The sequence below is a fragment of the Phaseolus vulgaris genome, chromosome 1 (assembly GCF_000499845.2).
Source record: "Phaseolus vulgaris cultivar G19833 chromosome 1, P. vulgaris v2.0, whole genome shotgun sequence".
NCBI lineage: Eukaryota > Viridiplantae > Streptophyta > Magnoliopsida > Fabales > Fabaceae > Phaseolus > Phaseolus vulgaris.
Window position 1 is genome coordinate 7,976,590 of NC_023759.2, and position 72,089 is coordinate 8,048,678.

General features: G+C 31.6%; 3 protein-coding genes and 1 pseudogene across 4 annotated transcripts in view; 3 read left to right on the forward strand and 1 right to left on the reverse strand.

Moving 5' to 3' along the window:
• The first annotated feature begins 9,399 nt into the window (after positions 1-9,399).
• LOC137813459 (uncharacterized) lies at positions 9,400-11,958 on the forward strand. Its single transcript, XM_068615721.1, has 2 exons — positions 9,400-10,387; positions 11,571-11,958. Exons 1-2 carry the CDS (start codon positions 9,564-9,566, stop codon positions 11,635-11,637), a joined length of 891 nt encoding a protein of 296 aa, XP_068471822.1. The 5' UTR covers positions 9,400-9,563; the 3' UTR covers positions 11,638-11,958.
• Positions 11,959-24,498: 12,540 nt separating this feature from the next.
• On the reverse strand, positions 24,499-24,604 carry LOC137816789 (small nucleolar RNA R71; annotated as a pseudogene).
• Positions 24,605-46,120: 21,516 nt separating this feature from the next.
• LOC137815432 (2-oxoglutarate-dependent dioxygenase 19-like) lies at positions 46,121-47,696 on the forward strand. The gene is made up of 4 exons (XM_068618564.1): positions 46,121-46,429; positions 46,564-46,787; positions 46,882-47,212; positions 47,304-47,696. Exons 1-4 carry the CDS (start codon positions 46,202-46,204, stop codon positions 47,553-47,555), a joined length of 1,035 nt encoding a protein of 344 aa, XP_068474665.1. The 5' UTR covers positions 46,121-46,201; the 3' UTR covers positions 47,556-47,696.
• Positions 47,697-71,759: 24,063 nt separating this feature from the next.
• Positions 71,760-72,089, forward strand: part of LOC137813461 (F-box protein SKP2B-like) — a 4,073-nt gene continuing 3,743 nt past the window's right edge. The window contains exon 1 of one of the 2 annotated variants that reach the window (XM_068615722.1): positions 71,760-72,089. This exon is cut by the window's right edge and continues 126 nt beyond it. The gene's annotated coding sequence lies outside the window, so the exon portion shown is untranslated. The other variant, XM_068615724.1, reaches the window with a different exon arrangement.

Here is a 72,089-nt window from a genome sequence, read left to right on the forward strand (position 1 = left end):
TTGGAAAGTTTTTTAATGAAGAATTTAAACAAGGTTTAAATATGAAATATTTGAGAAAAAAAGTTTAAATAATTCATAGATATTCAAAGATATTATTTCAGTGATACTCATGATTAAAATTATAAATTATATTGTTCACTGATACTTATTTTATTCTCAGAAACTATCAAATGGAATTAAAGACTATATTGTTCACTGATACTTATTTTATTCTCATAAACTATCAAATGGAATTAGAGACGCGCACAAAGTTGGAAGTAGAAGTTTCATTTCTCAGCGTCTGATAAGAAAGTGATGAAATTGATAAGCAAGATTCACATGGATGAATATCAAAGCAATATCAAGGATGTACAACGAAGATATTCAAGAGAAATTTTATTCAAAGTGAAAATGTGTGGAAACACGCATTGAATGCCTATTGATGCAAACCCGATCTTGAATCCTTTCTTATTTTGGAGTTTGTAATTTTGAATGGAATTTGTGGAGGCAATGCGGAAGCTGGATGAAGGTAGAATTCAAATTAGAAAGACGAATTTGATTTTTGGAAGTAGAGGTTTAGAAGAGGTGAGGCCAACTTATAAAGAGTCATAGGCTAGACACACAGATTGGTGCTAACATAGAGTAAGCTTCAGTCAAGTGAGACAATATTTGGGCATAAATTTCTTAATCAAATCAAGTTGCATTTACAAGAGGCCTAGTACATTTATTTATAGTGCTAAAGGCAACCAATGTGCAAATTTTAACCCTAAAAACTCTCCACTCCCATGGTGACAATTGACTTTCCCTCATTGGAACAAATCCTTTCAAATTAGAGGTTGACAAGTAGCCTTTCTTCATTGGTGGAAATCCTCTCCATTGAGGAGATGACATGTGGACCTTCATGCCTTCCTTAACATTCTATGCTTTCTTTTTGCACTCTAGACATTTATTTGTGCACCCTAGATGGTTTAGAGTTGCATTGAGTCCAACCCATTTGTAACTCTAACTTGTCTTTCTTTTCCTATTTACTCCCTATTCTAATTGGCCTAATACATGATCCATGAAAATTAGCCCAAATAAAACCTACACTACGCTGCACAAATTTTCTATGCTAGAGAAATTTGTGGTGGTTAGATGGCCATCCATCACCTATATCAGAACATACCAAATTGAGTGTTTACCACAAAAAGGAGATGACCAATGCATAATAGAAATATCCAAGTCCAGATATATTCAAAGCTCAATGGAAAGAGTTCATAAAACCCCACAACATTGATGATTTCTTTCAAATGACTCCTTTTGATGATGTCAAAACGGGGGAGAAAAAAAATTACTTTGGGGGATAAATAAGAGTGTTGATGATTTGCTTTGTGGTGGAAAGGTTTTAGGATAATAGTTCGATAATTTAATTTAGGGAGTTCAGGATTTACTTTGGGGAAAATAGGTATTAAAATAGATTTTAAGGTAAATATTCCAGTTATTACATTGGAGATGGGAGGTTTGGGATAATATGTCTATTTTTTAGTTTGTTTGTTATATCAGGATTTGTTCTCCTTTAGACTTTAAGAACATAAGTAATATAAAACCAAGTGTTTGATTGTTTCTGCTTTCGTTGTGCAAAGATATATACTCTGATATACACTATGATACTGATATACATTGATTCTAAAATATTCTGATGAAACACTTAAACATTAATATAAAATTGCTTTTAATATTTTATTGATGCTATATTTACTTATATTTTTTGTCATCATAAAAAAGGGAGAGATTGTTAAGACGCTAGACGATCTATTCATTATTAGACAATCTAATACGCGTTAAACGGTGTCTTGATGAGGGAGTCTATGGGTTTTGATGATAAGAAACACTATAAGATATGTTAAAAGTATAACAAAGGTAATTGATGTGCAGGTATAAAAGCTTAAAGGATAGATAATCTACAGTTTTAACATGCTAGACAATCTCATAATGATTAATTTGTTAGATGGTATAACTGTGCAAAATGTATTAGACGGTCTCATTGTGTTAAACATGTTAGATGGTCTCTTTGTTATATGGTGCTAGTGGAGCACAACCCATTAGACGCTCCAATCTTTGTCTTCGTGTTAGACGATCTTGTCATCATTTTCGCGATAGACAATCTAATGCATAAGGAATCTTCTAAACTTAATATTTTTTTAATCTAAATATGATTTCTAATTATTCCTTAATCATTTGCGAAACCCATCCAAGGAGGAAAATGTTTGTTAATTCATTCAAAAGACGGGTTTTCCTAGCTCATATAGTGGAAATGATTCTAGTCAATTGTTTTGATTAAGAAAATGATTCAATGTCTTAATTAACTTATCTGGACATTTTTCATAATTTGTATGGAAACAATCTTTCGAAACCTAGTATTTTAGCATTCCTGATAATATTTGAATGAAATATATCTTCTGAATGAAATATAATCTATTTTAAATACATATATGCTTCAACGTTATAGAGATATGCCAGTATTAGAAGGTTTTTGAAAATGGAGTATTAAACAATAAAGTTTTTGAAAAATAGAAAGAAGAAATTGTTTTAATTTCGAAACTATGATTTGAAAAATTAAATCTTATATAAAGTTTGATGCACTTCGACATTTATAAATTGTACAAACATAGAAAGTTTTTGAAATTATGATACTAGTAGGTTTCTAGTATTGAAGATCTTAGAATTAAGATTCTGAATTTAAATATATATGATTTTGTTGTTACCCAATTATTTTAATGTTGATTATTATTCCATCTTGATTAACATTGATGCACATATAAAAATCATTCATATTGATTCCTCACATACAAAATTATTTAGAATGTCTCCTAAATATCAATTTCTCTCATATTTATAAAGCCTCTTATCATTATGAACAAATGTTATAAAGCAATTAACATTTCAAATCTATTCCTAGCATTCAAATATGTTAAGCATTATCATTTAGGTCAGATGCTTAAAAGTATATTCCAGTCAAATCTAAGGCTCAAAATCATGAATAAAGATTCAAACTTTAATAATAAAATGACAATACCAATCATAAATCAAGAAAAAAATATTATAAATAAATATCACCTCAACACATAAGAGTTTGAACAGATTACTCTCAAACCCAAAGAGAAGAATTAGGCATTCATATTTGTCATTACAAGCAAGAAAAGAAGATTGGGAGTGTTTCTCCTTAACGTTTATCTCTCAATATCCTTCCAATGATGTCTAGGATTATGCTTCACGCCTTCTATTTAACCTAGTTAGGCTTGGGTTAAGTGAAATTTTGCACAAGCGGGATATTGCTTGCTTAAGTGAGTTTCACGAGAAAACGCCCAACTTCACTGGAGTGAACTCGCTTAAGCGAGCTTTGAGCAAGTTCCTCTGGAGTGATCTTGCTTGGGTGAGTTTGGGCGAATTTGGGCAAGTTTTCAATGTTCCAACTTTGTCTTTTCATCTTGTCTTTAACTTGTCCATTATCCTTTATCCCTTTTATCTCCATTTTCCCCTAAATTCCTAATATTAACACAAATTTGAGACTAAATCATTCATTTCCATCTTATAATCCAGAAATATGTAAAAAAGTTCAAATTATTAAATTAGAAGTTGAATTATAACTATTTTATCAATTAAGGTCCATAAGTACCTATTTTTTTTTGCATGAAATATTACTGAATTATGACACTTATCATCATTTGAGTTGTGAGTTGTCCATTTTAAATTATTCACTTTGTGAAGTATACTAAATGAGCTTTCCTTGTTCTATCTTTGAAGTATTTTTGTCATATCTTAAGGGATCTTAGTCTCAAGGGGAGACTAAGACTAGTCATATCTAGAAATGTTATGATACTTATTGTTCCTAGATATGTTTTAATGTTAAGTCAATAGATGATCCAATACCCATCACACAATCTCATGTTATGAGTTTCTATATGTTTTTATGATAACAAACATTATAAGATGTGTTGTTATATGACAAAGCACACTCATGTGCAATATAAGATCAGACAAAAATGAAAAAGAAAATGAACACAAACTCACTAAACATTACAACAAGAAATGTTGTTATACGAAAAAATGATATACATTGATTAGACAATCCAGTCCCTATGTTCATTCTTTAAATTAATAATATATTCAAGAAACACATTGAAAAAGAAAGATCGTTGTGGAGAAAAATCAATTAGATGAAATGGCATCACATAAGACAAAGTCCTGGTCAGACAAAGCTTGTATCATATGAAGCTCATAGAGAGAATGCATCAAGTAAAGGATCAGACGATGGAATTGAGAATGATTCCATTAGACGATCCAAGTGTTGGTGAACACTTTAGAAGCTCACATCAGACGAAACCCCTTTGGGCAACCCATAACAAATATACAAATTCATAATTAGCATCATACGCACATTGGAGAATATATATATATATATATATATATATATATAAGATGATACAAACATCGTCCAAGCGTTAGACAGAACACCATAAAAGGGAAGTGTCCATGCTTGATCTTTTACATTCTTAGAATTTTTATTGACATTGTGTTTATTTTTTTCTGAATCTTATTGGGCATTTATAATGTCTAGAAAATATTATTTTCAAATAAGATTATTGGATTAAATGTTTTAGAAAATATTTGAACAAACACTATTGTAATGTAAAAGCTTTCAAAAAAACAAAGTTTGAATTGTTTTATATAAAAGGTTTTTCAGAACATAATATCCATGTTAAATAATTATGCCTCAATGCTCTAATCAATATTAACTTGGAAAGGTTTTTAGCAAAGAATTTAAACAAGGTTTGAATGTGATATACTGTGACAGAAAGTTTAAATAATTCACAGATATTCAAAAGATATTTTTTCATTGATACCTATGATTTAAATTGTAAATTATATTGTTCACTGATACTTGTTTTGTTTTCAGAAACTGTCAAAGGAAATTAAAGACAAAAGTTGATAATCAAGATTCACGCGGATGAATATCAAAGCTATATCAAGGATGTACAACGAATATATCCAGAGAGAAAGTTTATTCAAAGTGCAAACATGAGGCAAAACGAATTGAAGGCCTATATCAGAACATTCTAAATTAAGTGTCTACCATGAAGAAGAAGAAAAACACTGCAGAATAGAAATATCTAAGTCTAGAGATAGGCTCAACGGACAAAGTTCATACAAATAGATAAAATATTTGAAATTCAAATGCATCTTAAAGTTGTGAAGATTACAAAGAATAAATCATTTCTAAATTGAGCTCTAGATGTAAAAAAAAGGTGAGCATGACAAAAAAGAGAATATCCAAAGGTAGAAGCAATTCAAGCCTCAACATTCACATCAAATACGATTAAATTATTTTTTTAAAATCTTTCATAAGATTTAAGAGGCACAAATTGCACAAGAATAGAAGTTTCCATATCCAACATCTAGTGCATTAAAGAAGAAGAGTAGTGTGGCAAATTGAGTAGATACTGAAGTTATAAAGATACAAATGCCAACATTAATATTTTATGAAGATAAAGAAAGATTTTGAAAATCCTTAAACATAAAGATCAAATGAGAGAATTTGTTTCTATATCAAGCGTCTTATAAAAAGAATTGAAGAAATCCTGAAGTTGTAATGTACACATTTCAGAAGTCTATATAAATACATCAAGGGTGAAGAACACAACAACCAAGTGCATAGAAACAATATAAAAAAGTTTAAATAAAAAGTTGTCAAAATTTGTGTTTAGAATTTTTTTATACATTTTCATATCTAACAGTAGAGAACAACCTGTGAGATTGAGTTTTGAGCGCAACCATTATAAATCCTTCCCTATTGTAAAGTATACCCATGGAGCCTTATTTGTTCTCTCTAAACAAGAGTTTCTCATTGTATTGAGATGTTTTTTACCTTAGTGGGAGATTGGGACATTGTACCTGGAGAGGTTACAATACTTGGTGTACTTGAAAATGTTAAAATACTTGGTGAGCCTGCAAATATTGAGAATACTGTGTGAACTTAAAGAGGTTGAGAATACTTATAACCTACAGAGATATAGAATACAGGTAACCTGAAGATGTGTAAAATACTTATTAGTGAAAGAGTCTCACTAGAAGAAACAATTGATTTACCGATGAAAAATTACCGATTTTGTATTCTTTGGTAATTTTTTTTATTACTGACGAATTTGAAAATTCTAGAAAAAAATTGAACACAAAGAATTATGACATTAATTTAAATTACAGATTTGAATATGTTTTTTTTAAATATTATTATTAATAAAAATGTTTTTTTGTTTATTTTATGAGTATCGCATGATAAAGTTGTTTGCATTTATGACTAGGCGTTGATTTCATTACCTTCATGTCTTTTCACTTATATGTTGTGCTTTTATTTCATTTTAGTTGTTGTATAATTTGTTTGTGTACGTTTCTTATTGGAGAATTATTATCACAACTTTTACTATTCTATTTGAGGACTTATAGCATTGTCTTTACATTGGTAATGTAATATTTTGTTTATGAAGTTCAACTATTGTGTTTGATAACTTGTACTATCTTGTTTAAAATATCTTCATGACTTTCATTTACTTAAAATTATGTTTCATATTTGATGTTATAAACATTTCATTCTTTTTATACAAGGTTATAATTGCATTATCCATGACATCATCATCCTAGAAATGCCAGAGAACAAGGGTAAAGCTCCAGCAGATCACCATGTCGTTCCTCCTACCCAGGGAACGGGGATTGAAGAAGTTCTTGATTATTCAAGATACTTTAGTACAAAACGTCTAATGATGGTGCATGAAAATATGTTTCACGGCAGACCAGTGTTATCACCAAAAGCTATGCATTTTCCATTTTTTGTTGCATCGTGGTTTCAATTCTAGAATCATCTGAATTTCCAAGGATTACAACATTTCCTTGGAATGAAACTTCCGTATTATGAGAACCTGGTGAGAGATTTTTATACAAATCTAAAGATCACACATATTGATGACCTTTCTATTGAGATTTGCTCAAACCTAATACACATAAGACAAATGGATTGGATGAACATTGCAAATCTCAAGTATGATGGCGTTAAGTTAACCCCTGGAATGATTCCTGATGAAGTAAATTTTGATCGAGAACTAGCATTATCATCCATGATTCGTGAAGATGTTCAAGGTCAAAATATCAAAAATGCAGGTAGTCTGAATATTAATGACATACTATTACATTACACATGGGTGCACATGTTGTGCCCTCGTGGCAGCAACTTCGCACAACTATTGAATGAATATATTTTCATGTTGTGATGCATAAAAAATGATATAATGATTAATTGGCCTCATTACATCATGCAAGACATGATGAAATGTCGGGATAACAACATGCCTCTGTTGTATGCAATTTTGATAACACGGATCATGCAGGTGTATGGCTTGGACTTGTCAAATGATGTAGCAATAATGTTAAGATGGAATTATTACTTTGGGAAAAATAGTATGACAAAATTAAATATATTCTAGATCAATGGTGTATGGCAACTTGGTAGGCCTGACCAGGCAGACAAAGAAGATGATGAAGACCTTCAATTGGCACAAGAAGATGTTCAAGGCAGTCAACCTGAGCCCGAAATCCCCAATCAAACTGATTTGTTAACCCAAATTTGGGTCGGGATGCAAAACATGCAAGAAAGTATGAGGAACATCAATACCCATATTGATAGGGTTTATCAAAGGATGAAACGAATTGAGGATACTCTGAATGACATTCAACATCATCAAGGTCATTGATTGTCTTATCATTATGTTATTGTCATTATTATTGTTATTTCTATTTTTCGTGTTAAACATTAATGAATTGTTATTGTTATTGTTATTTTCCACATTGGACATTGAGAAATTGTTATTTAATATTAAGGTTTTATGGTAGTTTTCATGGTACTTATTTAGAGAATGATATTATTTTGAATGCAACTCTTTTAACATTTTATTTCTATTATACATAAATCAAATTTGGGTTTCATTACCTAAATTGGAGAATCAAGAGCATTGCTTAAGTGGCCTTCAATGTCTATCTATCACACAACATCGTCGTCTAGTTGTACCGGTTGTGCTGTGCAAAAATGTGGTACTTTTTTACCCATGTTGCTGGGAGCACAAGTGCCTTCGTGCTCCTATTTGTGATTGTGAAGAGTTTGTTGTTTTGAGAACAACAACAACTAGAAAAAAAAATGTCAAAAATCGATTTTGGGATTGTCCCAAGTACAAGGCAAAATTTATTCAATTAGGTTTGATGCAAACTTAAGAATGTTATTTTAAACTTATTCATTGTTCAATTTTGTTCTTTTCTTCAAAACATATTAGAAGTAGCATGGTTCTAGGCTGTAAGTTTTTCAAATGGTGCATTGAAGATGTTGTCGATGAAAGAGATGTAATTATTGTCGGACAACGGAATAAGATATGTCTTCTAGAAAAACGTTTGAAGGTCTCCACAACAAGGATTAAAATGTTATTAATGGAGATGTGTTTCCTTTTTCTAATTAACATTATTATGTTCTTAATTTTTACATAATTTCAAAATTATGAAGAAATTAGCATGTTTTTATCTCTTTCCAGATTAAATGTAATGACTTTATATATTTTGACGACTACTTAATGTTCATGCTATGTTCTAAATACGTATTTACTTTTTAGAATATATTAATTTTGTTAATAATAATAATAAAAATCATGATTAATAATAATTTTATATATATACAACATAAAATAATCTAAAGAACCATAAATAATATTAAAATTATCTAAATACATTAATTTAAATAACAAAATTAATTTAAATTAACAAAATGGAAAATAATAAAATTTTATTTATTTATTTGAATTTTACATTATTTTTTATTTTATTTATAATTGAAACTTTCAATTATTTTAATTAACTAAAATATGCACAAAATTAATAATTATTTATTTCTTCTTGATTTTATACACAAGAGTAAATTTATAATTTTACAATTTACATCATTAAAAATAATTTAAAATACCCTTACAACTATCAGATGTGTCTATCTCAATAAACTTTTCTCAGATTTCTACTATAAGATACCCAATTCAAACATACTCAACTTTTTTCACATTTTCTTTTTAAATCCTCACACCTCGACGTACTCTCAATTTTCAACAACCCAATTCAAACAAATCATTAATGTTTTTTAACGTAGTTTTCATAACCCTAAACCCCAAAACAAAACTTCTTATTGCTGATTTTTGTTAGTTAGTTCTCAAAGGCAATGGTTTTAACTTCACATGAGAAAAAAGCAAAAGACAAAGAGTGGTGAAAGACAAAAAGAGGGTGAAAAGAAACAAGGAGAGGAATAGGCCCACGTGGCACTCCGTCTAGAATCCCTTGACTTTAAGGACGCTCTCTCGCACTCTATTCCCAATCAATTGTTTCCCTCTTTTAAAAATCTTAGTCTCCAAGAAATTAGAGAGCACCATCACCTTCAAGCTAAACGTGTTGTGATTGTGAAGAACAAAGCCTCTGCTACACCCTCCTTCCCTTTCAAAACCAACCACACAAACACTCATTATTTCTGTAAAATGTTTGATTCACCAAGAGACCAACAACCCACCATTTCTTTTCCTCTGTCGAATGAAAAAGGACACATAACATCTCATAGTTATCACACTTGGGGAGCCACAAACTCTGCCTTAGTAGCTTCTAAGAAACCATCAAAAAGCTACAAAAATTGTCACAGCTGCAACGACATGGAAGTGCAATTCGGAACAGGATCAAAGGTGGATGATGAGTCTGGCATGTGTTCCCCTCCTTTGTGGTCCACAAGTCCATCAAAGAGTCCCCATCACCGCAAAAACTACTACCGGTGCCTTTCCCCTGCATCCAAGACTCAAGCCATTGCAAGAGGCCAAAGGGAGCTCATGGAAATGGTTAAGAACATGCCTGAGTCAAGCTACGAGCTTTCTCTCAAAGATCTGGTGGAACACCCCAGAGTTGAACTTGGACAAGAGAAAGGGGTGAAAGGGGTTAAAGGGGTGAAAGGGGCAGAGGAGAGGAAATTGAACAACAAAAATGCGCATGCTAGAATGGTTGATAAGAAGGGTCAGGTGAAGAGAAGTGGGAAAATTGACAGTGGAGGGTTTTATTTGAAACTGGTGTTTCCAATTTCTCTGGGATCCAAAAAGAAGACCAAGAATGAGGCCTTGGTGAATAGTTGTGCAAACAAGGTGTCTCCAAGAACATCGCTTTCTGATGGATCTGCTAAGGGTGTTGATAAAGAGTGGTGGAAGAAGAGCCTTTCAGCATCTGGTGGAGAGAGTGATAGTGGTGTTTCCAGCATTAATAGTGGAAGCATGAAGAGTTCTGCTAGCAGCAACAGTAGCAGTAGTAGCAGAAGTAACAGCAGGTATGTTCAAACAAACATAGAAAATTTGATGTTAATGGATACTGAGTTTTACATGTTGAAACTTGAAACCATAGAAAATCTATTGCCAAACTACGTTGCTATTCCCAAAATGGTATGAATTTGTCATGAAAAAAAAGTATGAATTTTGCTGGAGGACTTTGATTTGTTGTGAAGCAAATTTCTAAGATCCAGTTAGCAGTTAATTGCATAAAGGAAACTAATACTAATAATGGTCTAGATTTGTATTAGTAAATTCTGTAGAAATTTCAATGTTCTTGTACTTTCCAAAGTCATTAGTAGATTTGAATAAGAATTTAAGTTTGATAAATTCATAATTAATGTAAAAACTTTTACGTTCTCAACCAAATGGTAATAATACTATATGTTTAACTTTCAGAAAAAGGTATCAGGCTGTACTTGGAAGACGTACATAAAACATAATCACAAGCCAAATTTATTGGTACATAGCATCCATGGTTTCTTATTATATTTTGAACTTTGTATGTTTCAAAATTCAGAACACCTAACTTTCTTAAAGTACAACCTTCAATAAAAGTTCTCCAGCCGCATAAACAGATACATAATTTATAAGCACACGTTGTTGGCATAGAGCATCCATGGTTTGTTATGATAGCCTAAAACCCTGTAGCTTTTAAAATGCTTTTCTGATAGTAATCACAAGAGCAAGTTGTTTCCTCTATGGAACTGTGTTTCTTGGGAAATATGTGCTTGAAATGTTCACTATGATGTCTGTGGTAAATGACAAAGTCAATGAAAGTAAACAAAAGTTGCACGCATTGTCGGTCTATTGGCCTTACTTCACGGAGGTTAAAGGGTCAAAGACACCACCTGTTGTAGTCTTTTAATTCATAAAGTTTCGTGGCGTAACTTTTAAGGTCTTTAAATCAAATCAAATGTTGCAGTGCTCAGTTGTTGGTGGATAAAAAAAAAGAGAAAAAACTACAGAGTGGTCGTGTTCGTGAGCTAGGTACATTTTTGTCGGACACCAATATTCTAATTAACAACGTAATTGTTGATTTGTTGCATCACAACAACCAAATTTTACTGTTCCAACGAACAATTAAGCACATATTGCTGAACAACAAATCATGAGTAACAACTATTTATTTGTGTGCACATATTGTTATCAGTGAAACTAACCATCACTATTTTTCGGATGCAGGCATGAAGTGAGTGGTAGTAGTTGCTGGCCTTTCCTAGGAAGACTCGAAACCCTATCACAAAAATAGAACTTGGCTGGGATGATTATGACTACAATTTTAAATTCTTATATGCAATTATAGTTTCTTGGTTTCTAGACATGACATAGCACATAAAAAAAAATAATAGGCAACGTGAGGGGTGTGTTTATGTATATTTTTTCTGAAGTTTTAACGATGTTGTATCTTTTTCTTTTTTTTGTGTTTTCTCTATATATAAAGAAGAACATGAAACCGACTCAGATGTTATTTATGTGGTGAGTTGGAGACTGTTTCTTCTTGTACCACCGTAGTTTCTCTTGACACTTCATAGATAAGATAAAAAAAATAATTCAAAATATTTTTTTTTTATTTACACCTTTATGATTGTAGAATCCAGAAGATACCAAATATCCCTTTCAGATTTTATTTTTTTTAAGAAAATACATTTTGTATAACAGAATTGGGAAAGATTCTTGAATTTGAAAACACTTTCCTCATTTTGTAGTCTATTTCTTCACTATAGACGAAAATACTTTATAAAATTATTACAATCTTAATATATATTTAAATTACTTTAGATAAATAGCTTTCATCTATTTTAACTTTAAAGAAATAATTTTTTTCATATATAATATGATAAAAATATTAATATATATAGTATTTTATAGAGTTGAATATTTGAGAAAAAGCTTATTATCACCCCTATAATCTGCAGTATTCGTGGTGTGAATTTTTTTTTTTTTTTTTGTGGACTTCGGGGGCTACTCGTAACCCATATTACCAAGTCCAATTGAACATAAAGTTCGATTTTTTTGTTACTTTTATTGGTTGGGTATTGTTTAATGAATTGATTAAGTTGTTGCTAAAAAAATCTCATTGTATGTATAGGTTGGTCCGTTTAATTAGCTGATTTTGCAGGTATGTGATGGAAGACACTTTAAGGCTTTTTATGGCACCAGAACAACTTAGTTGGAAAACTTTTCCTAAATTTCTAGTAAGAAACTTAGTACTATATAGACCCTTGTTTTCAAATAAGGATATACCATTTTTTAATTTTAGACGATATTAAATTAGATCATACGTATATAAATTATGTTGTCTAAATATAAGATATGCAACAATTTGTGAATGTGATAAAGACTATGTTTACTGTTGATTATTTATATTATATTTTTTAAGTATTGTATTTTTAATATGTGGACTAAATAATAAAATTATCATCTAAAAGTGGTCATAGACATATAAATATGGTCTAAAAAGTGAAAAATACAACATTTTTATAAATTAATAAAAAATAAATCACATTAAAAAAGTGTGGAATAAAATAATAAAAATATGGTCTTTAGGTATTTTAAATCAAATTTAATTAAAGTTATACCTCTAATATAGACAATGGTTATTAAAATGTGATTACTTTAGCTTACTTTTTTAAATTGTGGATATTTGAAACCACATTTAATTAATCGGTTGATAAAATAAATAAAAGTTATGCTTTCAGATCCCAAATATACTATACATTTTGTTTTGTTTTTCCATTCTTTAAAATGTTTTCAAATCTAGATCACAAATTTCCACTGGTTTACAAATTAAATCAAACCAAACCCTAATTCTAAAATCGAAATTCAAATTATTATTAATATTGTTAATAATAAAAAAATAACATTAATAATAATAATAACATTATTATTAGTATTATTAATATTAATATTAATGTTAATATTAAAAATATTAAAATTGTATTAAAATTTTTTTTAATGAATAGTGCTTTAACTATAATGTTTTTGAAAAAATAGATCACACGCATTTTCTATATAATATGCAGGTAAAAATGTGATTATATTTAACGTTCAAATTTTATATTAATTTGGAAAGTATTTGAAAATATTTTTATAGCAAAATATATGAGAAAAAAAAGTTTTGATAATTTATAAACATATAAAGATATTATTTCAGTGATATCCATGAATTATTATGTTGATTATAATGTTATTATTCCCAAAAATTACCAAAAGATCATAAAGATGCATATAAAGTTGATAGCAAAAGTTTTCTTATAAGCGTCTCACGGGAAAACGATGAAGTTAAAAAGCGAGATTTGCGCAGATGTAGATTAAAGAAATATCAAGTCGCTTTGAACAAAGATTTACAAAGCGAAAGAAGAATTGAAGCACAAACAAATGACACAACACATTAAAGGATCATATTTGAACATTCCATATTACATGTCTTATATGAAGAAGATAATAAACAGTATTGAAAAGGGAATATTAAAGTCCAGAATTTCCAAACGTTCAACTTTATTCAAATAAAGAAAGTATTCAAAAGCACAAATATATGTTAAAGACGTGCAAATTGCATCAAAGCAAATGTTTCCTATTCAAGCGTCTATCATGAAGAAGTTTATGAATAGACTGAAAAAAAAGTTTCAAGTACATAGACAAATCATGCTTCGACATTCAACTCTTTACAGATAAAGAAATTATTTGAAGAGCAAGAAAATGTTTAAAGATGCGAAGAAAGAATTAGAGCTAAAGTTTCCATTTCGAGCGCCTATTGCATTGAAAATGAAAATCAGCATGCCAGATTGATCAAGATATTGAAGTTAAAAAGATTAAAGCTACAATGTTCATATATGAGGAATACTAAGAAAGAATTTAAAATTGCTCACACATCAAAGACGCACAGAGATCAATTAGAGCAAAAATTTCTATATTGAGCGTCTAACGACTATAACGAAGAATGAAGAAGCACAAAACTTCAACGGTCACATTTTTAAAGACTATATAAAGACCTTGAAGATGAAGAACACAAAAAACGAATGTACACAAAACGTAAAAGAATGCTAATTGCTTAAGTGATATATTCAATTGTGTGATTAAAATAATGTTATACAATTACATATGCTATTGTATAGCGAATTGTGAGATTGAGTTGTGTGTTAAACCTTTCTAAATTCTTCACATTGTGAACCTATTGTTAATAGGTCTTGATCTTAGAGGGAGATTAGAACTTCTCTATCTTCTTCTCTCTATCTACTCTTTGCTTAAACATTGGTTTTTATTGTTTAATTCCATTCAACCCCCTTCTTCTAGAGCCAATTGAACTTTCACCAACATGTTATCTCTTTTCTTATGTATCCATGACTTATAGACCGTCTAGCTTCTTAAAAGACACGACCATGCAACAATTCATTAAAATAGAGCATTTATAAAGGCTTGAAGTTGGCAAGTTTTGCTAGATGTGGAACCCTTGGAGAGAGGCATTGAACTTTCCTATGTATGCAACTACATCAATCTTGTTTCATTTGTGGAGTATGATAAGTTTATTGGGATTTTTATTTGGAACTCAGTCTCAACTAAGGGGGAATGTGCAACTTATTCTTGCCCTCCAAACGACATGAGCGGAAGACTTGACAAAAACCATTAAATTTTCCTCAAGTTTCAAAATTGAAACTCAAGAGGATCTCTCTCAAGGAAGGTCCCGTAGTATGAGAACCTAGGAGAAGAATACTCCCATTTTAAAGACTTTTCACAAGAGAACAAGAAGACAAGCTCTAGACAAGTTCAATTCTCATACAAGCAAAAAGTGAGTTACAAGGAGGGGGTTATGCCTTTTATTTATAGATGGAGAGGCTCTACCCACTCAATATCCTAAGAGATGTAGGACTAATTGTGAAAAGTGTAACTACACTTGCATTTTCATCACTTAGGCTTCTCCAAGTCCCACATTGCTTGGTTTCTTGATTTTTGAAGAGTTTACACTAGTACAAAATATAAAAACAACGACCCTTTATTTAGTGCGGCTTTGCGCTTAAACGCATTTGTAAAAAACGCGGTGGCATTTTTGAAATTAAATTGATTTACAAATGCGGTTCTAGAGTAAAACCGCATTTGTAAATCAATGTGCACTGATTTACAAATGCGGTCATATTAAAGACCGCATTTGTAAATCATTGGCATTGATTTACAAATGCGGTTTTAAACCGCATTTGTAAATCATTTTTACCCTAAAAATTTGAAGCGTGCCACTAGTTTCAGACTTTCACTTTCTTCTCCGCTCTTCATTTCGACGTTCTTGCTCTCAGTTTCAGATTCTTCTCCGCTCTGCATTTTGTAAGCTTCGTTGGTTCATTATTCATTCATTCGTTTTCGTTCCTGACTTCGTTGGCATTGGCATTTTCGTTTCCTAACTTCGTTGGCGCATTTGCATTTAGGTTACTGTTCCATTGGTCTGGTGTTTTCCTGCTCCGCCACCGCTTTCGCCGCCGCCTTCGCCTTTGTCTTGTGCCTCTGCCACTCCGATCACCAACAAGCTTGTTCACGGAAAGGTTGGTTTTGCATTTAAATTTTTTTTAATTTTTATTTCATATTTTGAATTTATATTTTTCTGTATTATAATTTATATATAACTAATAACTAATACAACTTAATACAACTTGGAATTTATAACTAATAACTAATAATTTATATATTTTTGTGTATTTTGAATTTTTGTTTATTATAATTTATATATAATTTAATAAATTAGTTACGGAAACAACTAATTTATATATTATTATATATAAATTTGTATTATATGTCTTATTACTTTTAAATTGCATTATTATCTAAATTTATTGTTATTTTTATCTTATTACAATGTAGAGAATTAGTGAGCAAAATGTTGCAAATAGGGCACAACAAAAGTACATTCATTGCATGGGACCAACCAATGCTAGAATTCATGCTGAATTAGTAAGATACTTCAAATTATGTTTCAATATTTTAAATACAATACAAAAACTTCCTATTAACTTTTTGTTATTGTTTTTTTAATATGTAATTGTTGTAGCATGCCAAGAAAAAAGTAGGAGAAAAAGTTATCTAAGCTGAAATGTTTATTACAACTCGTCAACGTCGAGAAGGCCGAAGAGGAAAAGAAATGAATGAAGAAACATATAATATAATTGTAAGTTTACAAATATTTATGAAGTACATATAAATATATTATTTTTAATAATTAAAATTCATTCTCTTTTATTAGACTAAGCTTTAAGGTTCTATTGAAAACTCAAGTGAATCTACGGAACAAGCATTTCAATCAATATTTGGGAAAGAGAAACATGGGAGAGTATGGTGTTATGGAAAGACTATGACACCATCAACATTTAAAAAGAATGAAGAAATTATTGCTATAAGAAATGAACATGCAAATGAAGTGAGTGACATGGCAAAGAAAATTGAAGTTTTAGAGGAAATGGTAAAATTTGTGGTAAAGCAGACAAATCAGATTTAGAAGAGGATGACAAATAATATAATGACACATGTTTTAACTAAAGAAAGTAGTGGAGTGGGGCTACATTCATCTGCATCCACCCATGATCCTCATTATGAGCAAGTATATATAATTGAAAATTGTTTACTGGACTTTGAGAAATGTTTTCAAGTTACACATGAAATTGCTTTGATTTGTAATGTTGGAGGAGTACATTTAGAAGTTATTGTTTTATCCTTAAGTTTTGTTTTTTTTTTCCCGCTTGAATCATGGAGATATAAACACATACATAATCATATTAGAATTTCAATCATGTTAATAAGTTTAGTGATATGGATTGGAATATGTGGTACTCTTGATTTTGTGTTGTAAACACATACATGCAATTGTGTTACATCAAAGTTTAATGGATTTGATTAAGACATGTTAATGATTATTTATACAATTATATTTTGGTAGTTGCTATATTTATTTTATTTAAATTAGATTTAATTAGTATATATTTATGTATTTTTTGCAGCTTGAAGGAAATGAAGAGTACGAAGACAATCTTGAAGAAGAATGAACTTATTGATATGTACTAAAGAAACAATACATTATATGTTTTTTTAACTAAGTTTGTAGTTTTAACTTTGAAGACTTGATTGTTATCATTATACTTTAAGACAATTTTGTTGATTATGTCGTTTGAACACATCTATTGAAATATGTGAGATTTCTTGTTGAGTCACTTCTATTTCAATACACATTATCCTTCAATATTTTTTCTTTCTATCCTAGGCCTTTGTATGAGTAATTCTTCTAAAATTAAAGAAATGTATAGTTGTTTTTGTCAATACTTTAAGCAACACTTTTAAAATTGTGATTGTTATCAAGATTTTAGGCAACAGTTTTAAAATTGTTGTCTTTATAAAAACTGGGGTTTTACAAACGGCCACGCTCATCCAGACCACGGCTAAAAAATCATTGTCTAAACTTTAAGCCACGGTTTTAATGCTTTAGATCACGATTTTATGTTGTTGTCTAAAGTAATAATTATTGTATATAATATTCTAATGTGTGGTGATGCAACTAGCCTAAGAAAACATTTAATAATATTTTCTTACCGTATATCGCAAGTATTTTTCGTATATATCCTATATGTATTCAAAGTATTCAAAAGATGTTATAGAAAAGACAAACTGATGTTAAGTATGTAATATAAAAGAAACCTTCACGATGAGCTCATGCATTTATGCCAACCAACATCAAAACTTAAATAGCCAAGACCAGTGTAAGGAACATCAAAAGTTTGTTAAAGAAATATAAAATAATCAATTTTTAAGTTCAGAAGCTGATGAATTGTACACGTTATTTAATAATTAATAATGATTGGCATTTTTTTTTTGATGGTTTTATTCTCCACACTTTATTATTTATTTATCTTCATTAATAATTGCACCAAATATATATATATATATATTACACGTTAAAATATATTAAAGAAAAGAAAGTAGAAAATGCATGAGAAAATTACGTCACACTACAAGAAAAAATGTTGATTTGCTATCAGGATTAATTGTCTGTTAAAAACGGAATGCAAATAAGGTCGGTCAAACTCTTTCTACGTGGACTTACTCTAAGCGAATGCAAAATATTTTAAAAAATGCAATATATCAACTTATATGATTAAAAAATAATATTTTTTTTAAAGTTTTGGATAGTATAGCGTCGGTTTTGATCAATGTTTGGTCGAAAAATATTTTTTATTTATTTCAACAGATGCATCAGCTTGGCTGACACAATTATTATACGTAAATTTTTGTGTGTATGACAGGTTAACCATGACGTCAGTTTGACTAACGTTGAAAGATAAAAGTATTTTTTGTTTGTTTTTTTTGTTATTGTAATATTTTAATATAATGTAAAATTTATTGATAAATATTATTTAGGAAATATGATTTATTTATTTTTATTGATGATAAAGTTAAGTTAATTAAATATAATTAAATTTGTTTAATTGTTAAAGTGTGAAAAGTAAATTGATGTAGGATTATATTTTGATATAATTAAATAAGAAGTTTCAATATTAAAATTATTTAAAAAAATATTTGAAAAGGTTAAGAAAGAAATTAGAAAATTGAAAAATAATAATTCAGTAAAGAAAATAATAGGTAAAAGGAGCATTTAAAATAAATAAAAGTAAGCCAGGAAAGAAAATTTGATGAAATTTTGAATATCATTAAAATTAAATAAACATGTGATGATAAGTATAAAATTTAAATAAATAATTATAACTTTGCAAATGTTATACAAAATGAACCTGTATGGGCAAAGGGGACCTAGATAGTACAAATGATGGCACTTGGTCGGGATTCACCTCGAAAAGGTACTATGACGATCAAGTAAGTACTCTGTGTAAAAAATGTATGTTTGTAAACTAATAAGAGCGTACCTTACAACTCTATGAAGGGTTTATTTATAGTGTTGGTTATGGACCCTTGTTGTGATGGGCTGAATATTAGTTATCCACTAATATGTATCGTGATCCTTGATTTGTAGGGAGATATATTGGTATATAGGTATGTTGGAATATCTGAAGGATATTTGTCCCATCTTTGTGTTAATCAATATTTAGCTCATTTGTCAGAGATATTTCTCGCATAATTCGGGACATGAATACGACTCACTAAGTGCCCTTGTAACTGTCGTTACTATCATTTATTAAGTGCATTGAGATGTTCCTTGACACGATCATTCAATAGCAAAGGTTGAGACTGTCTCGTCTGGTATCGACCGGTACACTTGCCCCCTAGTCTCAAGGGAATTGTTAATTGCTGAAGAGTCGTGAAGTGATCGTTGGAATCCTCGAGGTGAGATGTGACTGTTGGGCGCATTTAATGTTGTTAGAGATGTGACACAGGCTTTTTTGAAAAGTTGTTTGGTGGGTATTGTTTGATCGAAAAGATCTGACGGTTGGTAATTTATGACGTTTCATATGCTAAGTGGCAAGAACCCTTGGATGAAGGGTGATCTAATGGTGTCGGGCAACATATATCTTATTCTCTCTCTCCTTGGTTTTCTATAAATAGTGATGCCCATCAACGTTATAAGGTTTACTTCTTACTTACTGTGTTATAGATTTCAAAGAGCTTGCTCCGAGTGTCGAGTCTTCAAACAAGTTTTCTTTCGCATTTCTCTTTCAAAAGGTTAGTAATGTCTTCCTCTGTCGAGCCTTATAATCTTATTTTAAATATAGAATCTTCTGAGCCCACTCACATCGCATCTAGTGGTGTGAGAGATGTGAGTGGTTCGGATCACGCGGTCGACCTTGCGTCTGACTGTCTGAACTACGAGTGGGTTGATCCACGCGTCTTGGATGTCCCTATTTGTTTTAGGGCTCCAACCGCTTTAGATTGTTTTTATCTAATGTGTCTATCTTGAAGCCCGACTCCCCCTCGAACACGGTGGCGACCGATAGCTGTAGTCACACTGATTGGGTATGCCACGGTAAGGGAAAATGCTCCACATGATTTCTTTTTTGTATACAATACATTTTTTAATGATTTGCGTGTTATCCTTCCTTTTGATGAATTTACGATAGGGGTCATTCAGATCCTTAACGTTGCGCCAATTACATCCTAACTCGTGAGCGGCTCTCCAAGCATTTAGGATACTCTGCGATATATTTAGGTTAAAACCAACTCCTCAATCCTTTTTCTTTTACTACAACTCTTGACCGAACACTCCAGTGAGTTGGCTATCATTGCCAAACCGATTGGGGAGTTAATAGAAATGCTAAGTCTATCCCTATTTGTCGGCAAGACTCCCGAGGAAGAGCTGGAAAGAAATTTGGCCACTGTGGTCTAAACGAATTTGCTAGCTCACTAAAAGCCATGTTGGAAGCGATGGGATCACTTGATCACAAATTGCGCCAAGTTAGTGCTGAAGCTGGTGAGGCTAAAAAAAAGGTAGTGGCGTTGAGGGTCGAGCTAGAGGCGAGAAAGGCCAACCTTGCCAAGGTGGAGAATGAAGCCGCAAACAAAAAGAAAGCACTAATGGGAGAGTTGGAGGAGTGTCAATCATTCATTCTTCGTATAAGTAAAAATTGGTTCTATTAGGGCTCCGGTAAACATAATTTTTTCATAGCGTTTCGCTTGAGGACGATCGATAAGATATGAACAAGGACATCGTAGATAGCAAATTCATATCGGTCGGAGGAGATGAAGGCGACAATATGGAAAATGCTGAAGGTCAAGGGGATAATATCGACGGTTCGCAAGACAAGCCCGAACCCTCCTTAGAAGAGGAACCCTTGTAACTTTCAAACTTCGAATTTATTTGAAAATATATCTTGGGCCCGGGATGAGGCCATAAAATAATTAAACTATTGCACTATTCAATATATGCTTTTTTATTTCAACTTTCGTGTCATTTATAATGGCTGGCCGAGCCTTTAGATTCTTGTCAATGTTGATTGCAGAATATCAATAACTCATAGACATTGTGGAAACAACATGTATTAACGCCAAGCGTTCCTAAAAGTAGAATAACTCGATAGCTTGTCTTGAGCTTCATTAAATGACAATAATTGCTGAGGTCGAACGAATTTTTTTTATATGTTGAATTTGACTAATGTAATAACTTCATATGACCGATGAGTCTTAATGAACTGAGCACAGTAAAAAGATTCCTCTTTTATGAGTAAATTCTGCTCGAAAGGGGATGATATTTTGAACCCCTCATGACTTACTTATAACCACTAAGTACCTCGCAAATTGAGTAGGCTTTGTGGGCCCATGTAATTATCTGCAAAAGTTGATTTAATTGGTAATAAGAATGAATACCTTAATTGAAAGCGCATGTGTGTGACGAGTTTGTTGGTTAGAGCTACGTTGTTATAGATTAATTTAATTGTGTATGCGTCAACTGCCATTATCTAAGGGAAGACGTTCAGTCGGTAAGGGTCGCTACTAATTAAGTGGCTACCCCGGGCGGTTGGTCGATAAGGATCACTAATAGTTTAGCGGTTGTCGTTATTGAGTGATAGTTTGTTCGGTCGGTGAGGGTCACTAGTAATTAAGCGGTTGCCTCGATTGAGCGGTTGCCGTTATCGAGTGATAGTTTGTTCGGTCGGTGAGGGTCGCTGGTAGTTAAGCGGCTACCTCGACCGAGTGGTTGATCGATAAGGGTTGCTAGTAGTTAAGCGACTGTCATTATCGAGTGATAGTTGGTGGTTAGCGGTGGTCTTGTGGTCGTTAAGGGTCGCTAGTAATTGAGCGGTTGTCGTTATCGAGTGGTACCTGTTCAACAGAGTATAGAATATGCATGATAAGAATATATAATTTTAAAGTACCTCGTTAAAATCTTCTCGGTCGAAACCCCTCATATGGATAAAATAATCGAGCGAGGAAAGAGTACATCATCTTTATTGAAAATTGTCAACCGTAGTAAAATTTGAGATGCGTGGCTTTCCAAGTTCTCGGTGCCGATTTTCCTGATAAAATTCTAGATAATAAGCTTTGTCGGCCACTGTGTCTGAAATACAGAAAGGTCCTTCCAATTACTTAAGAATTTTCCTTCATTTTTCTGTGCGTTGCTACACATTCACCAAATTAAATCTCCTTTTTATAAGCTTTGTGGTATTACTTTTGAATTGTATCTTCTTGCCACTTGATCCTTGCATGGTTCTTCCCTTATTCTGCTTTTATCTCTAAACTCGTGATAACTGCCAATGTGTAGTATTTATAATTGAGAAAATTGAACACTTTGGAACTTAATATTTTCTTAATGTCAGAAAATTACCCTAATATGAGAATTATTGAATCCGATTATATACTTTTAACCAGGAAACGAATGAAGAAATTTAATCCCAATTTGTGTGTAAATTTTAGATGAATGTGAAGCATTAAAAAGAAAGAAAGCAAAGACTTATAGATTGGATCACAAGAAGAAATAAATAAGGATATTTAAAGGAAGCATCTCGCTCAAGCTAGAACATTTAGCTCATGCTAAAATTATTAAGATTAAGTTAATGGTGCAGTATTAAACTAGCTCAAGCTAGAATTGCTCGCCCAATCTAAAAGAACACCAAAAGATTTAGCCTAAGCTAGGTTTAACTAGCTTGAGCTATATTTCATTAAATAAATTTTGGAACAAGGTTAAAACAGAAGAGAGGAGGATTTTAGAGAGAGGTTAGTGAGAGAAAAAGAAAGAAACTTTGTTCTAGGGGAGATAAGGTAGCTCAGATAAGTCTTCTTATGCATTTCGAATCAAGAATGAAGATTGAAGAAGCTATCATGAGTGGCTAAGTGCTTTCAAACTTGGGATTGAATGTAATCTACTCTAATCAAATGTATTCTTGGTGATATATATATATATATATATAATATTATTTTTTCTACTTATTCTTGGTATTTTCGTTTAATGCAAATTTCTTGATTCTATCTGATCAATAGAGTCTTGATTTTGATCCTTAAATTTATCTAGAAAGTATTTTTAAGGATATGAAATAGACGAAAATACTTGATAACTTGTGATGCTAGGAGTAGATTTCAGGATATTAACCGCATCATAATTTTGTTCATAAAGCTGGATGATTTGTTAGATATCTGAGGAATCAGTGTTTGAGAAATTGTCTTATGAATTTCATTTGTGAGGAATCAAGGTGAATGACTTTAAATTATAGCATCAAGAATGAGTAGTTTTGAGTATTATATATTGTATTATTCCAAAATATAGATGATAGAGATAGAAGCAATTCAATCCCAAGTATTTTTATTTGTATTTGATAAGTTAGTTTCGTTACTTGTTGAATCAAATCATAAATTGGGTTATTTCTAGTAAAAGTGTTAATTTGGTTATTAACAAGTTTCACAATTATTTTCTATAGTTAATGATTTTTATAACAAAACAACTTAATTAAAATTGTTCCCTGTGGGTTCGACATTCGTACTTTAAATAGTACTATATTACAGTTGATTTGGTATACTTGCCGAGGAAAATCAACAAGTTTTTGGCGTCGTTGCCAGGGAACAATTTCTTTTAAGAATTTCTTACGTATAACTTATTGAGTATTGTGAATAGATAATTGTTTAGATCTTATTCTGTTATCATGTGTTAATCCTTGCTTGAGTTGTCTTAGATATATACTATTGCGAGGACAAGTTCCTAAAGATAAATTGGAATTTGATCCAAAAATTGAGTAGAAAGCTAGACAAAATCGGAGCAATAAGAGAAAAGAAAAGAAGAAGCAAGGACAAGCAAAAGGAGAATCTTCCAAATAGAGAAAATGGCTGATAATAGAGAAAATCCACTTAGAAGGACACTGGGAGACTACGCCATGCAACAAGGACCGAGGCATTTCTCCAACATAGTCATACCTTCTGCCACCATATCATTAGAAATTAAGTACGCCTTTCTTAGCTTAATCAGTACTCATCAATTCACTGGAATGGATCACAAAGACCCTTATACTCATTTATCCACATTCTATGAGTTGGTTAGGACCACAGGCTTTGAGGAAAATGATATTGAATCTGTTTATCTGCATTTATTTCCTTTCTAACTGGTAGGAAAAACAAAAGAATGGTTAAAGTCGCATCCAAACCAGAAGTAACTAGAATGATGTAGAAGACAAATTCTTACATAGATTATTCCCACTCTCTCGATATATCAAGGTTCAGCCTGATATCTCCAAATTCAAGCAAGGGACAAATGAACCTTTTTGTAAAGCTTGGGAACGTTTTAAAGTGATGTTAAGAAGGTGTCCTAATCATGGCTTTGAAGATATTGCTCAGTTGAACATATTCCACAATGGTTTGAGGCTTGATACTAAAATGATCTTGGATGCTGTAGTAGAAAGTACAATAATGACTGTTGATGCAGACAAGCTACAAGAATCATTGATGCCTTAGCCTCAACAGATGACCAAGCTCAACATGATAGACATACAATGCAAAAGAAAGGTGTGTTGGATCTTAGTATTTCAGATGCACTTCTAGCACTGAATACAATTTTGAATCAACAAATTGAGGCATTAACCAAGCAAATGTCAAAATCGCCTCAACAGTTACATGCAGTAAATTCTTCTTCAAGTCAGAATCAAGCTCTGAAATGTTATTTTTGTGGAGGAGATCATCTTAATGGACAAGGCTCTTATCAAAATCCATCAGAGGAAGAGGTTTAGTATATGAATAATCAAGGAAGGCAAGGTGACTTTTCATCTAACTATCCAAATAACATGGCTCAAGGGTGGAGGAATAATCCAAATCAAGGTTTTGGGTGGAAGCAAGAGGCTGGATCATCTAATAGGCAAGCTCCTTATCAGCAACAACCACATTATCCTTCAATCCATGAGAGAACATCAAAATTGGAGGATTAGTATATCAGAGGAAGAGGTTTAGTATATGAATAATCAAGGAAGGCAAGGTGGCTTTTCATCTAACTACCCAAATAACATGGCTCAAGGGTGGAGGAATAATCCAAATCAAGGTTTTGGGTGGAAGCAAGAGGCTGGATCATCTAATAGGCAAGCTCCTTATCAGCAACAACCACATTATCCTTCAATCCATGAGAGAACATCAAAATTGGAGGATACTTTTGAGAAGTTCATGCAAGCCTCTGTATCCAATCACAAAAATACTGGAGCATCAATACAGAATTTGTAGACACAGGTGGGGTAGTTGGCTAAATAGTTAGCTGATAATCAAGGAAGTCAATTTTCAACCAATACACAAACCAATCTCAAGGAGCATTGCAAGTCTATCACTACCAGAAGTGGGAAAGTTATAGGAAAAGGAATTGGGCATAATTTAGTTGTTGAGGAGGAGGTTTTAAAAGAGAAAGAGATTGAAAAAGAATAGATTGAATGTGAGGGAGGAGAAAGAAGGAGTAAGGAAGATGTTGTAGATATTGGAGAGAAAATAGAAAAAATAAAAAAAGTGAAAAACAAGATAAGAATGTTCGTATAAAAGATGTACCTTATCCACATGCTCCTACAAAGAAATACAAAGAAAGACAATTTTCAAGATTTATGGATATCCTCAAAAGATTGCAAATTAACATTTTGTTTACTGAAGCTTTAGGGCAGATGGCTACATATGCTAAATTCATGAAGGAATTATTGACAAAGAAAAGAAAATCCAATGGCCAGGAGATAGTTGAATTGGAAGTTGAATGCAGTGCTATAATTCAAAAATCATTACCACAAAAATTTAGAGATCTTTGGGAGTTTCACTTTGCCAGTTACCAGAGGAAATCTCACTGTTGGGAAGGAAATTATTAGATCTTGGAGCTAGTATTAATTTGAAGCCTTTATCAATGTTGAAGAAAATTGGAGATGTAGAAGTGAGACCAACAAAAATGACTTTGTAGTTGGTTGATAGATCAAACAAATATCCACATAGAATAGTTGAAGATCTATTGGTAAAGGTAGATAAATTTGTATTCCCAGTAGATTTTGTTGTTATAGATATTAAAGAAGATGCTGAAGTACCTTTAATATTGGGAAGACCATTCATGAAAACTGTCAAAGTTATAATTGATGTAGACAAAGGAAAATTGACGGTTTGTGTTCAAGATGAAGAAGTAAGATTTACTATTTTTGAAGCAATGAAGTATTCAAATTATCAGAAAAAGTGTTTCAGAGTGGACGTGATTGATGATATTTGTTTTGAAACTCAGAAAAAATGTTTGACGGTTGAACCTTTAATGAAAGCTACCATGGGTAGTATTGAAGGCGTAGATGAAGGGGAAAGAAAAGAAATACAAGACTGTGTGAAAGAATTAGATAAGTCTAAAGAGATTCTTTATGATGCTAGTCAAAAACAAGATCTGATCAAAGAAGAAATTTCTCAACCTCAGAAGCTAGAATTGAAACAACTACCAGCCTATTTGAAATATGTATTTTTGGTAGAAAATGAGGAGAAACCAGTCATTCTCAACAAATCTCTAACAACAGAAGGAGGAAGTAGCTGCACTTGAATCAGGAGTAATAGATGAGTTTCCTGATGAAAAACACTTTACAATTCAAGAAAGGCCATGTGTTGAACATGGGAGGTTTGATGTTTCAAATCCACAGGAAACTTGAAGTTGTGCTGCTTTTTGGTTTGGGTTTAGATTAGATTGTTTAGAATCTTTGTAAAAGATCAGTTTTTAATCCTTGCACAAAGCTTGACCAATCAATTTTAAAGAAACAAAGTATTTTTCCAAGCAAAGGAAAAACAACCGATTGAATTATCGATATAATCGGTTGTTTGTCACTTAAATGGCTTAAAGGTTTTGAAATTGTCTTTTGAATTGGTTATGCAACTCTTTGACCCATTCAACCGGTTAAATCGTGATTTCAAACGGTTAAATGTGTGTTTTCATAACAGTTTTTTGAAAACATGTTTTAACTGTTTTGATGTGAGCAAAACGGCTTTAGCTGATTAAAACTGCCTTAAACGGCTAGATTTCAAGTGCTATAAATATAACCCTTCTTTCAAAGAAAAACATAATACAAAAAAATACAACAAGTTTTGATACAGATTTAAGATCAAAGAGAGAGATTAGTTTTTGAAAGAAGTTTTTCAAAGTTGCAAGATTGTTGTTCAAGCTTTGCTTTCGTAACAAGATCTGATCATAGGGTTTCCTGTTTTGTGCAAATTCAGGTGTTTTCTATCCTTGTCTAGATACTTGTAATTGTATTTCCTTTATCTGGAATTGTGTTTGAAATCCTGTAAAGACAGAGAGTGTTATGTCTTGAGGTGTTTGGTGTTGCAAAGAGGGTCAATGGATTTTGTGGTATTTCAAGGTCACCTCTTTGTGGTGTGTTGTTGTAATCTGGATTTGATTGCTAGTGAAACTCAAAGGTTGTTCTGAGAACTGGATGTAGCTCAAGAGTGAGTGAATCAGTATAACTCCTGTTGTGTAAATCTCTCTATCTCTATCACCTTACAACTGTTTGATTTTATTTTGTTTTAGCTGCTGATATAAACAACCGGTTAAATCGTGATTTTAACTCATTAAAATTCTAAAAATCAGTTTTTGTATCATTGTTTAATTGCTTTCCTTAATTGCTTATCTGTGATTGTTTGATAAAGATTCATTCTTAATCAAGTCTTTGCGAAAATCTTTCATAAACAATTCATCCCCCCTCTTGTTTAAGCCATCAATTCTTACACCATGGTTTGCAGATATGGCAAATTTTATAGCTGCATGAGTAGTTCGTGAAGATTTTGGATGGTATGATCCTTATCTATTCAAAGTTGGTGCAGATAATTTGATAATGAGATGTGTTACAAGAGATGAAGCTAAAAAGTTTTTATGGCATTGTCACAATTCACCATGTGGAGGTTATTTCAATGGAGAAAAGGACTGTAGAAAAAAATGTTACAATCTGGATTTTATTGGCCAACTCTGTTCAAAGATGCACATGAACATGTTCATAAGTGTGATAGTTTCAAAAGAACTGGAGTTATTACCAGAAGGCATGAAATAACATTACAGAACATTCAACAGGTTGAAGTATTTGATTGCTGGGGAATTGATTTTATAGGACCACTGTCATGATCATTCTCAAATGAGTATATCTTAGTGGCAATCGAGTATGTCGCCAGATGGGTGGAAACAGCTGCAACTCAGAAAGTTGATGCCAAAATTGTGATCAAATTTCTCAAGAGAAATATATTTACCAGGTTTGGTACTCCTAGAGTTCTGATAAGTGATGGAGGTTCACACTTTTGTAATGCTCATCTTCAAAAGGTTTTAGAACACTATGGAGTTAGACATAAAGTAGCAACAACCTACCATCCTCAAACTAATGGTCAAGCAGAGGTTTCTAACAGGGAAATTAAGAAGATTTTGGATACTATTTCTTCCAGAAAGGATTGGTCTAACAAGCTTGATGAAGCTTTCTAGGCTTATAGAACAACATTTAAAACACCTAAAGCTTTGTCTCCATTCTAATTGATATATGGTAAGGCATGTCCTCTTCCGGTGGATTTGGAACACAAAGCATACTGGGCAATCAAGTTCTTAAACTTTGATCCTAAGGCTGCTGGAGAGAAAAGAAAAGTAAAATTTCATGAACTTTAATAAATGAGATTCAATTCTTACCAATCTTTGAAACTTTATAAGGATCGAGTCACATTTTATCATGATAGAAACTTTTTGAAAAGAACTTTTGACCCAATGCAATTGGTGTTGTTATTTAGTTATAGGTTGAGGCTTTTCCCTAGAAAACTCAAATCAAAGTTGTTCGGACCATTCCAAGTTAAGCAAGTAAAACCATATAGAGCAGTGGAATTGGAAGATCCTGCCTAAAAAAGAAGTTGGGTGGTCAATGGACAAAGAGTGAAACATTATTTTGGTGGTGAAGTTGAAAGGTACACAACTATATTCCACCTGAATGAACCTTAATTGAATCAGGTGTCAAGCTATATGACGTTAACTGAGTGTTTGCTGGGAGGCAACCCAATGTTTTATTTTGAAGTGTCTTTAATTGTTCTTTTGATTTAGTATATGATGTCCTTAAAACCAGTTTGATATTTTAAATGGTCATGTAGGTTTTAAATGTTAGGTGAAATGAATGGATGAAAGAAAGCTTAAAAAGGTTTAAAACTATCGACAAAGACATATGAAAGTTTTAAAGAAAATTTCATTGCAGGGTAATTTTAGTTTAAGTTATGTTCTTATAGCCTAAGCTAGATATGTAGAAAAATAAAGAAATGTTGTTCAACAATTCTAGCCTGAGCTAAAATGACCTAGTCTGAGCTATAAAAATGTGTTGCTCTCGGCCAAATTCTAGCCTGAGCTAGAAAAATGTATTGCTCTCGACCAAATTCTAGCCTGAGCTAAAATGACCTAACCTGAGTTAGAAAGAATGTGATGCTCTCGACCAAATTTTAGCTAAAAAAAAACTCAAACTTTACCATTTCAAAATTCCATTCAAAATCAGTGCGCCTTATTTTCATTTGCATTGCTCTCTAGTTTTAAAACTTCTCGTCCAAAGCTTTCATTTTCATTCAAGTATTTCATCTAAACTTCCATTACCAAGGTAAATACTTCCATCTCCATAGCCATTCTCGATGCCATTTCTATTCAAGCAATTCTTCATTCTATGGTTTCATTCCCAAATTGCTACAAACTCAAAGATCCAACAAGGCCTCTACCATGGTTTTGCTCAAGCTCAAAATAATTCGTGGATGACACCAACTGAATTTAATGATTATTTATCTTGGCCTGGGCACATGAACATTTTTTCAGGGAGGCAGGAGCGTTTGGAGTTGGGACTTGAGCTGAAGATACACCAGAAATGAGAGTTGGACCATCTAGAGTAGCAACATCAGCAGATGAACATTCAAATCAAATTCAAAATGATAATTTTGGCACAGAGTTGGACAAAATCATAAGAGGAGATTGATACTTCTCATGCACAATGAAAAAAAACTGATTTTATCATTTTGTTTAACTTTAATTTCAGTATTGATTTAGTTTAAGTAGTTAAATTTAGTAAGTTAACTTTAGTAGCTTAGTTTAATATTTCTTACTTTAACTTTTATTGATTGCAAACTTAATTTAATAATATTGGCTGATGTTTTCATATTTTGTGAAATTTTATACATAGATAGATGATGGTAACTTATTTTATTTTATTTTTAAATGAATAGTCACAGTAAAAAAAATTGGGAAAGAAATCAAAACCTAGTTCTAAATTATAAAAAGGTTTTACAAACACCAAGATAATTAAAAGGAATAGATCCTTTGTTTCATCCTAAAATATTTTTAATACGACCATAAACGGTATGAAAATTATTTGCAATGAAAAACAAGCTTTTAGAACCATTTATCCATTGTCCAAAAGAAGCTCCATAAGTGCAGATAAAGACTTATAAGTGTAGATAAAGACTTTTTGTTAGCCCTCCAAAAGACAAAGATGTCATCAACATAAATAACAATAATTAGGAAAAATTCTCACTTTAGGACAAGCCATGGAAATCATTTTCTCACTAAAAAAAATTGTAATTACCTATAGCACATATCTATATGTCACAAAGAAAAACTATAAGGTAAAAGAGCAATGCTTATGGATTACCTACCGAACCAAAATTTGAAGGTAAATTGGACATAGGTAAATTGTCTACTAATTTTTTCATATTAACTACATACTTTTATTATTAATCTTATTATTATTATTATTATTATTATTATTAACCTTAATATTCCTATTAAAATTTTGTTGCAAGGGGAATTGAACATAGGTCTCTCAAGTACATAGTTATCCCAAATATTTTTTTTTTACCATTATAATAATAATTCTTCTTCTTCTTCTTCTTCTTATTATTATTATTATTTTTGTTATTATTATTATTAGGAAAAATATTATTAATATTAATAAAAATAATAATATAAGTAGTAAATATTAATAATAACTTTAATAATATTAATAAAAAATAGTAATACTATTACTATTAATAGGACTAATATTAATACTCATATTAATAATAATATATTTTTTTAATAATAATTAACAATATTAATAAAATTAACAATAATATTATTAATAATAATATTAGTATTATCTTCATTTTGGTATTAATAATAATAATAATAATATTAATAGTATTCAAATTAATAATAAAATTAATAGTAATATTAATAATTATTAATAATAATATCATTATTTTTATTATTAATAATATTTATAATAATAACATTAATAATAATAAAAATATTAATTATATTTATAATAATGTTAATAATAATATTTTTATTATTATTAATAATATTTAAAATAATACTAATGATTAATAAAATTAATAATAATGTAATTAGCTACAAATATAGATTTGTATGTAATAATTTATGAATTTATTCATTAATAATATTTGTAGGTAAAATTTTGTAGCAATAATGTATAAAATAACGTACAAAATTTATTTATGAATTTTTTTTCCATCAAATTACTTCACTTTTATATACGGAATATTTTATTTCATCATCTAGAAATAGAAATCTTATAATTATCTTAAGAAGGTGAATTAAATTTATTTTCTTATTAAGAAGTCGATTGTTATTGTTATTAGTAAAAATTGTCCATAGAATTAAGAGAAAAGAAAAAGGGTTAAGTGATCAAAATAAATGAATTAATAAGTAAGTAGATAGCTAATAAATTGTGATTGATAAATTTTGAATATTAATATATATATATATATATATATATAAATTGATTTGGGTTGAAAATAAAAGTTTTTTATGATAAACTTTTATGTTCGAAGGAAATAATTGTTGTTAGTAATGAATGTTACAAAATCGATGTAAAATTAATATTTTGAAGGTTTCAAAAATAAAATTATACTTATAATATATATTTTAAAATAAGTATATATTCATTACTTAAAGAATATTATAAAATGTTTAAGGAAAAATAAGTATTGAGAAAGGAGATATATGTCACATGTATTAAAGAAAAAAATATTTATATATTATTGATTGATGAAGATATCATATAGAATTGAAGGTGTTATAACAAATGTATAATTATTTTTTTAGTCGCTATATTTGGGGTCAATATTCAATTTAATATAATGATTTAAAAAAAATAATTTGATCCCAAAGTTTTTTTAAAAAAATTCAATTTGGTCTCTTCTGTTAAGTTTCCACCAATGAAGTTAACTGTTGGTGATGTGACGCACACAGTGACATTGGTTTAACAAAATTTTAAGGTTTGTAAATTGGGAAAAGAAGATTGAGGGAGGTGGAGGCGGAGGCAATAATGACGACGACTGTGGTGGTGGAGCCAAGGGAGGGGCACCGACTAGGAAGCGTTGACAGAACGTCTTTTATGTGAAGGTAGGAGGGGAAGAAAGTGAGGAAGTGAGGACGAATAAAAGAGCCTTTAAGAATGACGATTTTGGAGGAGGTAGTGATGGAAGAGGTCCAAGCACAAGCCCACATGCAAGCCCACCAAAGGGTAGATTTGGGCCAACCATAGAGTTATGGCCAAGAGGATCCAAGAAGACATTCTTTTACATGTTCAAATGCCATAAACTCTAGTGTAGAGTAGACTTTAATTTCTTGTCAAAATTAGCATAGGAACTTTATTTGTAATTTTCTTAGAATTAATTTTGGCACCTAAAACACCAACCTAGGTAAACTTAGAGTTTCTAAAAAAACCTCTAAATTTACCAAGGCCGGTCTAGAAAGCCCATGGAGGGGGTGAGCATAAAAACTAGACACACCCCTCCCCATGTGCTCATTTGTGCACCCATGTGCCATGTGCACCCATGTGCTTCACATTTACATTTCATTTGGCTAGCATTAGGGTTGCATTATGGTCCTCCTTAGCCTATAAAAGGAGGAGCCTACACCTTGTATTTTCAAGTTTATTGTGAGTAAAGTTATGCTGCCATTTTGTGCCAAGCTTTGCTTCTCCCTAGAACTCTAGGCTCTAAACTTCACATCTTTCACCTTTCCTTGGGCTGGCCGAACCTCCCTATGTTCATACCTATCATGCACCTTCAAGATCAACATCACTCTTAGGAGGATCTTGCACACACACCTCTATAGCTTCCGCACCATTTTCTTACATGATTCAAGAAGACGTTCATGAAATTTGCCATCAGGTAGTGTGAGTGTCATAGTGAGTTTTACGAGCGTTTAACACATTGAATTCCGAAGAGAAAGAGGTGAGAAGGGTGTGGAGTGAATGTGGATGTGGTTGGTCTCTTGTTTCTATTCTCTCACCATAAAGAAGAGAATATTGTGATGTTATGGACGTGGTGGACTCTATTGGAACAGAACCCTGTTGGGTCATTTTCTATTTTCTTGTCACTTTTTCTAATCTATCAGTTTCGTGGTAAGTATCTTCACAAAAAGATACATTTATCTAGACAAGATAAAATTATAATTTAACAGCAAACAAAACATTCTACGATTTTAAATCTGTCATGGTGTTTTCATATACTTTACTATGATTATGTAAACATAAATATACCAAGAACATGATTATGTGTTGATGGGAAGGGTTAGAGTAGAGAGTAACACAAAACTGCCCAACATTTTTTATATTCTATTTCTTAATCATTTTTTTTAAAGTCCTACACCTAATTATGGAAAACAATTATGTGGTGTCTTGACTAATCATCTACCCAATTTTTTGTTAGCATGTTGAACTTGATACTAGTGTTCTATTCTCCAAGTCTTTGACAACAACTTGTGTTTCCCTATGACAAATTACTAGATGCGCAAAGTTAAACAATATACGACAAAGTTCAATAATTTTGTTTTTGCTATTGGGATTAGATGATGATCGATGAACTAATGAAGAAGAGTTCATAATGTTGGGAAAAAAATGGATCTATCATTCCTACTCCCAAGTTATGGCTTTAGATGCGAGATACGGCTTCGTCTCCTCTGTCGCCTCCGCCTCCTCTGTCACCTCCACCTCCTTTGCCACCCCCGCCCTCGCCTTCCTCCCTCTCAATCTTCTTTCGCCAATTTCGTTCAGCTCAAACCCTAAAATTTTGTTTAATCCACGTGTGCAAACCAATGTCATTGTGTGTGTCACGTCATTAATAGTTAACGTTGGTGGAAACTTAACGAAAGGGACTATATTGAACATTTTAAAAAACCTTGGGATCAAATGGATTTTTTTAAAAACCACTATATTAAGTTGAATATTGATCCCAAATATAAGGACCAAAAAGGTAATTATACCTATAAAAAACATAAAATTGTTTACACACATGCTAGAAGTGTTTAAAAAAAGGTGACAAATAAACCCACGTATAATTCACTAAAAGAAAATTACTAGACAAACCTAATTTTAGATAAAAATAATAATTAGATACTATATTAACTAAAGTAGATATTATTTTATATATTTTTATATTATTTTAATTCAATAATTTAAAAATAGTTTATTTATTAGATTAAAAATGAAAAAAAATACAAAAATTTATTTTCTTTATTAAACTACCTAATCTCTCAATATTTTACTATTTGTTTGGCTCAGAGTAGATGAAAAATATGGTAAGAATATGTGAAGAATGAAATAGAAGTTGAATGTATTTATTTGGAAAATATATATAAAATAACAAAAGAGAGACAAATAAATAAATTTACAATAAAGAAAAAAAAAAAGCAACTATAGATCTTTATATGCTCAAAACTAATTTTTTACTAAATAAACCAACTATTTCTATTTTTTTTTCATCTGCATATTTGACTTCAACCGTGCAAGAGTATATGTTGATGAAAAGTTTGTACTAAAATATTAAATTATCGAGATTAAACTTCTTAAAGATTTTATATTGATTAGAATAAAACTAGCTAACATCTTATCTAAGAGGGGAAAATTTTTATTTTACAAAATTTTATAGAAATAAGTTACGCTTAAATTTAATTTTTAATATAATATCAGAATTTATCTTATTAACTTTATAAAACATATTTAAGATTGTTATAAAATCATTAATAAATATCTAGTCTCATATCTATAAAATATATATTCTTAAAGGAATGTGATGAGTTTTATTTGTTTATGAAGATAAATTAAATTTAAATTTACTTATTAATAAAACTTTAATTTTAATTTAAGATATGTATGAGTTTTATTTGTTTATGAAGATAAATTAAATTTAAATTTACTTATTAATAAAACTTTAATTTTAATTTAAGATATGTATTTAATAACTATAGATAATTTTGTATGAAATGAAGTAGTAGGAAGTGATAATATACATTGTTTTTCTCAATAAAGCGTCATTATCTTGAAAAGTATATGTGGTACATGGATAATGGATATCTTGTGAGTTTTGGGAAGTCTGTAAGAATGGTTTACGTGTATCCAATACATCGGGTAACGTGTTTGAGGTCACAACTTTCAAACATCAAAATTCAAACTTCATCAAATGAGGACACGTTTATAATAATAAAACGAAAATGATGTTTTCATAAGTTTTGGAGTTGTATAATTTTTTATGTGATAAATTTTAAAATAAACATATATAATAAAAAATAAATTTGTAATTGAATTATATAAAAAAAAATATTAAAAATAATAATATTATGATTGTAATGAGTTATTAGTGTATCATTACCTGTAATAAAAATATAAAATTTATTAGTTTTTTTTAACATGTCAGATAACATATGGATAAGAATGTACCTTATTTAATAATTTAAGTTAATTGCTTTCTTAAATGGTGTTAGTTAAGTTAGTGATTATATTAATTGAAATTGTTACTATTTTAATTAATAAATTTATTTAAATTTTTTGAATTTTATAGAGTTATATATGCTTTGGAGAAAGTTCAAAAGTTAAGTCTTACTAATGTCTGAGTGTAATGTGACTCTGCCTTGATTTGTGTTGCGTTTACTGTTAGGACAAATGTTCCTTGGATGTTTCGTAATCAATGAAATACTTGTCTTAATTACGTTAGAAAAATCAGGTTTAGGGTTACTCATATTTTGTGTGAAGGGATGCGTGTGCTGATAAGCTGACTAATTTAAGATTTATTCATAGATAATCCTTTCATTGATATAATAAACTTCCATCTAGTCTGTTCTTATAATTGTTTATTAATAGATATAGTCTACATATGTATCGTTTTTGTTACCATATGAGTTTTGGTCTAGTCCCCCAATATTTTTGTATTTTTTTTTAATAATACTTTTTTTTTTCATGTGACGACAAATGATTGTTGTTACTTGAGGTGTCAGCCTAGCTGAGATGTCAAGTAACATCATAAAAGTTTTTATAAAAAAAATAGTTGAAATAATTAAGTAACAAATAAAATGAAGAAATTATTAATACATATTGTATTAAATATTAAAATAGTTTACTAATAATTTTAATTCGGTCTCACGAGATCGAAATTCATACGTTGTCTTTTTTTGGAAAAAAATCTGAAAATTAATATTTTTCAAAAAGATGAACAAAAATTCATATAATATTTACATTACCTTTTTTAAATATTTGAGAAAAAAAAATTTCTTCTTTTTTAGGAAATTATATTATGCGTAACTTTAAGAAAAAAAATACACAAAACATAAACATATAATTATTCTCTATCTCTTCGGTTTATTTTCAATGAGATTATTCTCTTATAATATCATATGTTTTTGTGCAACTAATGAATGTGTAAATCTGAATTGAGTCTAAAAAAATATTTGAAAGAGAAACCATAACGAGATAAAAAAATAATTGGAAAGAAAAATATTTACTTGATAATTTGTAAAAGGAAAAAGAAACATATGATAATTGTAAAACAATATTCTGAGATGGATTTTGAATTCCATTTTGTGTAAAGTAAATAATATTATAAAAGTAATTTTTAAGGAAAAAACTGGATAGCGCTTTTCATCATGTTTGCGTTGAGTTTAATGCTCTTAGACCTAGATTTATTTTTCCTTTACTTTCATTTTGCCTCCACATGAAAAGCTAAACTCATTTGGGTTGATTCTTTTGTGATTTCACAATAAATTCTAATGTTTATGTTTAATAAAGTTTTATTCTTAATTTTTTTTGTAGTAGTTTGTGTTAAAAGGTCTGATTTTTTGAATTCTAGTTTTTTTTTAAGGAATTGTTTTTGAAAGGTTATTAAAAATTCAATTCTCTTCTTTAATTAGAATTATTGGTTAGTTCGTTTAGTTCTAATCAATCTCTTATTTGCTTAGTTCAAGGGATAAAAGTGCATATATGTGAGACTAGTAAGATATTGAATACACCAGTAGACACTTGTTTTTCTGATAAGATTCTATTGAATTTGATTAACGTTTGTATGATTAAGTCTGACATCTGTGTGAGAATTAAAAGAGTGAAAATCTTAAGATAATCATTGAAGAATTCATTGTTGAATAAACTTATCAGTCAACCTGCTTTCTTTACTATTTTATAATCATCTATCTAAATTTCTATATAACAATCTCAACCACCCTTTGATCTTTATTGTTATTTCTAACATTTTGCTTGGAGATAAGTTTTGAACACTGATTAACTGAATTCACAATTGGATTTGTTGGGAGACAACTTGGGATCTTCTGACATTGTCTATATTATCATATTTTTGGTGTTAAATGGTCTAGCATTGGTTAGACGGTCTATATTGAAATCATTTTAATTTGATTGCTCTGACGTTTAAAGAAACCTACAAGCCCATCATTAACACGTATGGAAAGAAAAGTCAATGGTGAATAAAGAGAAACCAAGAGTAGAAATTCATATAAAAGTCAAGTTACTGTAAGACTTTCAGCAAGAAACCCCAATTTAGAGTATGAAACACCTTTGTAATATCAATTTTAATCACAGCATTACATCCACAAGCTTTTGACTTCAAAGCATACATAGTTCTTAATATGATTTCCTATGAGAAAGCCATTCTGTAAACAAAAATAATATGGCCAATAATCAAATTAAGTTTATCAACAAGAATTTTAGTAATTATTTTTAATCTAAAATTTTCCATTGTAATAGGTCTATAATCCTTAAGTGTATCAACACCATTACAACTTGTTTGACAACTCTTCACACATCATGATGGAGGACCATCCAACCATTACAACTTAGACGGAGAAGACTGAACAAGTGGAGTCGTATTGGAGGGGAGCGTCCTATTTGAAGTGTCTTTTTCTTCTTTTTTAGCTTTGTAAAATGTACATAGAAAAGAGTAGTATAGGAATAGGATTTTATTGTTGTAATAAAAGAATAGATACACAAGTGGACCCAATTTGGGTTTGAATAGGCCTTAGTTTAGAGAGTCCAAGACCCAATTGGAAGTTAAGGTGAGTCAAAACCCTAATTGGAGAGGCAAAGAAGGAGTCAAAACTGTCCAACAGCAAGCCACATAGTCATGACAAGCTTTGGGAGAGCTTGGAAGCTTATAACACTAGTACAGAAATGTAAAATAAATGTGGCTATTTTACATTTACAAATGCGGTCATAGAACCGCATTTGATCAGCATGCATTCGTAAATCGGACATATACAAATGCGGTCATAGAACCGCATTTATAAATTAGATTTACAAATGCGGTTACTTAAAATAACCGCATTTTTATATTATTCTGAATGAGGGAGGAGGGTTAGGGGTTTAGGATTTACGAATGCGGTCTTGGTAAAAACCGCATTCATAAATCACATTTACAAATGCGGTCTTGGTAAATGACCGCATTTGTAAATAGGGAATTCACATTTACAAATGCGGTTTTGGTAAATGACCGCATTTGTAAATAGTGTTTTTTTTAAAAGTGCAATTTGTATTGTGCATAAACCATATAAATTAATAACCTGCATAATGATCAAACCCAGCCAGACAAATACAGAAATATAGTAATCAATTGAGATCATCAAAATGTACATTTACAAGTAATCAAATTACATATAATAAAACCACTATTTTTTACCTATGCTAGAGTTATAAAAATTTATGAAATATGTGGACCAAGAATCTCTAACATATGAAATGCCTTCCTCATTCATTGGTGTTTCTTCTGTGAATAACTGCATTGCAAAGTTGACATAAATTAGTTTTTAGGTACATGCCATCGCATTTCCTCTCATTTGCATGCCATCTAAGATTCTTAGCATCGTTTGGGTTTGCAAACAAACGCTTCATCCTTGGAATGATGGGAAGATACCACATAACCTTCATTGGGGGTCCATGCTTTTCCATTTCATCAATAGAATCATCATCTTTTTGTTTCAACTTATAACGTGATAACCCACACCTCAGACAACTTTTCAACAATTCAAAATCTTTCCGGTATAATATACAATCATTAGGACATGCATGTATCTTTTTGTACTCCATACCCATTGGACAAAGAATCTTTTTGGCCTCGTAATTACGATTAGGTAGACTATTTCCCTCTGGAAGCATATCCTTCAACAGCTGGAGCAATTTCGTGAAGCTTTTATCAGTTCATTCGTTTATTGCCTTCAAATTCATCAATCTTAACACCGCCGACAACCGTGTGAAGTTAGTTGATCCAGGATACAAAGGAGTCTCTGCATCTTTTGACATACTTCCATATCCATGCGCTTTTGCAAAACACTCAGCTCCCACATCACGAATCATGTCCTCCAATCGATCATCATCTCCATCATCGTGTACTGCTTCATCCATGGTAGAACCCACATATTCTTCAGTTACGGAAACACGTGGTAAATTTAATAATTCACCATGCCATGTCCAAGTTGTATAAGATCGAAGAAACCCATCACATAGCAGGTGTTCCCTCATGATATTCACATCCAGTATCCTTCCATTCAAACAGTTAACGCACGGACACCTGATCTTTGCTCCATCATGACCACTAATAATCGCGTTACGCTGCGCAAATTGTATAAATTCCTCTACTCCCCTTTCGTACTCATCACTTATACGAAAAAAATTAATCCAACCTCGATCCATTATATATTCTGGAATAGTTAGGATTTTCTAATAATTAGTATTCTATCTCACACATTTGCCGAGGGTCGAACACCCCCGGACTCAATTCAAACACGATAATTCTTAAATTATCTAACCTTGATAGTGTTAGTGTTCCAATATTTTAACAATTGTTTGAAATGATCTTTAGAAATGAATAATGGACAATGTTTGAGACGATCCTTCAATGTGGAGTACTTTAAAAAGTGTCTTTTCTTGATAAAACTCTTGTAGTGTCTCCATGCATCATTTATGTGATATACTCATAGTATGTGATATACTCATAGTCCTAAATGGATTGAATCCATAACTTTTTAGATCAAGTCTTACATTTTGTGTCTCAGAAGAAAAAATAGGATGGAGTCTATCAAAGTCTTTCCAAGCTTCACCATCAGCTGGGTGTCTCAATTTACCATTCTTTGACCGCTCTTCTTCATGCCACCTCATTGACTCTGCAGTGTTTGAGCACATAAATAGCCTTTGAAGTCTAGGAATTAATGGAAATTGCCTCAAAATTTTTGTAGGCACTTTCTGCTGATTTTGTTGTTGTAACTCAAAATTTACATCCCAAGATTCTTTCCGCATTAAAACTTTACACTTTTCACAAAAATTGTCAGTCTCACATGCTCCTTCCAATATAACATGCAATCATTTGGACATGCATGAATCTTCTTATAATCAAGGCCTAAATATTTAATCATGACCTTTGTTTTATTAAAACATTCAGGAATGTTTAGATTCGACATGACTTCTTTCAATAATTGTAATAGGTCAGAAAATGAGGCATTGCTCCACCCATGAAGACATTTCAAAAGATACAATCAAAATATGAAAGAAAGAGTGGAGAAACTTTGGCATCCAGGGTATAACTCTTGTTTTGCCTCATTAATTAAATTGTATAATTTTTTTGCTTCCTCGTTAGGACCATCGTTTCCACCATTTTCTTCTATCACATTTCTAAATGTATCATGCAATAAGTCGTTAATATCATCTTCCATGTCATCATCATTTTTATCATAATTTACAATAGGCAACAATGATATTTCCTCCCCATGGTTTACCCAAATGTTATATCCTTTTAAAAAGCCTATAGCTATTAAATGATCATAGACCACATCTCTTCTTGCCCAACAACGATTTCTACACTTAGAACAAGGGCATAAAATCTCATTTCCTTGGGCTCTTCCACTAGTGTATGCAAAATCTAAAAATAACTCAACACCATTAATATACTCTTTACTAAATCTTGAAAATTTAGTATGCTCTTTGTCCACCATCTTTAATCTAATAGATAAAAAATCATCATATATTATAAGAGTAAAAAAATAATTAATAACTTTGAACAATAATAAGAATATAAATACTTGTTCTCTTCCAATTTAATATGAATCAATTACAAGTTACAAAACTTGACTTGGAGGTAGCAAGTGGAATTCTCGGAGGAATAGCTAGTATGTGTGTTGGTGAGAGAAGATGATAACAAACAAATGAATCTTAAAGCATAATTAACGTTTATAAAAGAAAGATAAGGAAACACGATAAACCTAAAGTCTGAATATTATAATTAATCAACAATGTAACCTCTTCTTTTTTGGATAAGCAAGAAACGTTTGGCCCAACCTCCACGATGGATCTTTCTGGAGTTGCCAAGGGTGCTTCCTGTAAACATCCCAAACCATTAAAAACTCAATATGCATACACATAAATGCATTTTTTTTTAATAAAATCAACTTCAAATTTATCTAAATCCATATTTTCTAAAAAAACAATTTGGATTTTTTTTATGAATCCAAATCCAAATATTTTGATTGAATTTTAACTCTTATTAACAAATAAAGTATAACTGTTTTTTTTTTCTCATTTAATTAATGATTTATACATGAACCCAGTGTTTCCTTATTTAACATATTTTTTTCTACATTCCTCGTTTAACATATTTTTTGTACATGCAGCCAGTGTCTCCTTATTTAATATATTTTATGACTAATAAAAAATTGTTACTTTCTTTGCTATAATAATTGAAACAAAGTTCAACTTGAACACAAAAACCCTATATATACACAAAAACACAGTCCCCTTAAAGGCAACGCACCTCACGAGACGCCACCATGAATGCACATATAATTAATATATATATTAAATGAAATTTAAATTATTTTATAAATATTATGATATAATGAAAAGTCATGGATATTAATAAAGTGTTTGAAAATGATGGGTATACATGGTGATTAATCATCTCTTATTTAAAACTCAACCATCCACTTCTTTCTCTCTCTCTCTCCCATCCCTATTATCTCTCATTCCATGTCTCTTTAAGCAACTCACTTTCAGACACAAACACGTGAACTAACTTCCTTATTCCACACCTTGCACATTTCCTTTCACTTAATCATAACCTGCCATCCCAGTCATACTATTCAATTCATTTTTCATTATTTTATTCAATTCATTTTTCATTATTTTACCCATTCTATGTGTATAATTATACCCTACAATAATAATGTCAAATTCCAACTCTGCATTATGACTTAGCATATGTCTATATGGTTTCAGATTTTGCTATGTGGTTTCAGCAGATACAATTATGCAGCATTGCATACAAGCAGATACACTTACAAGGTATATACAATGCTTCAAAAGTGGAATTTTCTACATGTAACATTTTTTAAATAAATAAATAAAAACATAATAAATGTAATAGTGTGAACCTGAATATGGATTTGGAATTGAAAATTAACCTCCCAACTTGCATTTTCTTGTGTAGAAGTTGCACCTACAAAAAAAATCAAGAGTTCAAAAAGGTTTCACAAATTGAAAGAAGAAAGATAGAGAGACCTTGGCTGTTGAGAATATGCCTATTTCTCATCTTGTTAATGAATTATTTGAATAGGCTGTTTCCACTGGTTTAAAACTGTGAATTAATAAAAACATATGCATATAAGTAGTAGTTAAAGACAAAATTTAACTAAAATACAAGTTGTAGTTGGACAGATTGTAGCAATTTATTTGCTGAACTTTGTATTTTCTTAAGTGTTCTTTTTTCTTTTTTAATTGGAAAAATATCAATGACTTTTTTTCCAGTTGTTTTCTGTACATGCAGAACGTAGATGATGTGTTGGTTGGTGTAATTTTCTTGGCATTCAACTGTACATGAAGGCAAAGAATCACAAATGAGGCACAGCAGAAAGTACACTGCTGAATACTAGGAAAATTAGAGCTTACAAATCAGCTAAGGAGATGCAAACTGATTCTGAGGCACCTTGGGGGAACAGATTCCACTTCATGCATGTTCCAATTCCCATGTTAAGTGATAACAATGAATTGAACCCAGTTGAGTTTGTGTTAGAAGCCAAGAAAAAAATCAACAGGCAGATAAATTCTTTGGCAGTACCAATGACTGGTGTGCTTTTACGTTTGTTGAACCAAATGAAGGACCAGAGGTTTGAAATAATCATGTTTTGTGTGATTATCTGAATGCATTAACCCTAGTTGCTTTTCAAAGAAATTTTAATTTTCTAATATTTTATTTAAAATGAGTTATGCAGACTTGTTTGTATGTTGCAGGCGGCTACAAATTACTTATTGGATTGTTGGAATACTTTTTCCAGTCAACCGATGACACGTTTTTACTTTATACAAGTTCATTTTGTATAACATTTGCAAAGTTATAATTATTTATTTAAATTTTATACTTATTATAACATGTTTATTAAATTTTAATGATATTCCAAATTTTTTGTCAAATTTTCTTTCCTCACTTACTTATTTTAAATCCTCCTTTTACCTACTATTTTCTTTACTCAATTATTATTTTTCAATTTTCTAATTTCTTTCTTAACCTTTTCAAATATTTTTTTAAATCATTTTAATATTGAAACTTCTTATTTAATTATATAAAAAAATAATCCTACGTCAATTTACTTTTCACACTTTAACAATTAAACCATTATAATTATATTTAATTAACTTAACTTTATCATCAATAAAAAAAATTAAATGTTATTTCCTAAACAATATTTATCAATAAATTTTACATTATATTAAAATATTACAATAAAAAAAATAAACAAAAGATACTTTTTACCCCTCGACATTGGTCAAACCGACGACACGGTTAACCTGTTCATACACACAAAAATTTACATATAATAATTATGTGTCAGCCAAGTCGATGTATTTGTTGAAATAAATAAAAAATATTTTCGACCAAACATTGACCAAAACTGACACTATACTATCCAAAACTTTAAAAAATATTATTTCTTTCATCATATATGACTCGATGTATTGCATTTTTTAAAATATTTTGCATTCGCTTAAAATGAACTTGATGCATTGCGTCCACGTAGTATGAGTTTGGCCGAACTTATTTGCATCCTACTTTTAACGGACAATTATTCCAGATAATAAATCAACCTTTTTCTTGTAGTGTGACATAGGAAGCCTTTTCTACTTTCTTTTCTTTAATATATTTTAACATGCAAAGTATATATATATATATAAAGATTCCTCACTTAACTGTTATTAATTTTTTTTTTCTATTTTATCCTTATATTAATATTTAATTTTATTATTGTATTATGGTTATTGTGTCATTTCTTATTCCCCTTTCTTAATTTTTTTTCCATTTTATCTTTACTTAATAATTTATTGTATTAATTTATTTTGGTTATTTGAACATTTTATAATTTCAAAAATTAATAAAATAATTTTAAAATTTATTTTATTTGTTATTATTCAACTGAGAGTGGATAGAAAGATCTTCTCCTCTATTAAATAAAAAATTAAAAATATTTGTAATATTTTGTGGACCACTTTAGTGGGAGAGTGAAAATTTGTTACGTTACTTTTTTTTATTTAAACTGATATTCTTTTTTATTAAAATGGTAGAATTTTAAAATTGATTTAAGAAAAGGATTTTATGATTATCTACTACACATAACCCACGTATCCTACTTCCCACATTCTCTCTCATATATAGGTACCTACTCCCCACTTTCTCTCTCCACTACACGTAACACGTTTTTTTTTTTTTACCATACTTCTCACTTTCTTTTCTCTGTTCCTTTTCACTTTCATGTAAATAAATAAATTCATTCATTCTCTTTGCCATATGTAACTTTTAATTACCGCTCTCCACTATTTTATTAATCTACTCTTTAATTGTATACTCTTTAACTTCTCATTTTAATTTTATTAAGAGAAATTGTTTTTGAAAAAAAATACTAAAAAAACAAAAATAAAAAATGCGGCCCGCTAGTATATATAAAGTTGATGCAATAATAAGAGATATCTCCAGGTTTAAAAAGTCAAAATTATTAATGAAGATAAATAAATAATAAAGTGTGGAGAATGAAACCATCAACAGAAAAAAAATGCTAATCATTATTAATTATTAAAGAACGTGTACAATTTATGAGCTTCTGAACTTAAAAATTGTTTATTTTATATTTCTTTAACAAACTTTTGATGTTCTTTAGACTGGTCTTGGCTATTTAAGTTTCGATGTTGATTGGCATAAATGCATGAGCTAATCGTGAAGGTTGCTTTTATATTACATACTTAACATCAGTTTGTCTTTTCTATTGCTATTTGCTGGAAAAAAAAATGTAACATCTTTTGAATACTTTGAATATATGTAGGATACATAGGATATATATGAAAAATACTTGCGATATACGGTAAGAAAATATTATTAAATGTTTTCTTGGGCTAGTTCCACACATTAGAATTTTATATATTTCTATAACTAAATGGTTGTTCACACATATGTGATAATACAACAGGGATTAGAAAACACTTTGATATGGTCAGTGGTTGTATAATAATAATAAATTAACCTTAATGTACCAGTTGGCCCCTTATATATATGACATAGAAAAACAGAACATAAAGGCATTGAGAGGTATATTAGTTAAGGGTAATAAGAAAAGCTTTCAATCTTTTCTTACTACATCATTCATGGCTGAAATAACATCAACTATAACCCAATCACACTCTTCTCAACCTAAATTGAATACTTCTTCTCAGGTAACAATGGTGAGTCATCACAACGCAGATCCTTTTTCTGCTTCGGATGATGACATACCCACGGTTGATTACTCTCTACTGTTTTCTGATAACCCTGTTCAACGATTTCTTGCCCTAGAAAACCTTCGCCAAGCATGTCAGGAATATGGCTTCTTCTATGTAAAAACTTTCACCACCCTTCTATACTTCAAATATATATGTCATGCACGAATCCTTTCTTTCAAACTCATCACACCTCAAATATTTCATACGTATTTCAACATATTTATGATTATTGCTTCGTATGCATGCAGCTGGTAAACCACACCATCCCAGATGAAGTGTTGGACTCTATTCTAAAGGGATTTTCTGATTTCTTTGATCCAAAAACCATAGATGAGAGAAAAGTCTTCCGCAAAAGTGGTCCATCAGACAAAATTCGATGGGACCTAAACTCGTCTGCTGGAGAAAATAGGGAATATCTCAAAGTTATCGCACATCCCCAGTTCCATGCTCCTTCTAAACCATCAGGGATTAGGTATTCATAGTATTTCTCTGTAACTGTTTTATATTATTGTGATGTTTCATCCGTATATGTTTTACATATCTTTTTCGGACATTTCTTTCATCAGAAAAATCTTAGAAGAATATCACAAAGCAATGAGGAATATAGTAGCAGGATTGGCAGGAGCAGTGTCCACAACCTTAGGGTTTGAAGAAAAGTACATAGAAAAGGAGTTGAACCTGAAGTCAGGGTTTGATGTAATGGCTATGAATCTATATCCACCAAATTCTAGATCGAAGGGAGTAATTGGTATCCCTGAACACACTGACCCTGGCTTCGTTGTTACCCTAGTGCAAGATGTAGATGGTGGTCTCCAAATCCTATCCCATCAAGGAAACTGGATCAATGTTTATATACCCCATCATGCCATACTCATCCAACTTGGTGATCATCTTGAGGTACTTTAACTCAATTACCTGTGATTAATTCATATTTGGTTACTTGAAGAAGTTTATACCTTCTGTTAACTGTTTTCATCCTTTGACTTAGGTCTTAACCAATGGAAAGTACAAGAGTCACATCCATCGAGTTATTGTGAACAAAAATAAGGTGCCAAGAATATCAGTGGTCACCCTTCATGGACCTGAGTTGGACAAATTCATCAGCCCCGCCGTAGAGTTTGTTGATGAAGAACATCCACAAAAATACCATGGGATGACCTATAAAGAATCATTAGAAGCAAATGGGGGGGATGACATAGATGTGCAATCCTCACTTGAGAAACTTAAGATTTATGTATGAAACTTTAATTAATATGATATTAAGTATATGACATAGGAAGTTGTCATTAATAAGATATCATGTATTACTATATATTTGTATCATTATTGTATGAATAAACTATTCTATTCAATTAATAAATTAAAATTTTCTTTTCGTTAATTATAGTTTCTATTCATGTCTCACTCAAGAAAGTAATTTCTTGTGACAACTTTTTTTCACATTAGTAACAAAAAACTGTGATAAATATTGTAACGAAATATGATGTTGTTAACACAAAGAAACATCACAAAATAAATTTCATAAAAAATACGTGAAGAATTTGTTAATTGGCACATATATGTTATTAGTTATTCCTAATATTGGTTATTCTTTTGTCTTATATAATTTAGATATAAAAAAAGAGATCTTTTATTTTGTGATTTGAGAGTAAAGACTTTAACCTTATTAGTGGGCACAATATGTATTAAATGATTGATGACTTAATTAATTAAGTGATGCTAAAAACAAATTAGAAATACAGCTGAAATAACCTACTGAAATAACCTACTTTTATTAATGTAAGAGAAGATATTATAAATTAAAATATAAATAATAGGTTAATTTATAACCTCAAACCCTCTTTTTCAAATAATTGTCAGCAATGTGAGATTAAGTCAAAATCAAGAAACACATACCCATTATTTCAGTTAAATTTTGCTGCTAGTCATACGTCACTAGTCACTCTTCTTTTTCTCACGTGTTTCATAGCTTTCATATTGTTAGTGTGTAGGTGAAGATTTCGATTTATACCCAACTTTTCGCAAAACCTTCAACTCGTATGGTCTTTAAAATTTGTTTTTAGTTGAATTGTGGATTTTTTTAGACAGATCAGTTAAATGAATGTATTTACACAACCTGTGCATTCTAATATTTTTCAATTTAATATTACAATATAATGTTAATAAATTGCATGGTGCATGAGATATTTTAACCAACTTCTAGTTCTTTGCATGAAAGGCGAAGAGGTGGGAACATTAACAAGGTCTTAATCTTTGCAAGAATAATGTTCATGTTAAAGTTACGTTTATTAAAGGAGAAAATCTTCTAACCCATGTGAATATCTGTTCTAAACTAGAGAGCCTTTGGAAACCTCTTAATAAATGGAGGGTAATTGCTTTAGGGGAAAGGGTTCTTGGAGCTTTCTTTTACATTTGTGAAACATCTTAGAAAGTCATCGTTTTTTGTTCATGGAATCTTAATCTAGGAATCCTAATGTTATTACTCTCTTGGACACGAGAATGTTTTCCCAACCTTCATAGAAGTTCTAATGACCAATGTTGGGTTTGTATCCTAGGTTTAGCTTTGTTGAATCAAAGATTTAATACTTTTTAGTTTAGAAAATCTAGTTAAGTTATTTGTTTTTGTTAAAGACAAGATAGCATTATTCAAACAACAAATCATGTAAGATGTAAGTGTTTTTTCTAACAAATGATACAACACTTTACAGTTTTGTTTTTCGTCTGACATGGAACAAATGTAATTAGGTGATAAGCACATAGAAGTAAGCTAACCTTGTATTTCATAAAATTATATGCTTATTCACTACAAAAAATTATGTATAAAGTGCGGTTTTAATATGGCGGTTACTAATAACCGCCACAATTTACCGTATAATATGACATTTTATGAACCGCCAGAATTATCCTTTAAAATGTGTCATTTTTAAGTGTCGCAATTATCATTCATAATGAAATTCCCATTACCGCGTTTGCTTTCCCTCCCTACACCATTTCTCTTTATTCTAATTTTTTTTTCTAAAACTTGTTGGAAACGTGCTTTCACAACCACCATTACCTCCCACTCTCTTCCGCTTCTCTGCTAACTCACTCTCTTCCCCCTCTCTCCTAACGCAACCGCTAGAAACCCTTACGCGATCTTGACGAAACCACAACACCATCTTCAGGAAACCCTAACGCTCATTCCTCTGTCCGCCATTGCCGCCTTCGCACAAGATTGTTTCAGGTTTGTGCTTGCGCGCCCTAACCCTCTGTCTTGGAAATTTTTTCGAAATCTAACTTCTGATCTTTGTTCATTGATTGTGCAATACGTACTCGCGACCTTCATTTGTTGGGTCTATTAGTGTCTAAGTTCAAGAGGGGAGGGGTGAATTGAGCTTATAAAATTTTCGCAAGAACACACAATTTTTCAGTATTCCAGATGCAAAAAGAACAGATTGTTTTTACATGAAACAGATTGATTCTTCAGAGCAGTCTTGGCACAATTTGAATTTTGTTCAATGTAAAATTGTGTTCAACAAGAAATATAACAGAACCAGATCAGCTTAATATTGTGAGGATGAAGGATATAGCTATGCTTAGAAATCAATCAAAAGTTACACAACACAAGGTTTCAAGAAGTATGATCCTTTCTCAGGTTTTAAAGAATGATCAGTTTGTTTACAATTCACTTAAACCATTATATGCAGCAACCTTGTTTATGATCATAAAACTTTAACAAATCAGGAAGAACAGTTTTCACTTAACCCAGAATTAACAGATTCAATTTAAAAAGAACAGATTTAGTTCTTGACAGAATTAAGCAAAACACCAGAAAAGAGTGCAGGGATGAGAATGCGAGATACACACGTTTTTATACTGGTTCACTCATACAGAGCTACATCCAGTCTCACCTTACCCCAAGGTGGAATTCACTAAAAACAGTGCCAATCACTTACAAACACAACAGTTCTTGAACACTACAAGAACAACACACACAATGCTGAAAAACCCTATTTCAGCACACCTTGCACTCCAAGAAACCCTATCAAGGAGTGACTAACACTTACACCTTTACAAAACAGAATAAAGGAAAGATTACACCTGAAAAGAAGATGCAAGAACTCAAAACCAGTAGTTCAATTTGCTGCAGAACTGCACCAGCACCTTCACCAAGATTCAAGGTTTCCTAGAACAAGCACACTTGAAAATCTCTTTGGAAAACCTTTCAAAAACTCTTTCAATCCTTCTTCTCACATGGAAATTGTTTGATCTCTATCAAAAGCGTAATTCCTCAGCACTGATTCATGTGAGAGAGACTTTTCTTTATATAGAAAACAGTTTCTAACTTCTTTTCAAAAAAACAGTTGAAAAGCAGTTAAGAAAACAACAGATTCAGTTTTGAACTTAACAGATTTATTTTGTGAAAATTGCCAACTCAGCTTAACAGAAATAACTGTCTGAGTGGTACCTTTGGAGCCCTAACTAACTTGTGAAAAACCTTTCAACTCACCAAGGAATAAACCTGTTCTTTCTCAGTGAAACAGATTAAAGTATAACGCACAGGCCAGCTCAGCTTAACTGAAATAACGAACTGAGCTTTCCCTTGGTGCCTTAACAGAAATTTAGAAAAGCCTTTTAACAGAGAAGAAATAAACAGATTCTTTCTCCATAAAACAGATTTATTTGTGTACTGTTTTAAAACTGTTAAAACCATTTTAAAAAGCTTTTCAAAAACTATTTAACGAAAGCCTTTTTAACAGAGAAGAAATAAACAGATTCTTTTTCCATAAAACAGATTTATTTGTGTACTGTTTTAAAACTGTTAAAAACATTTCAAAAGGCTTTTCAAAAACCATTTAACCACATCATGTGCTTGATCTAGACTTGGTTAGGCATCTAGGATAGGTTACACAGCAAAAGGCAATCATACACACTTACAAGCCTAATTACAAATGAATCTAAAAACTTATTACAATCTTCAAAGCACTCAGGCCATTTTCTTCATCAAACACACATCAAGCCTTGGTAGGGAAGAAGCTTCCTCCAGCTTCAACAATCTCCCCCTGTTTGATGGAGACAAATTCCCTTTGCTTTGCACAGCTTTGAAGAAAGATCATGACCAAATCTGTACAGAACTGTATACAAAGAAAACAGGTGTTAAAGCAGAACAACAGATTTAGAAATGATATACCTGCAGATTTAACATCTGAATCATATCAGCAGCCACTGTGAATATCATCTGCAGAACCTGTACCAGGCTATTCTTAGGCTGTTCTCTAGGCTATTCTTCTCCCCCTTTGGATTCATCAAACAGAATGGGAGCACAAAATACCACAGAAACAATAATAGCCATACATAACAGTTCAAATAAAACCAATAAACCATAGAGGTTCATTACAAATCACAAAACAACTAAAAACCAGTGCAGAAACGAAACAGTACATATTAATTCCAAATTGCTCAACAACATATAAAAGATAAAGACTTAGAGATAGGATCACTTGTTGTTGTAATAGAGCTCAGCTAGCTGCACTTGAATTCCTTCAAGTTGATCATCCAAGTGTTGAAACCTGGCATAAGTCATCTCATAATGTGCCTTTTGCTCATCTGTGAGTGTGTCCAGCCTGCTTAGCACCTGTCTTTCAAACATAGACAGAGGTTGACCTCTGTACTCAGGTGCCTCATATGCAACCATTGCATTTTGGCTTGTAGCAGCAATATCCTCATGTCCAGCAGAGTGTACTGGTGATGCATCCATGTTCTGCACTCCATCAGCATTTTCTTCTTCATTTTCTGGATCAGCAGTTTCATTTTCAGCTCTGTTTGCAGCATTCCTTCTGAATATCCAGCTATCATCTTCCTTTTGAAATCCCATCTTGAGGAGAGTGGAGTTGTCTATCTCACTTGCTGCCTTAATTGTGTCATTTCTTTCATTTGTAGTGTCAACTTCAAAGTAATCAATTAGCTTTGACACAAAAATTGCATATGGAAAGCGATAGTCTGGTAACCTTGTGGATTTGAGCATATGCTCCACCATAGTACTTACCCAATTTACCTTGAGTTGATTCATGATGCAGTATAGCAAAATCAAGTCCTCTTCATGGAGAGTTGCATGATTACTTCCTCTTGGAGTAAGCTGCCAAGCAATGATCTAGGCAAGGAGTCTTGGAATGATTGTGAGATTTCCAGCATGAAATCTAGCCACTGGTTCAGCAGGATTCCTTACACAACTTCTGTAAAACTGCATCTTGTTGAATCCCTGGATTCCAGCAGTGTTCCCTTTGCTTACCTTCATTCCAGAATATTTGATTTCTCCCACATTGCTCCATATTTCCCTTGTAATCTTCAGCTTCACACCTTTCACATGGGAGACCAGATTTTTGCCATCTTGAACCAAGTTGCTGTAGAAAACTTTCACTAAATCTGGATATACATTTCCAGTCATCTCTAGAAAGTTCTTCAGCTTTTGATGCTTGAGCAAGGTTTTTGCTTCAGTCAGATTTTCTTCTCTCAGCCAAGAAAATTCCAGCACTTTGGGTGCATTGACTTGCTTCCTGCTTGTCTCATGGATGTACCTTGTCATTGCTTCAGAATCTCCAGCAAACCATTTCTCCAGAATGCCTTGGTTGCTGCTGGATTGCTCTTTGGATTTCTTTCTTCTGTGTGATGAGGATGCCATGCTCAATCTGTGTTTTCCTGCACCAGTTTATTAACATACAATTCTAAAGAAAAACAGCACAGATTATTACTCAGAACAGAAACGAAACCTGTGGTGAAGCAAGTGTGAACCTGGACAGCTTATAGCACAAATGAGAAAGTGTGAGAAAGAACTGATTTGAGCTAGGTTTTAATAGAGCTTAAATCAGATTTTAGAAATCACCAATTGTAAAAGAAAATCACTTAAATCAGATTTCAGCAATTATGGATTAAAAGGAAATCAATTTGATATGCTTCAGATTTTATTCCTGTGGTGCAGCAGATTCAGGTGTGGATTCACGTAAGAATATCTTGGAACCTGATTTTGGTACATCAAATCTGTTGCATCTACACAAAATCCAATTAGTTAGGATACCCACACACTAATTTGCATGAGTTTGCTGGTCAATAACCGTAAAAGCAATCAATAATAAAGTGAGAGGGAGAAAAATAAATCTTTCTCTTTCCTAGTCACAGCTGTGATTTCTGAAACAGAGAACGAAACATGTTAAAACATAAAACAACAGATTGAAATTTTCACTGCAGAGGACAATTCAAGCTAATTATACCCAATTCATTTAAAAGAAAGTGAAACCTGTCTTTAGCAAGTGGTTTAGTGAATAGATCAGCTAATTGAAATTCAGTACCAATGAATTGTATATTACATGTTCCATTAGCTATATGTTCTCTTAGAAAGTGATGTCTAATTTCAATGTGTTTAGTCCTTGAGTGCATGACAGGATTCTTAGACAGATTTATGGCACTTGTATTATCACAATTTATAGGTATGTTATTTAACAGAATACCAAAATCACTTAGCTGCTGCCTTAGCCATAAGGTTTGAGCACAACAACTTCCAGCAGCTATATATTCTGCTTCTGCTGTGGAGAGAGCAACACAAGCTTGCTTCTTGCAATGCCAAGAGATTAGACTTGATCCAAGCATGTGACAAGTCCCACTTGTGCTCTTCCTATCAACTTTGCAGCCTGCAAAATCAGAATCTGAAAAGCCAAACAAATTCAAAGATACCTTGTTAGGATACCACAATCCAACATCCTTAGATCCTTGCAAATATTTCAGAATTCTCTTTGCTGCATTGTAGTGTGATTCCCTTGGATCAGATTGATATCTAGCACATAGACATACAGCAAACATAATGTCAGGCCTGCTGGCAGTTAGATATAATAAGGAACCAATTAAACCCCTATATTTCGTTTGATCCACTGATTTTCCTGCAGAATCTTGATCCAGCTGACAACTTGTTGAAATAGGAGTGCTGATTGCTTTGCATTGATTCATATCAAACTTCTTGAGCAGTTCCTTGCAGTATTTTTCTTGACTTATGAAAATCCCATCCTTGAGTTGCTTAACTTGTAGACCAAGGAAGAAATTCATTTCTCCTAACATTGACATCTCAAACTCACTTTTCATGGTTTTCACAAAGTCTTCACACATCTCTTCATTTGTGGATCCAAAGATAATATCATCTACATAGACTTGCACAAGTATGATATCTTCACATTTCTTCTTTAGAAAGAGAGTTTTATCTGAATTGCCACGGCTATAACCTTGAGACAGCAGAAATTCACTTAGCCTTTCATACCATTGCCTAGGTGCTTGCTTTAATCCATATAAGGCTTTCTTAAGCATGAACACATGTTCTGGATTCTTGTGATCTTCAAACCCTGGAGGCTGAGATACAAACACCTCTTCATTGATGTAGCCATTTAGAAATGCACTCTTGACATCCATTTGAAATAGCTTGAAGCCTTGTATGCTGGAAAATGCTAGAAGAAGTCTGACAGCTTCAAGACGTGCTACTGGTGCATAGGTTTCACCAAAATCAATACCTTCTTCTTGGTTATACCCTTTAGCAACCAGTCTTGCTTTATTTCTAGTGATAGCTCCATGTTCATCCATCTTGTTCCTGTACACCCACTTGGTTCCTATGATGTTCATCTCATGCTTCCTTGGAACCAAAGTCCACACTTCATTGTATTCAAACTGGTTCAGCTCTTCCTGCATTGCTGTTATCCAATTGCTGTCTTGCAGTGCTTCTTCCAAGCTTTTAGGCTCAATCTGTGACACAAAAGCTACTGTTCTGCAGAAGTTATTGAGTGAATTCCTTGTTGAGATTCCTTTCTCAATTTTACCAATTACATTGTCAAGAGTGAGATCCCTTGGAGTCTTCCATTCTTTAGGCAGTCCTGCATTCACAGTAGATTCTTTGACAGAATTTGGATTAGTAGCATCAAGCTCACTAGACTGATTTTGTTGCATAATTGTTCTTAAATCATCCATACCAGGTTCATCCACAACAGATTTGGGCACAGAAAAATCTGTTTCATCAAACACAACATGTATAGATTCTTCAATAGCAAGCAATCTTTTGTTATATACTCTATAAGCATGACCATTTATAGCATAACCAATATGTATTCCTTCATCTGATTTAGGATCAAACTTCCCCAGATTATCTTTACCATTATTTAAAACAAAGCATTTGCAGCCAAACACCCTAAGATGACTAATGCTAGGCTTTCTACCTTTATACAATTCATAGGGAGTTTTCTTAAGAATTGGTCTAATCAATGTTTTGTTAAGCACATAAGAAGCAGTATATACAGCATCAGCCCAAAAATATTTAGGTAAACCAGATTCATTTAGCATAGTCCTAGCTAACTCTTCTAGTGATCTATTCTTTCTTTCAACAACACCATTTTGTTGGGGTGTCCTAGGAGCAGAATAACTATGTATGATCCCATATTTTTCACAATATTTATCAAACTTTGCATTTTGAAATTCTCCCCCATGATCACTACGAATCTGTTTTATCCTATTTTCATTCTCATTATGCAGAACCTTTGCAAGTTTCTTAAAGGCTTTATATGCATCATTTTTAGAAGCAAGAAACAAAGTCCATGTATATCTTGAAAAGTCATCAACAAACACCAAAGCATAGTAATTTCCAGCTAAGCTAGCAGTCCTAGATGGTCCAAACAAGTCCATATGCAAAACATCCAAAGCTTTATTTGAAGAAACCATATCTTTTGATTTAAAAGAAGTTCTAATCTGTTTTCCCTTTACACAGGCATCACACAATCTGTTATTTTGAAACTTTATGTTTGGTAAGCCAGAAACAAGTTCCTTAGATTTTAGCTTGTTCAAGTGATTTGTGTGAATGTGAGCTAGTCTCCTATGCCACAGCCATGACTCATCATTTTTAGATAGCAAACACTCATTTTCAGAACAACTCTTTATAATGTCTAGGAGATAAATGTTGTTTACCCTTTTTCCAGTGAACAGCACCTTACCAGAATTTTCATTTGAAATTGTACAAGTATTTGCTTCGAAATTGACCTTGTATCCCTTGTCACACAGCTAGCTAATGCTTAGAAGACTATGTTTTAGCCCTTCAACATATAGGACATTCTCAATTGTAGTTGAGTCTTTAGTACCAACATCTCCTCTTCCAAGAATTTTTCCTCTATTGTTATCTCCATATGTGACATGCCCTTCAGCTTTGAGTTTCAGATTTATGAACTGAGTCACATCACCAGTCATGTGCTTTGAGCAGCCACTGTCTAGGTACCACTGGTTTCTCCTGCTGTTTTTCTGCAACAAAACAGATTTAGCATATATGGTACCCCTTTAGTCTAGGGTCCAGCATGATTAACACCTTTCCTTAGGAATCCATTTGGCCAATCCTTTAGGAACAAGATATTTCCTAGCCTTACATGTTCTAGATACATGACCAGATTTCATACAATAAAAACATGTTGCAGTATGCATTGTTTTTGAATTACTAAAAGAGGAAAAACCTGTTTTGGAAGGAACAAAGAAACTTGACAGCTTTTTCACATTGCCTTTCATTCCAGAATTATATCCTAAACCATTTTTATTGAAAACAGCATTCTGTGAACCTAATAATGTTTCAAGATTTTCTCTTCCCTTAGTGAAATTTGAAAGTGTTTTTAACAAATACTCAACCTGTTTTTCCAGCTTTTTGCAATTATCACAAGTTTTAATTGATGCATGCAAACATGTCAATTCAAGACTAATTAATTCAGTTTTAGCTTTGTGCAGTTCTTCTTCAAGAGCTTTGACCTTTGGTTCAAGTACCTTATTTACTTTATTCAATCTGTTGCACATTACAGCCAACCTGTTTGCTTCATCATGTGTTTCCTTAAAGGCTAATAGCAGTTGATCATAGTTTTCAGAATCAGTGGAGAAATTACTTACTGAGTCAGAGTTGGATCCCTCATCATTCATCATGAAGCAAAGATTTGCTTTTTCACTTTCAGTTGAAGAATCACTGGATGAGGATACATCATTTTCTTCCCATGAGATATATGCTCTTCTACCTTTTCCTTTGTCACTCCTCTTGCTTGCTGATTTTTCTTTACTTTGATTGTTTGGACAATCAGCTTTTATATGACCTGGTTTACCACATCCAAAGCACGTGTAATTGGAAGAATTTGAATCAGTAGGTTGTTTGGAATACCTCTTTCTTTGCTGAGTTCTGTCACGGTTTTTCTTTCTAAGAAATCTGCTGAATTTTCTGGTGAGCAGACTCACAGTCTCATCATGTTCTGGATCACCTTCTTCCTCACTTGTATCATGTTCTATGGTAGTTTTCAGAGCAATTCCTTTGGCCTTCTTTTCCACTGTTTCTTGTTCTTTCAATCTTTTCAGCTCAATTTCATGTTCTATCAGCTTTCCAAAAAGTGCTGCAGTGGACATCTTGGATAAATCTCTGGATTCTGAGATTGCTGTTACCTTAGGCTGCCAGTTCCTATCAAGACATTTTAATACCTTAATGTTAAGCTCTTCCTTGTCAAAGACTTTACCAAGGCCAGTGAGGTGATTTACAATGTGTGTAAATCGTTTCTGCACATCTGCAATACTTTCTTCAGATTGCATTCTGAACAGCTCATACTCCTGAATTAGTGAGTGCTTCCTTGCCCGTTTCACATCATCAGTTCCTTCATGAGTCACCTCTAGTACATCCCACATCTCCTTTGCTGAGTTACATTGAGAGACTCTAAAGAACTCATCCATATTCAGTGCAGAGGTGATGATATTCTTGGCTAAGGAGTCATATTGGGCCTTTTTCTTCTCAGTTTCACTCCATTCAGACCAAGGCTTCTTTATTGTTTCATCTTTGACAACCTGCATAGGTATAAAAGGTCCACTGACCACTGCATCCCAGATTCCCATGTCAATAGATTCCATAAAGATCTTCATCCTGATTTTCCAGAAAGCATAGTTAACACCACCAAACATAGGAGGTCTATTAATAGATGCACCTTCAGCAAAAGGCATTTTAAACTCAGACATCATACACACACTTGAGCAAAATACAAGCCCTAGCTCTTGATACCAATTGTTGGGTCTATTAGTATCTAAGTTCAAGAGGGGAGGGGTGAATTGAGCTTATAAAATTTTCGCAAGAACACACAATTTTTCAGTATTCCAGAGGCAAAAAGAACAGATTGTTTTTACATGAAACAGATTGATTCTTCAGAGCAGTCTTGACACAATTTGAATTTTGTTCAATGTAAAATTGTGTTCAACAAGAAATATAACAGAACCAGATCAGCTTAATATTGTGAGGATGAAGGATATAGCTATGCTTAGAAATCAATCAAAAGTTACACAACACAAGGTTTCAAGAAGTATGATCCTTTCTCAGGTTTTAAAGAATGATCAGTTTGTTTACAATTCACTTAAACCATTATATGCAGCAACCTTGTTTATGATCATAAAACTTTAACAAATCAGGAAGAACAGTTTTCACTTAACCCAGAATTAACAGATTCAATTTAAAAAGAACAGATTTAGTTCTTGACAAAATTAAGCAAAACACCAGAAAAGAGTGCAGGGATGAGAATGCGAGATACACACGTTTTTATACTGGTTCACTCATACAGAGCTACATCCAGTCTCACCTTACCCCAAGGTGGAATTCACTAAAAACAGTGCCAATCACTTACAAACACAGCAGTTCTTGAACACTACAAGAACAACACACACAATGCTGAAAAACCCTATTTCAGCACACCTTGCACTCCAAGAAACCCTATCAAGGAGTGACTAACACTTACACCTTTACAAAACAGAATAAAGGAAAGATTACACCTGAAAAGAAGATGCAAGAACTCAAAACCAGTAGTTCAATTTGCTGCAGAACTGCACCAGCACCTTCACCAAGATTCAAGGTTTCCTAGAACAAGCACACTTGAAAATCTCTTTGGAAAACCTTTCAAAAACTCTTTCAATCCTTCTTCTCACATGGAAATTGTTTGATCTCTGTGAAAAGCGTAATTCCTCAGCACTGATTCATGTGAGAGAGACTTTTCTTTATATAGAAAACAGTTTCTAACTTCTTTTCAAAAAAACAGTTGAAAAGCAGTTAAGAAAACAACAGATTCAGTTTTGAACTTAACAGATTTATTTTGTGAAAACTGCCAACTCAGCTTAACAGAAATAACTGTCTGAGTGGTACCTTTGGAGCCCTAACTAACTTGTGAAAAACCTTTCAACTCACCAAGGAATAAACCTGTTCTTTCTCAGTGAAACAGATTAAAGTATAACGCACAGGCCAGCTCAGCTTAACTGAAATAACGAACTGAGCTTTCCCTTGGTGCCTTAACAGAAATTTAGAAAAGCCTTTTAACAGAGAAGAAATAAACAGATTCTTTCTCCATAAAACAGATTTATTTGTGTACTGTTTTAAAACTGTTAAAACCATTTTAAAAAGCTTTTCAAAAACTATTTAACGAAAGCCTTTTTAACAGAGAAGAAATAAACAGATTCTTTTTCCATAAAACAGATTTATTTGTGTACTGTTTTAAAACTGTTAAAAACATTTCAAAAGGCTTTTCAAAAACCATTTAACCACATCATGTGCTTGATCTAGACTTGGTTAGGCATCTAGGATAGGTTACACAGCAAAAGGCAATCATACACACTTACAAGCCTAATTACAAATGAATCTAAAAACCTATTACAATCTTCAAAGCACTCAGGCCATTTTCTTCATCAAACACACATCAAGCCTTGGTAGGGAAGAAGCTTCCTCCAGCTTCAACATCATTAACCCTTCCTCGGACGTTCACGAAACCCTAATGCTCACTCCTCATTCTGCCATTGCCGCCTCCGCGCAAGGTTATTTCAGGTTTGTGCTCGCGCGCCCTAAACGTCCATCTTCTGAAATCTATTGTGTTTTTGCTTTGTAGAATGAATCGGAGTTTTGAATTTGATGTGCTTTTTGTTTGTAGATCGTAATCATGTTTTCATTGATTTTTTAAGAAATAAAAGGTGATTACTGTTTGCTTTAATGGGTTGGGAGAAATGTATCTGGCAGTGACTTAATTTAGTTTGAAATAGACTGCTATTTTTTAGTTTGACACTGATGAGAGGCATTGATGAGTGATGATGATTGGTTAGATTTGTAATAAAGTCTATACCTCCCCTGCATGTGAGATAGGCCCCATAGGGCATGTGCCTTGTTCTTCGCCAAAATTGGCTTACAGATCATATGGGTTTTCGATATAATGCATAATTGTCAAGCACTCTAAATATAATTGTCTAGTTACACAAAAAGGTTTTCGATTAGATGACCACAATTGAGTTTACTAATGATAAAATTTAGACTATAAATGATTGGGTGTTGAATCCTATGCCCTGTATCAGAAGCTACAAGTAGGAGTCCTAAAGCAATCCAAATGTCTTATATAAGATGGAGGGTCCTAGTTGAAACTGGAGCTGAAGATGGTGTGACTGTAATCTTTGCTGCAGCAGAAGAGTGTAAGGAGGTTTAGGTGGTAATTAGGGGTGGCAAAGCGGGCCAGCCCGCCCCGCAAAGTTATTGCGGGTTAGAATTCCCGACCCGCCCCGCAGGTTTGCGGGCCAGCCCGCGGTTTTTTTTTTAAAATTAAATATTATTTTTTTTACATTTTGTTCTTCAAAATTTTCAAATTAAACCTATATATTTGTTACTATCAAATCCAAATTTTTTTTCTTCCTTTTCAAACATAGTCAAACATAAAAAAATTAAACATTAAGATAAATATCAAATATCACTATTCTTCCACTTCCAAAACATTAAACATACCTAATTCCAAAACATTAAACATAAACATAAACATTAATTAAAAAACATTAAACATAAACATTATTGACATTCTTCCATTTCAATAACATTGGATGTCGCCTTAGAAGAACTTTCATTCATTTTTTCATAATTATAATCTTCTCTGTCATCTGCACACATTAAAACAATGACATTCTTTTTCTTGCAGGTTAGCGGGCCAGCCCGCCCCGCTGCTGGCCCGCGCGGACCGCGGGCTAATGCGGGTTAGCGAGTTGAAAAGGTTAGCCCGCCCCGTGTTTTTTACCTGCGGGCCGCGGGCCAGCCCGCATGGCCCGCCCCGCTTTGCCATCCCTAGTGGTAATGGTTTAAGGAAACCTGGTGCAGGGGCTCATATTTCAGTCTTAAGGGTGTTGGTGAGGTTCTGCAGAAGTAGTAGGAAAGGTAGCACGAGGATTGCATTTTGTTGGCTGAGGTAATCTAAACCCAGTTTTAGTAGCACCCAAAGTCGTGGCTTTTGCTGGCTGTTGGGTGATGGAGTAACTTCTTTGTAGGGAATGGCTCTTGCCTTGGCCTATGAGAATGTGCTATAGAAGCTGTGAAATTAGGAACACTGATGTAAGAGGGGCAGGGTGGCTTGGTGGACCTTAGTAGGATAATTTTTTTTGCAGTAATGGTGTTGAGTGCCCTGGTTGTGGAGATGGCCTCGTGATAGAATGCTCTGCTCATGGTGTTCTAGAGTGAGGTGAGGTGGATGGTATGGTTTATGTGCAAGTTAATTTTGAATCTTGGGAGGTTATGGACAGGTAAGGAAGAGATACAAGTAGGAAGGTGTTGGAAGGAGGTGGAAGGCCTACTTTTTGTTCTGGTTAATCAAGGTGCCAAAGATGGAGCAAAAACAGTTTGTTGGTATGGACAGTTTTGTTGGTTGCTGGTTCTCTTAGCTACTGTGTTGGTTATCAAGCTAGCCAAAACTGGAGCAATAATTCTTGTAGTGCTTTTGAAGCTAGGGAAAGCCAGAGCACTCTCACATGCCTCCTGTCTTTGGTTCTAGGAGAAAAGTTTTTGTGGATGAGGGGTTTGGTGCCTTAAGGGCCTGAAGTTTCTCTCGTTTACTGAGGGGCCTTTAAGGAGACTTTCTGGCATTTTAAGTTGTGTAGGTGCAAGGCAGGGGGCTCTATTTCTGGAGCTATTATGATGTGCATGACTTTTATGCAGATTTTGTGATGCTTCGGTGGTGGAAGGAAGATGAAGGAATGATGTCAAAGGCTTAATATGGTAGCTTGGGATGAAAAAGGAATAATGCTTGGGTATGGTAGCAGTAGAGTTTATTCTTGGAATCACTGGGAGCATATTTGCCAAGCTGCCAATCTCTCTACTTATATAGCAGCAACCATGACAAATTAAAAGGTTTATAACCACTGCTTAGGCTTATCTCATGCAAATTTCTGCTGCAATCTTGGTGTGCTGGTTTTACCTGTTTAGGGTGTTCTGGTGCTTGGCAGCTTTTGAGGTGTAAACCTTAGCATGAGCCAAAGTAATATGCTAAAGCTGCAAAATTTAAGAAGTGAGGTAATGTCTATCTGGACCGCTTCAAGGAGTGTTAGTGGAGTTTTACAACATCTTTTTCTAAAGGAGAATGGGATGGGCTTGTGATAGGGATTTACAACTATGGCCCACAAGTGTGAAGGTGTTTTCCTCTTAGGTGGAGTAATGAGGTGAAGGATGGTAATCATAGGAAGAATCACCCTGTTGGTTAGGTTGGAATGTATTGGTTAGTGATTAACTTAGCTTTAGAATAGACTGTTATTTTTTAGTTTGACTCTGTCCTATCTTTGTTAAACAATTTAAAGGGTGATTTTAGTCAACTTTCTTAAAAAACAAATATTTTTTTTTAAAAAAAAATATGTATTTCTAAAATTTAAATTACATTATTAAATTTAAATTTTAAATATAATTATTTAATATATAAATGAATAAAATCATAATAAATATTTTTTTTAAAGTAATATGACTTTTTTAAATATAATTTCTATTTTATAAAACAGATGAATCCAACTTAAACTTCATTTAGGCTACAAGCCAAACGGATTAGATTTAATGATCAGATTTAATATAGGTCATATTTCTTTCTAACTTGGTATAATATACTTTACTGACTTTTCAACCTTTAAGCGATCCTACTTTAACACATATATATATTAATGAATTTAAAATTATTACTTTGGTAAAGTTATATTTTATAGTAAGAATGGATGAAGGAGGAATAAAAGAAGAAGAAAAACAGGAAAGTCACTGAACACATGACAGAAAAAATATACAATTTTTTTAGAAGGTGATTAATAATATTTATGAAATTGACTTGAGGAGATGCAGAAGAAACAACTCCATAGTTCATTTTGAGTTTAACCTTTCAGAAAGGTACATGCGCTTTCCTCCCTGCTCTTTGCATTGTTTAAAAATTAGATCTTAAAGGTTATGTTTATGTATTTTCCAGTGTGTAACGTGTTAATTTTTTGTTCTTCTTGTAGGTCTATTTTATTTCTTACACCATACTGTTCCAGGATAATATTGTAAATTCAGGTCCAACCCCAAAAATTTATTACAGGTTTAGCCATTTATTTTTATTCTACCTTAAGCATGAGTCAATTTTAGCCATTTGCAAGATACTCTTATTGTAGTTTTATTGTTTTTGAGCCAAATGCATAATATGCTAGCCTACATTGCTTTTAGACCAGACGTGCTGGAACATTTTGCTGCAATGGTAGCAAATTTGGTACAAGCATCTATTAATGATGTATAAATTACTATACTTAAATTTTATTATAATATTGTTTTCATTTATTTTTTAAAAATTGTCAATTAACTTTAAACATATTTTAACCTATTTCAGGCACCGGATGTTGCTAATGATGCTCCATCACCAAACCAGAATATAAGATCAAGTGGAGGGAGTAAGACAAATTAGTATTGAGAATTTACTTGTAATATGTTTAGAAAGTGAAACAATTTATATTTTAACAATTTAATTTACTTATTATTTGAATTAGTTTGACATTATGAACTTTGTTCTTTCAATGAATGAATGAACTCATCTTTTGATTATTATATTTATCAATTTTAATTATATTATGAAACATAATATCAAATTAATTAATATTATAAAATCAAATTATAAAATAGAATTAAATAAATTATTATAAATGTTAAAAATAAAATTAAAGTTTAATTATAATACGAAATTAAATAATATTATGAAATCAAATTATAAAATAGAATTAAATAAATTATTAAATATTAAAAATTAAATTAAATATTTAATATTCGAATTATGATAGTTATAAAGTGTATTATAAATGTCATACTATACTGTATTAAGTGGCGGTTAAAACTGCCACTATTTACGTTAGAATTGGTTTACCCAGCTTTAAAATTACGACATTTATAACTAACGTCAATTACACGCTTAAAACTGCCGCTTTATACAATGCATAATATGGCGTCCGCTACAACGGTTCTCAATTGACCGCCACATTAAACTTTGTGGCGGCAAGAATTCTGGCGGTACGCGGTACCGCCACAGACGTATAATGCGGCGGTTAAAAACGCCAGCTTTTACGAAAATAACCGCCGCAGTATACACGTTTTTTTTGTAGTGATTCTATGTTGTAGGGAATGCCCATATGTCAAAGCAATTCGTTAAACATACAAGCTAAAGTCGATGTTAAATATCTCTTAGAGTTTGAGCTAAAGCTACTTCTCTTATGAAATTCCATAACACTGAACATTGACAACTCCAGAAAAGGTTATCTACCTCATATGACCATGAACGAGTAGGCAAATCAAGCCAAGACACACTGCCAAGGAAAGATAACCACACCCTAGCTATTGGGAAATAATGCATCCTACTCAAGCAAGCTCGATATATGCAATAGGTGTTGAAGATGGTTGCTGCCCCTTCAAGATTGTGTTTGATGAAGACTTTTATGTATATTTCATGTGTATTTTACTTTGCTTTAAGTGTGTCTTAGGTAGTGCTTAGAGGTTGTTTAAGAGTGGGCTTTTTGCTGAGTAACTCACCTCATAACCACTGGCCATGTGATAAGAACAAGCATAAGTTTTCTTAAACTTTTTTTCACATGTTTTACAAAAAACATGTTTACTGCATAAAAATAAATCTGTTCTTTTCTAAATAAACATATTCATTTTGAAACTGATGCCTTGGCTAAGTCTTGTGAAAAATTAGATTTTGTGCATCATGTATTTTGACTAAGTCTTCTACCTTTCAAAACGACTGAGTTTTAAATAGTTAAACTTTCTCTGTTTTCGTTTTGAAAAATAAATCTGTTCATCTGTAAATGAATAGATTCTTTTTGTCTCTGGTGCCATGTCAAGCTTAAACGTTTGTTCAGTTTTATCTCTGCACCAGAATGGTTGACTAAGTCTCCTCACTTAAATTCTCTAACTGCTTTTTGAAAATAAATCTGTTCATTTTATTTTCAATTTGTTCATTTTATAACAACTTTAACTGTTTTTCAAAAATCTGTTATAAGTTGGTTTTCTATAAAATGAAAACTTGTTTCTGAGTTTAAACATCATTCATACATTTGCAAAAACAAGTTTTACAGCAGAGAATTAAGAGTTTACAAAGGATTAGCATTTGTTCTTCAAAGATTTCGAAAAATCACAAAGTGCTTGTTCTTGGTTTGGTTCCAAAAGCTTGGTGTGAGGTGTTGCTACTGTTCTAGCAATCTTGCCTACTGGTTTAAGGCAGATCTTTGTATCCTCAATCAGGTTTAGTCGTTTCACTTCTCATTTCTTGTAATAGTTTGGTTGAACACTCTTCTTGATAGGTTTTCTTGAAGAGTGTGTGTGAGCTGAAATAGGTTTTTTCAGCAAGAGTACCTAAGTTCTTGTAGGTTTCAAGAGCAGTGGGAATTGTGTTTGTTTGTATTGTGATTTAGTGAATTTCACCTTGGTTTTAGGTGAAGACTGGATGTAGCTCAGTTGAGTGAACCAGTATAATTGCCCTGTGTTCATTCTCTCTCAATCTCTGCAATTAAGTTTCTGCATAATTGTTAAAACAGCAAAGAAATAAATCTGTTCAATCAATAATAAATCTGTTCTTTCTGGGCTCAGTTCATACTGTTCTTAATTTCTGAAAAAGTTGTTTGACTCTGATAAGAACATATAAAATTTGTTAAAAGCCACTGGACAGATTGACTGTGATAGGTTGCTCAAGAAATTGTCAAAGCTATTAATTGAACCTTAAACAATTGCTTAAAATTGAAGCTTGCTGTTCTGTGATTCATTGTTCTTAATTTCTGGAAAATTGTTTGATATCAAGAAGAACACTCATAGTTTGTTAAAAGCCACTGGAACAGGTTGATTGTAAAGGTTACTCAATTAATTGGCATGCTATCAATTGAACCTTAATCACTTGCTTGAAACTGAAGTTTGTTGTTTTGTGTTTCACTGGTTTTCGTTCTAATATCAATGTGTGTGCATCTGGAAAATCTATCTGCATAATCTTGTGATTAACCTTGCTGTATAAACGCTTTTCAAACAAAAACAGTGTTGAAATAAATCTGTTCATTTTCACATAAATCGATTTATTTTCTGTAAACTGTGTTAAACACTGTTTCTGCGAGAAAGTTTTAAAAGGTCAATTCACCCCCTCTCTTGAACTTTGGCACTATTAAACCCAACAATAGGGATATCCAAAATAGCTTAAGTTGCTTAACAACTAGAAGTAGTTTCTCAATGGCTACTTTCTTCAATAGCCTATATAAAACAACTCAAGGAGAAGAAGAAAGATATAGACTACGTGATATAGTGAAAAATGCTGCTAAAATTTTGAGCCATTGAACAACCTCTAAAAGAACACTAGTAGTGTTTGCTTTAAAAAATCTAAAAGACATCAATCTTATATTTGTCAACAAATGATCAACCTCTCTAGTGACCAAAGGACTCTGCTCAGTTGATCACAATTTATACAACCTTTACATCTTTAGCCAGAAGTGACTGTTGATACTCATTTAAGACAGAAGTGACTTGTGAAAGAATCACTAGTGCAAAATGTATAAACAAGTGCGGTTTATTTAGTGTGATTTTGCACTCAAACGCTTTCGTAAAAAATGCAGTGACATTTTTGTAATTAAGTTCATTTACAAGTGTTGCTATTAGTAAAGTCACACTTGTAAATTAAGCGTTTGGATTTACAAGGGCGTCTATTTGTATAATCGCCCTTGTAAATCAAAACGCTTGATTTACGAATGCGGCTTTACAAATAGTCGCCTTCTTAAAATCTTTTTAACCCTAATTCAGAAACGCGTCACTTATATTTCAATACTTTCCTTTCTCTCGTGCTTCGTTTCTCTTATGTGCTTCCTCCATTAACTGTGCTTTCTCTTTTCTTCTTCTCTTCTTTGCAATGTCTTCGTGCCATCAGTAAGCATTGTCTTCCTTTCTTCTTCTTCACCATTGATTTTTGTATGTTTTGCGTTTCTCTTATGTTTTGTCTTATGCCATTGCTAAGGTTATGCTTGGGGAGGTTTTTGTTTGTTTTCTGTTGTGCCTTCCTTGTCGCTATTGCCGCCTTGCTCCGTCATATATTTGCGTTTTTTAGACTTCCATTGGGATGAAATAAAAATAGGTATAATATGGATGAACCAAGAGATCAAAAGAAATGCTAAAATAATGACCATGTTCTTAGGAAAATATCAAAGTTGAGAACTTTGATTAGAAACCCAATCAACAGCGAAAAAGAAAAGAAACCCTAAACGCCTCTCGTAAATGCGATTTATAAATGCGACTATGTAAATAGTCGCATTTATAAATCGAATTTACGAATGTGGCTATATAGCCACCTTCTTATCTCTTCGATTTACAAATGCGTGCTCATCAAATGTGATTATATAGTCGCCCTTATAAATGTAAAATAGCCGCACTCATTTTGCTTTTCTGCACCGGTGAATACATATTAAGCCAGAAGTGACTTGTGAAAAGAATACTTGAACAAGATTAACCAGGAAGGTTGTGAGCCAAAATAATACTTTAGTTAAGCCATGAGTGATTTATCAAATAATACTTGAATGAGGTCAACAAGGAGTGATTGTGAGACAAAAGAATACTCATTAAGTTAGGAGAGACTTATATCAAGAATACTTATTAAGTCAAGAGTGACTCAGGTAAAAAATGCTCAAGGGATTAACTAAGAATGACTGCAAGCCCAAAGAATACTCGTGTTGTACTTCATACTCTACTTAGTGAAACTCAATCTCTTAATTGAAAATTGGATGCAGTCTATTGTAACAGACAAACTAATAAAAACATTGTGTGTATTTTTCTTTCTATATCTAATTTTCTATGTTGCAAGTTATTTATATATGCACTACCAAAAGAGAGTTTTTGGATGAAACACTTGCAACTAAAACACTTAAACAAGTAAATCAGTTATGTACCAAAATTGCATCTCTAACGCTTGATCAAACGGAAGTACTATCAACTAATTACTTATATATTATTTTCGTCGGCTGACCCAGATCAGGTCTTGGTGGTGGACTCTTGGCCAACATTTCTTTTCTGTTGTTGCTACTTTTACCTGTTGACAAGACTCTGACGATCAAGTCAGTGAGAACATCTAATTATGAGTATAGTGAGTAGTGTATGGAATGACACTTACCTTTGTTCAGGGTCGTGTAACCCTTTTATAACACTCGTAGATCCTTCCTTTAGGAGTTAACAACCATACATATTTTTTTTTTTTTTTTATATATCCTTTATTTTAGGGATGTTGGCAGAGCATTATCTCTGACTGTTTATTTTCATCGAATTTAGAGTAAATATTTGTGTCTAACTAATTCAGTTATTTAGTAAGTTGTTTTAATATATTTTACTATCCATTTGGGTCGACTTCTTAATAAATCATTGGACCTATTATTGTTTTGGGTTGAGTTAAGTATTTCGCCTCTTACACCAGTTGGCGGGCTAGAACAATGTATCTAAGTGCTCGGGTCAGGCCTCGAGTATATAGCATGAGAGCTTTGATGTTTCAAATTCATGATGAAGTTTGAAGCTGTGTTGCTTTTGGTGTGGGTTTAGACTAGGGTGTTTAGAATCTATGTAAAGATCATTCCTTGACCCTTGTACAAAGCTTGCTCAATCCGTTTTAAAAAGAAGTGTTTTACTAAGCAAAGAGAAAAAACAATTGGTTGAATTATCGAAATAATCGGTTGTTTGTCACTTGGCTAGCTTAGAGGTTTTAAAATTGTTTTTATTTGGTTAGATATCTGTCTAACCAATTCAACCGGTTAAAACGACTTTTCAACCTGTTGATTGTGACATTTCATAACTGTTTTTTGAAAACATGTTTAAACTGTTTTGGATGTGATCAAAACTTCTTTGACTCATAAATGCTACCTAAAACGGCTAGTAACAACATTTTAACAACATATGATTTTAACATCATCCGCAAATAATAAATATTGTAGGAAGAAATAAAATAATGAAAGAAAAAAACCTCAAATAGTATGAAAATATATAAAAGTCAAATTTTGGAAGATGAAATTAAACTTCTCACATAGAAATTTTATAAAATGAGAAAAAGTTGAAGAGATATATAACCATTCACGATGTATGAATAAGGATAATAATACGTCAACAGTTTACGAAATTTATATAATAACACTCATCATTTCATTTTTCTTACAGTTAAAAGTTTATTTTTTCTAAGAATTATATTTCTCTTAAAAATATATTGTCAAATAATTATATTATTGTCAAAAGGATAATTTTTTTGATAAATAATTAGAAATTAAAAGATAATTTAAAATAAAATATGATTTTCACCCTTCTAAATTGTGTCATATAATTTTTTTTTTAAAGTCAAATAATACTTTTACCAATAACATAATTATTTAACAATGATATTATGGTGTGTTTAAATTGAAAATGGAATGAATGAAGATTTGAGAGAATAAACTTATGAGGATTTGATAAGGAAAAGAAAATTGAAAGAAGTGAATGTGATTAAATTGAAGTCGTTAGAGTGATGTGAGAAAAATTTATTGAATTTTCTTAATTATGTGATAATTGTGAAAAAAAAATTAATATTTTTTAAAGTGTAAAATGTAAATTTATAACTTTATTCTTATTTAAAAAAAATATTTAAATAATAAATTTATATTTTTGTTTAAATTTAAGTTAATTAAAATTTTTAAAATTATTTATAGTACTATTGAGTAATTATTTTTAAAAACACATAAGTTTCTTATTATTCTTAAAACATATAAATAAATTTATAAATAATGTGATGAGTGTGATTGAAATTTTAATTTTTTTAATTAATAAAAAATGTATTTTTTTTTATATTTAAAAAAATTAACTAACTAATTTATATATTTATTTTTTATAATTCATAATAATATTATCATGTAAATTTATTTTTTATATAAATTAATATATTTATTTTATTTTATTATAATTTTATTTTTATTAATTATTATTATTAAATATTTCATACAAATAAAATAAAATAAAAATAATTATTATTAGAAAAAGTAATTTATATTTATTATTATTATTTTTAAAAAAATATTTTAATTAACATTTTTTATAATTTTATTGTTATTTTATAAATTAATTTTAAATATTATTATTAATTAATATTTATATTATTAATATTAATAATATATTTTATTATTATAAATATGTAAATATATAAACATATTTCTATTATTATTTATTTTATTATTATAGTATATAATTATATCATATTATTATTATTATTAATTATATTATAAAATTTGTATATATATTTTATTATGTATAATATTTAAATTTTACATATGTTATATCACTACACGAAAATCATGAAATAAAAATAAATTTTAAAGACAAAAAATAATTAATTGCTAGTGACTAAACTTGAGACTATTTTAGAGATTAATTTTTTTTATTGTTAAATAGTTTCTAAATTAATATGTAATTAATAAACAAGATTTTTCTACCAAATTTAAAATCTAAATAATTGGTATTTAAAACTTTGATGGCTAATTAAATACTAATTTAAAAATAAATTAACAATAATAGAAATTAATTTAGAAACCAAATTTTTTTAGTTTCTAAAATGGTCTCTAATTTAGTTAGTATAGGAACTAATTATTTTTTATCTCTAAAATTGGTTTTTATTTTATGTTTTTTTCTTATAATGTAGGATCGATTATGTATATAAATTTTTTATAATATAATTAATTATTTTATTTTTATTAATATATATATATATATGTGTAATATTTTTTTTTTATTATATATAAATATATATAATATTTTTATTTTATTATAAACATATTTAATATACTTCACATGAAAAGTAGGTAAAATGTAAATATACACTAGTCAGTGGTTTTCTGTCATCACAATGCACCTTCGTTCATATCAGAATAAATTTATTACATTTATCTCCGCTTTTTCATACCATTAAAGTTAACAGTATACACATGGAAACATAACATAAATGAAATTCACAACATATCATTATTGCTTTTTAAATTGAGTACATTTTTTTTATCTACAAAATTAAAATTTAATAAAATCTGATCTGGATTATTAATTTTGTTAAACAAGTTATTAATGTAATAAATAAATATCATCATCCCACTAACACTCTCTCTCACCATCTCCATGCATAGATTGAACCCACCAACCATTTCCTTCTTCTACTTTTTCTCGCGGTTTCGGGTTCAGGCAAAACGAACCTTCTACACACTCCAAAACCACCACAATTATTTCTTTCCTTAATCACCATTTTCCGTGACTTCTACACAACTATTATTCTTTTCCTTTCATGAATTTTTTTGGGTGCCAGTTACCGATAATCACCACATTTTTTTTTGTTTTTCTCATTGCTATAGCTTAGGGTGGGGTCCACACCATTGTCATATCAAACTACACGTGGCATCATACGCGTCGCTGTCATGAGCCGTACAGTTCCTTCTCTCTTCT

What these genes read in the sequence shown, in the direction of transcription:
- LOC137815432 (XM_068618564.1), top strand. Translation starts at nt 46,202, where the DNA reads ATGGCTGAAATAACATCAACTATAACCCAATCACACTCTTCTCAACCT. An exon ending in TCTAAACCATCAGGGATTAG is followed by an intron (nt 46,788 to 46,881) that starts GTATTCATAGTA and finishes TTCTTTCATCAG; the next exon opens with AAAAATCTTAGAAGAATATC. An exon ending in AACTTGGTGATCATCTTGAG is followed by an intron (nt 47,213 to 47,303) that starts GTACTTTAACTC and finishes CCTTTGACTTAG; the next exon opens with GTCTTAACCAATGGAAAGTA.
- LOC137813459 (XM_068615721.1), top strand. Translation starts at nt 9,564, where the DNA reads ATGTTTGATTCACCAAGAGACCAACAACCCACCATTTCTTTTCCTCTG. An exon ending in AGTAGCAGAAGTAACAGCAG is followed by an intron (nt 10,388 to 11,570) that starts GTATGTTCAAAC and finishes TTTCGGATGCAG; the next exon opens with GCATGAAGTGAGTGGTAGTA.